We start from the raw sequence: 72,089 nt of genomic DNA on the forward strand, positions 1-72,089 counted from the left end.
ACGCAGCACCTCAATCTCTGTGCCGAACTTGGATAGCAGGCCTAGATCAGTATACCTGTGGAGGGGAGAAATTGGTAGAGTACTTATCTATCTATCTTTGTCTATCTATCACCTAACTATAGCCAAACGTCTTAATTCCGTAAGGGGTGGCCACAAACAAAATGCCTCCATGTCACCCTGTCCCTTTTCCCTGCCCTCCCCCCAACTTACATCCCTCTCTCTCATATACCTCTCTACTCCATCCCTCATCTCATCCCCAGTCTCCCCCTCCCTCTTCCCCCCCTCCAACTCTCTCACACACACTCTTTCTAGTTAGTCTCTCACTCTCCATCCCCCTAACTTACACCCCCCTCTCTCATATACCTCTCTACTTCATCCCTTCATTGCACCCACAATCTTCCCCTCCCTCTCTCCTCCCCCCTCAACCTCATTCGCATACTCTCCTAGTTAGTCTCTCCCTCACTAAGTTTGGTTTAAAAAGGATCAACAGCATTTAAGAGGACCTTATCTTATATACGGTATATATATTTACACAGTAGAATGCATGTATACTCTCTCTCTCTCTTGTTCCTTCCAATTCAACTTTGGTCTCATAAACTCACATTTTCTCTCTTCCCTTCCCATCTTCTCTGTCTCGCTCATTCCTGCCAATTCCTTTTGTCTCTTCCCTTCCCATCCTCTTAATTCCTCTCTCCTTCCCACCTCTCTCTCTCACATGTGTTGCAGCAGCAGTAATATTTCCGACTCTTCCCATACCCAACTGTTGAAAGAAGGTAGTCGTAATAGCTCTTGTGTTTCCGCCTCCACCACACCATCACTGCCGAGAGATAAAGAAAATTAGAGACAACAACAAAAATAAAGTAAATCATCATCACCATCATCACCATTATCTTCATCTTCTCATCATCATTATCTTCATTGTCATCGTCATCATCATCATCGTTATCTTCATCATTTTCATAATTATCATCGTCTTTGTCATCATCATCATCATCGTTATCTTCATCATCATCATCTCATCATTATTTCTTCACAATACATTGATGACCAATGCAAATACCACACATTCCACTATCTATCTATTGCCAGACACCTTAATACTGTAAGGGGTGGCCACAAATAAATCGACTCCACGTCACCTTATCCCGCCAAATGATATCCTCATCTCTCATATATACCCACTCCAGCCCTCATCTCATCCTTGGTCTCTCTCTCTCCTCTCCCTTCCACAGACAGACAGATAGATAGATAGTTGAAGTCTTCATAAACAATACAAATATGGTACGAAAAAGTGCTTGTCAAGAAACCATACTGACTTTTTCTGCCACTGAGCTACAAAAGTATGAAACTCTGGGCCAAGTTAAGGCAGAAGGAATATAGTAAGGTCTGTGGTTTATGAGGCTAGCGAACTGACATGAGATCCAAGCTGGCTGGATGAATGTTGTGAGAAGAGCATGATCAGGGATTTGACACCCCTTTTAATGTGACAGTATCCATATTAACTCTATCGGATATGTTTACGTGAAGCTACAGAATATGGTGAATGTTTTTGGTGTATCAGATAGAGCCAGGATTCCAGGGGCTTGAATGATGAGTGAATGGAAGCATGGTCCATTGGACTGGGTAAACTTGGGCTGTCTGAATGTTGCTACTCCTCACCCTGCCCTAGGATGGGAAAGGAGTTCCGGATGATGATGATGCAACAGTGAAGTGATTAATGAAGGCTATACCTAACCCCTGTAATAAGTCTCCTATGCCAAACAAGATCATCTGGGGATGGCAAGAAAAAATACAAGAACAGGTCATCTCACTGAGGGAGTTGAAAACCATACAGTGTGTGACCTTGGGTTCTGTGGGCGACATGGGCCCAGAGGTATGGGCAGACTCTCCACTGCCTGCACATCCACCAGCTGTCACGCATAAAGACAGTAAGATAAACCATCATCATCATTATTACTATCATCATCATCATCATTGTTGTCATTGTTTCCCAAGTAACTGGCAGTAGAATATTAAGCTATAATGAAACAATTATGGAAGGAGTGGTAGAAAGCCTGCAAAGCTTTTGATAAATCAAGCTTGGAACTGACCTGGATACATTCCTGGCAATGAAGGTGTGATGCCCACAGATGTGCTGTTTGGTTCCCTTCTTCTTCCAGTTACTACTCTGCTACATCATATCAGACTTGGAGCTATTGAATATATTAAGATTTTTCTTTTCCTGCAACTGGTCAAATGATAATAAAACTTCCTGGAAATGCATAGTGGCTTATCTGTTGTGCAAAATGGTTTTGTTATCTTATACCTAATGCAATAAAATGAGGGAAAATATTCTCACAGAAAACTGCACATTGATAAAAAAGAATATGTGATACTTAACATTTCAGGGAGCAAAGGAATTGAAAATAGGAAAAAAATGACACCAAAATTATCAAAATCAGAAATGAATTATAGTAGATGCAAAGAGAAGCTATAAATTGTATGTTTTGAGAAAATAAGCATCAAGGTCGAGAGTTGATTGTATAGGTTTGTAATTGATATAAAGTGCTGTATGATGGATGAATGAAGTTTTGTGCATGCTGTGTTGCAAAGACTGGGTCTTTTCCGGTTTGTGAACCTCACTGCTGGGGCTTTTTGGATAGTGTATCACTGACAGGGTTTTGTCTGTGCCAGTGATGGTCCCCTTCCCGTCTCTCAACAACTATCTCTAGCCAAGAACATACCAGGTACAGTCCTGTAGCTTTTTGGACAGTGGAGGCATGATGCTTGCCTTGAAAACACCACTGCTAGCAGTGACCGACACAGGGTAACCCGCATGCAAGAGTGTTTTGGTTCACTGACAGTAAAAGGTGGATTTTCAGTGTTGTCAGGCGAAATCATAGCAAATTCCGCCATCTCCAGGTCTGCACTCTCCCTGCTTATACAGAAAGATGTCAAACACCACCAAAGAGAAATAGACGAAATTATTATTAGAAAATCATGCTGGCGCGTCGATCAGCTGATTTTTGTTGACATTTGGCAGGACATGCCTTGGAGAATTCGTAACATCCCTTCCTCGGCGACTTATTTGGCCTGCTACACCTTAATATCCCCTAATATGGTGTTAATAGGAACTATGACTGTATTAAAAATATCAATAACGACACAGAAAACAGGACAGTGTAATATATCAAATAAATTGCTCAAGAAAAGGTACTAAAAATCCTTCCATTTCAACGATATAACGGCTTAATTTTCAACCCCGACCTAGGAGGCTTCGTAAGACCTCTTCCTCAGCGATTCATTATGCACATTAAACCTTAATATTCTATAATATTTAACTGATGCAACTGCGCCGATATTTTAAACCGTAATCTCTCATATAGAAGATTTCGTAACCTTTCCTTCTCGGCGAACTACAGTATTTTGCACGCTTGACCTGAATATTCCCTTGTGTGTTTTTTGATGCAAGCTATGGCGGTATTAGCAATGTTTAAATATCGTACAAGCCGACAGAAAGGCCTAATTTGCAAATAAATCACTAAGGAAAAAAGTGGTGCGAGGGCCACCATTCCAGCGATATTAAGGATTAATTTTCAATTGACTGATAATTCCGTAACACCTCTTCAGCGATTTATTTTGCACCATGCACCATAATATTCTCTTCTGTTACTTTGACTTGCACTTGCGCCGACATTAATACTTCCGCCGAAATCTCTCATATAGGCTAAGCCTTTGAGATTCCGTAGTGTCTCTTCCTCGGCGATTGTTTTGCGAAAATCCTCCAGTGTGTTATAAATGGAATTTACGCCGATATTAAAAGTCACAGATCACATGAATAATAACATTAATGTGTAATATGCAAAATAAATTGCCGATGAGGAGGTACTACGAAATCTCGCATATTACGGATGATATTAATAATTTCTATTTGCTAAATTAGTACAGTATAACTTGAAAAGCAAATCGTTAAGAAGAGGCATTAGGGAGCATCCTTACCATTTGTTTCTAATTCTGCACCGTTACTATATTCTTGTGTGTAATTCATGCAATCTTTGTCGAGGTTAACAAGAGATAAGAAGCCAACCAGGGCATATTAATGAGTGGTTTGGAAAATAAATCGTTAAGGAAGAGGTGCTTGGGATCTTCCTTGCCCAATGAGAATGCGGACCAAAGATGTCATTTTCAGGAGGATGCGGTTCTAAGAAACATGCATACGGGTAACGAGTCTCCCTAACACCTCTTCCTTAACGATTTATTTTCCAAACCACTCGTTAATATGTCCCCAACTTAGCATGGGACAACATCAACTTGGAGGAGACGGACATTTCGTAATGACGGCACTCCACGCTGCATGATCTCTGGCAGCCTCCCTATTCATTCCCTTACCCATGAGGTCACACTCTATGACCTTGTCCCAGGTCTTTTTCGGTCTGCCTCTGACACCCCTACCCCCGACTTTTACACTTCCCATATTCCGCACCCACCTGTCATCCTCCATCCTCTCCACATGCCCAAACCATCTCAGTCTACCTCTCCACACCCAGTTGGCATCCTCCATCCTCTCCACATGCCCAAACCATCTCAGTCTACCCCTCCTGGGTCATCCTCCATCCTCTTTACATGCCCAAACCATCTCAGTCTGCCTCTTCTCATGACACACACCAATACACTCCAGTCCCATCCTTCCTCCCAAACCAACTCAATCTACCTCTCCTCATCACAACACCAATACACTCTACCCTCCTCATCACAACACCTATACATTCCTGTCCCATCCTTCCTCCCAAAGCATCTCAAGCTACCCCTCCTCATCACAACACCAATAACTTCCAGTCCCATCCTTCATCCCAAACTATCACAATCTACCCCTTCTCACCAAAACACCAATACATTCCAGTCCCATCCTTCCTCCCAAATTATCTCAATCTACCCCTCCTCATCACAACACCAATACACTCCAGTCCCATCCTTCCTCCCCGACCATCTCAATCTACCCCACCTCATCACAACACCAATACACTCCAGTCTCATCCTTCCTCTCAACTCTTCATTCATACCACTCACTCTCTACACCCAGTTATCCTCCATCCTCTCCACATGCCCAAATAATTTCAGTCAACTTCTCCTCATCACAACACCAATACACCCCAGTCGGTTCGTGATGCTTATCATGTGACTTTTCACACCGGAAGCGATGTCAGCGAGTTACGCTGCGGATGTTGCGATCAATTGCATCACTGGAGCCATGTAATACAGTACCCAGTGGTCCTGTGAGGGGGTGGAGGAAGAAGAATAGCTATTATTGCTTAGTTAAGCCATTTCCGATAAAATTAAAATGAAATGGGTACATGAGACAAATGTGAAAAAAACAAGAACTTTTAGGTGACGAGGAAAAGTTCGTACGATATTTTAGACTATGTGCCACTCAGTTTAAAGAATCCTGACTGAACAAGACATCCAAAACAAGATACAAACTACAGGCAATCCGTAAGTGCCAAGGACACGCTGGCCAGTACCTTTACACAGATTAAAATACAAACATACACTTGTAGGAAAACTTTATATCATAAGGAACAAGCGACTGTGTATGTCCATATGGGAAGGGTACCGGAGAGGGTGTGTAAGTTGCTGGGAAGGGTGTGTAAGGTGCTGGAATGGATGTGTAAGATACTGGGAAGGGTGTGTAAGGTGTTGGGAAGTGTGTAAGGTGCTAGGAAGGGTGTGTAAGATGCTGGGAAGTGTGTGTAAGGTGCTGGGAAGGGTGTGTAAAGTGCTGGGAAAGGTGTGTAAGGTGCTGGGATGGGTGTGTAAGATACTGAGAAGGGTAAGGTGCTAGGAAGGGTGTGTATGGTGCTGGGAAGAAGTGTAAGATCGACAGCGAACTATTAGACAACTCATCAAGACACAGGCATAAGTAAATAATTTGTGTATTCGTTAAAAATCTCGCTACCAAACTACACATGCTATTTGTTACTGCATCGCGGTATATCTGTCACAGTACATTATATTCGTCTAAGAGAAGCAAAAGAAAATTGTACCGTGATTTCCTCTCCAAGTCTCTAGAAAGGTAACATTTAGTACTGCTGAGGTTTAAACTGATTTTAGGGAGAGAATTTGAAACTAGGAAAGGAGTGCCAGGTGTAGGAATTTTTTTTCGTAATTATTGACCTTGGCTTCAGGTTATCGTCAGCAAACCCAAAATATCTCGTAGGAGGGTAGTATCCATGCAAATAATGTAGCATATAAATCTTTTACACAGCTAACTCGATCATAAGTGCAGCGATACTAGCATATAAACATGCGAATTGATCAGAACTATAATACTATTTTGAACCTCGCGGGCATCACATCAGAAACAAAGCCCAGGTTCCAGGTCAATAAGGCTGGCTAAAGGTCATTTCCTCACCTATTTTGGCGGGAAGAGAGACTCGTTTGGGACATTCTCCAGCCTCTATGGAGCAGAGGACCCAGATCGGCTTCTATTCTTCTCTTTCTTGGACGCTGTGTCCGACATAGTTCCCGTGTCTGAGCGGGGGTGACTCGTATTGTAAAATGTGTTTCGATGAACGGGATCGCCCACAGTGGTAAACATGGCAGTACTGGAACTCTATTTTTCTCTAAGATCACGAAGAGGATGGATGGGCAGAGTGTGAAGAGAGCGAGAATTATGTCTGTAGAACATGGAAGAGTGGCTGTGCGTGATAGGGAAGACTGAAGAGAAATTATGAACGAATAAATGTCGACGCGGCTCCGAGGTGATATTCTCCCGCATGGTATGATCAGCTGATCAGGTCAGGTGCGGGCAAGGGGATAGGCCCACTATGATGTGGCAGGAGTAAACCAGCTTTTCTGTCGGAACCTACTGCGGATGTCGCTATTGCATTGCACAGTTGACCCTCGTGCGGTGTGGCGCGGTGAGCATCTGTCACTTCTCCCCTTTGGGCTATGATACGAGTAAACATGTGTGTGTGGATGAGTAAATTGGGAGTGTGTCGTCCTGTCTCGGCTACCCCCTTTTCTTTGGGGGAAGCAGCCTTGGTATATAGATAGATAAATAGATTTTCCTCTAACGGGACGTGGCTCACAGAAGTCACACACCATCAACAGGGACAGCCTCTATGTGTATGAAACTAGAATTGAATGATAGTTATTAATAAACAGCTTCCACTAGTCAATGCACAAACAAATTATTATCATTTTGAAACACAGCCTACCATACTGCATATTTCACTGTACCAATATTGGTAAACTAAACTTCGTGTGTTATTACAAGAAAGCGAGTGATATTTACTCTAAGTTAAGTTTGGAAATGAGCGGCCCGGCCCGACCCGACCATCACACTAAGCAGAAGCTAAAAACTTTAGAGTTGAAATTCTTTCTGTATGTGATACACTCTTTCAAAAAATTTTGTTCTCAATTAAAAGCTCACCCATAACCGCTTGGGAACCTCTTCGAATCTCGCGTTTTCCAAGGGAGTGTTCGACTCTAATCGGTGAATGCCTCTACTAAAAAATCAAATAAAAATGAACTCCGTCGTAACACTGTGTTCTATGGCACCAACTCTAGCAATGAAATATCGGAGATTCCGCCTATAATTTTTGATTAAACGTTTTGCTATGTTTTGAAGATGAAATTACCAAGGGAAAACACCGCATTTCTGGTTTTAATCATCTCCTCAATAACCAAATCTATGTCGTTTCAGTTTCTTTGACACAGCAGGTTTGACAGCGGAGATTGTAGAATTTAGCACTGCGCGTGTGATGAATGCTACGGTGCCTTGCTTTACACCAGCACTCGCGTACTGTTGGAACCCATGATGCTCAAACAAATCCTGTACTATATAAAGAACTTCGATTTTTTTCGCTTTTTATAATATGTGTTCCACAATACTCACTGAGCGAATCTAAATTTAATCAATAGCTGAAAGTCATCCTGGGAGAAATCATCCTGGGGAAACGCCCTATTTCTAACTTTCATCCTGCGACTGATAGCTGGCAATTTGCCGTAGTTCGTTAAAACTACTCGGCCATTGTGAATATTGCGCATGGTTCGTACGATATGATGCTTCTATTATAGGCGAGCAAAGCTGAAAACACGTGTGAGTCCCTTTCGTAGTAAGTCGATGAGCCACTGAATGTTTAACCCTCATTGATGTTACTATGGAAACAACATAACCAAAGCTCGACTCAAATTCTAGGAATAACTAACCTGACAATCCTGTCTCCGTTTATCATAGGGAAATTGTGATAACATGGCGCTCGCTCGCTCGTCACACGCTCATAAAGCGCACTTTACTGGTTTTGTTTTACTTTCTCTTCTACTTCGGACATACACGCAGTTTTCTGATTTGCTTGTACTGCACATACAAATTCTACAATTCTTCTTCCAATCTCAACAAATTTCGTATACACTGTCCACATAACTGAGCTTCATATGGCAAGTTCAAATGGAGTAGGGTCGTTTCATCACCATTCCGTTTCGTCACCAACCCGATTCGTAACCAAAAACCCTTTTCGTCACCAACCCATTTCGCCACCAACCGGTTTCGTCACCATCCCGTTTCGACACCTTATCCTGTTCCGTCACCAACCCATTTCGTCACTAGTGCCTTTCATTAAAAGGCAATTCAGTTCAAATTGCTGACAAATTATGCATTGATCCCCTCCGTCGCCTCTATCGCCTTGTATATTAAGGCATCCTGACTTTATCAAAGCAGACATCAAAATCAGCAATGAAGGCAGCGAGTCACATAATCATGATCCCAAACGAGTAACTTAATCTGTTGAGTTTTGCTAGACTGGGATATACTGATGTTCTTTTAACTTAGTGAGACGACTATGTTATCAAGTCCCTATTCATCTGTTCATAAAGTCTGTCAAAACATGTTTAACAGGCCTATGCATTAATGAATGGAAATCGTCGAGAAGATTATGAAAGCGTTTCTGACCATCAAAAAGCTACCCGGACCTGACTATAGATTACGTCATCAAGGATTATAAAATTGTCATGTGGAACTCCTGCAAGATGTGTTCCCTTCTGCTCTCAAGCACCGCTGTGCTTTCCACTGAGTTAAGGCCGTCTGGCGTAAAGTACAAGTGACTAGCCGAGTAACTGCTAACATGGAACACTGCCCATCACAACCATGTACAGCAATTTCAATTAGGTCTTCCCTACTTAACTAACGGCACATCAGACCTCCCTTTGTAAAGCTACAAATCAAGTAAACAGTCAGACCATACCAAAAAAAAAAAATAATAATAAATAAATAAATAAAATGTATGAACCCATTCTCTCTCTCTCTCTCTCTCTCTCTCTCTCTCTCTCTCTCTCTGTAAATATATATATATATATATATATATATATATATATATATATATATATATATAATAAAAATCTATCTATCTATCTATCTATATATATATTTTAAATAACAGAACGGAGGAAGGAAAAACAAATGAATAAAAAAATAATCCATACACCAGATTACTGGTGTCCTCTGTTCATAAAATATCTGTAACAGTAAGACTTGAACAGCTGTGGGTTGAAATTTGGAAGGAAACAACTCTGGGGAAGCGAGTTCCAGAGAGATGCAGTTCGGGGAATGAAAGAATTCTGATAGGCAGAAGTTCTGCAATATGGTTGAGTGACATTCCAGTCATGAGCGCTACCAGATGCCCGTGTAGCACGAGGGAAGACATGGAGAGGTGGCACCATGGACGCAACTTCGTCTGAGCATTTGCCAAAAAAATATCTGTAAAATAATGCAAGGGAGGCAACATGCCTTCTTACTTGCAGGGGAGGTAGTTTATTTGTAATGACAGGGTTGTTAATAATTCTACCAGCTTTGTTCTGAATTTTGTCTAGTTGTTTTAATGCAACCTCTCCACATCTATTCCAGAAGGGTGAGCAATATTCAAGCTGACAGCGCACATGACTCTTATAAATTACAGTTAACTGCTCATCAGCGAAGAAGTTACGGACTCTGTAGAATAACCCAAGTTTCTTTGAGGCGGTTTTAGCAAGTGATCTAACATGAAAGGTCCAGATGAGGGCATTGTTAAGTGAGACGCCAAGAATTTCAATACTTTTGGAGATGGGAATATTAGTAGCACTGAAGGTAATGTACGAATCTGGCAATATCTGTCTATTAGTACACTGTATATATTTAGTTTTACTAGCATTAAAAGAGACAAGGTTGTTTTGTCCCCATTCACTGATCGCAGATAGGTCTTGATTTATGGAGATGGCTGTACTGAGTTGAGAGATAGAGATATTAGACTTTGTAAATGGGTGTCTGAGTGTGAATGAACTATGTAGTGTTGAGTCATCTGCGTATAAGTGGATGGGATTGTGGGTGACAGATAAGAGATCATTAATATGAACCAGGAATAGAGTTGGCGCCAGAACTGACCCTTGCGGCACGCCGGCGTTAAGTGAGTGGAAATTGGAATATACATCATCTACTTTTACTCTTATTTTCCTGTCACTAAGATATGAAGAAATCAAAAGAACAAAAGATGTTAGTCCATAGCAAATGATATATATATATATATATATATATATATATATATATATATATATATATATATATATATATATATATATATATATATCATTCATCATCTAATCCAGTGTTGCCCCATGAGGAGCACAGGAGCCCGGGGCTATGCAAGTTGGTCCTGACATTTAAGATGAGTGACCAGCCTCACTCATCCCCATGGTTGTTCAATATATATATGGATGGGGTGATGAGAGAAGTAAACACGAGTAATGGAAAGAGAGACAGCGTTGATACTGAATGGTGATGGATGGAATATCTCAAATACTGTATTTTGTATGCTGATGATGCAGTGCTACTTGCAAATACCGCACAAGAGCTTGGTAGACTTGTGCAGAGTTTTGTAGATGTCTGTGAGCGTCGTGCTTTTTGAAGGTAAATATAGAAAAGAGTAATGTGATGGTTACTGAGACAGAAGGTGACTCTCAGTGTGATGTTACAGTGAATGGAGAGAGACTGGAATTGGTGGGAGAGTTCAAATACCCGGGTACAGTGACAGAAAAGAGAGAAAAATGTGCAAAAGACGACGAAAGTAGAGTGACACAAAGAAGGAAAATAGCTAGTGCTATGAAGGCCCTTAAAAAAAAAAAAAAAAAAAAAAAAAAAAAAACGAGTGTTGCAGCTGCGCAAGGCTTACATGGAGAAGTATTAGTGCCAACTTTGGCATACGGATGTGAGACCATAGTGTATCATGAAAATACAAAGTCACGAGTAAGAGAAGAGGGACTGGGACTGCTGAGGAATGTATGTGATGTACAGAGAGTGGATAGGATACGGAATGATGTGATTCGTGAAAGATGCGGAGTGAGGAAGTCTGTTGACACCAGAATCGAACAGAGTGTACCGAGATGGTCTGAACATGTGGAGAGAATGGATAACAACAGAGTGGTGAGAAAGGTATATCTGAGCGAACTTGAAGAAGGGAGGAGGCGAGGTATGCTAAGAAGGTGGAAGGATATGGTGGATGAATGTGTCAGGAGGAGAGGTATGGAAGTTGGTGAGGCTAAGAGACTGACAAGAGACCGAGCTGGTTGGATGAATTTTGTGCGGAAATGCGCATAACCAGGGATTTGGCACCCCTTTTTAACGTGACAACGTTCGAACTGACTCTATCAGATAAGTATATGTAAAGCTACAGAACGCTTTTTTTTTTTTTTTTGGCTTATCAGATGAAGCCAGTATTCCGTGGGCTTGAATGATGACTGAATGGATCCGTGGCTCATTGAACTGGGCAAACTTAGGCTGTCTGGACGTTGCTACTCACCCTGCCCTAGGGTGGAAAAGGAGGTCCATATGATTATATATCTATCTATCTATCTATCTATCAATCTATCTACCAATCAATCAATCAATCTATCTATATGTATATATTTATATAGATCATCATCAGCCATTGAGGTCCACTGCAGGACCGGCCTATCGCTACCGAAGCAGGGACGATACAGCTTAGACTCTGGTAGAGACTAGGGTGAGAAATGCTTGTGAGTGTGATTGTAGTGTTGTCGTGGCTTTGGACGTGTGTGTAGTCTGTGAACCTAGTGTAATCGGCAAGCCTTAAGCCGACTGGGTGCAAGCATACTAGTATGCGACACTGGTTCAACTACAGCATCCCTTGTGCCCGCCAAAGCGGTCAGTGGCTCAGCGAACGCTTCCCGAAGTTTTTACAACTCTGGCGGGAGGCGAACCCTCGTCTATCAGCGTGCGAGATGCACACTCTACCATTATACATACATACATACATACATACATATATATATATATATATATATATATATATATATATATATATATATATATATATATATATATATATATATATATATGCACAGTACACATACTTCTTTCATTTTAACTTGCTCAGCTTCTCTTCATCTTTAATGCGTTCTAACACCAGACTAGCGCTAGAATATGATGCTAGTCGCAAAAAATTGTCACGGAAAGAATACAGAACAATAGCATTATTTTTTAACGCCACTGAATTTCATAAAATGAGCCGCAAAAGAATGAAATCTTTGCCAAGTTAGGGTGAAATAGCTATTATAACTCTGTTTCCCATAACTATGGAATGCAGGCATTTTTGTTCCTAACTGTTAAGCCTCGCTTAAAATGCTGAGATCATAGGCATTTTTGCTCCTAACCGTTAAGCCTTGCCTAAAATGCACAGTTAATAGGCAATTTTGTTCCTTACTGTTAAGCCTCGCCTAAAATGCACATATATTAACTTGCAGTCGCATATACAGAGGGGGCCCATGTATAGCGCTTCCCGAGAAACTAACCCAGAAGTATCGTATTTATTACAAGGACGGCTCATTCTGCTGGTATGGGCGCGGGTGTGGCAGCGGGAGTAGGAAATGAATAAAGGATCCTGCCTTACCCCACAACCCCCTACCACCCCTCCCCTGGCACTACAACCTCTCACCTCAACTACCTCGTCCGACAGCTGACCACCTGACCACCTCTCACAAAGACCGCTGGAGGACCTGACGTCGCCTCGGTCCCTTGAGGTGAAAGGAAGCCTAATTGTGGCTTCTATGGCGTTCCTCCATGGGTGATTTTGTCATTTTTGTTGACTTCAAGTGCCCCTATTCTGACCCACAAGGCGCAACTGAATGACAGGAATTTTTCGATTAGTGAGGACAATGTAGAGCAGGGACGAGAAGAGAAGTGATATACTCGCGAACTTGACTGGCACAAAGGGCAATATTAGGGGACAAGGAGCACATTATCATAAGCTCAATGGCCAACAACAGGTGAGTGAAGTGAGGATACTCTCTGTGGGATCTGGTGTGTGTGTGTGTGTGTGTGTGTGTAAGAGGGAGAAAGGGATGAAGTGAGCTCGTGTCGCCAGGTGATAATAATTGCGATTATCTAAACTTCCAATGTCAATATATATCAGCCGCTCCCACCTTCCCTCCTTCTCTCTCATTTTTTCTGTCATACGCTGCTGTCTCTTACCTGTTTCTTTCCTGTCTAATGCACTATGTTTTGTTTCTTTCTTTTAACATATCCTCTAACCACACACACACACACACACACACACACACACACACACACACACACACACACACAAAACACAGTCCACTCTTACAACAAAACTTTCCTTTTCTCCAGCACTGTTTTAGCTTTCTTTTTTGTATTAGCAATTTCCTTTTTACCTCACTCATTTTGGGTTTCTCTACGCGTCTAACAGTTTCTTTTTTGTGTATTATTTTATTATCTATTTTTTTGTCTATCTGTCTTTTTTCTAAACAATTTCTCTCTTTTCCCAATTCCATTTTTTAATATCTTTTCTCTTCTCTCACGAACTATTCTATTTTTTTCTGTTTATCGAATTCTTTCTCCTCGCATACAGACACTTAAATCATCCCGACATGTTTCATTTCCTCCATTGCACCATTTTCAGTCTGTCTCTCTCCCTCGTGAACTATATTTTTGCCCTCTCTTTCTTCTTAGCAGTTCCTCCCCCCAACCCCTCACCCGCCTTCCCACCACACACTGTTATCTCCCATCCTTTCATCCTGCATTACCAAAGAGTGCCTCCAACCACAGGCATGTCGTGTGACCACCCATGGCCCCCAAGCCCCGACAATGCCCTATTATCACCCTTCCAAACATCACACCCACACCCTCACAAACTCTGAATCCACCGTGAACCCCCAGCACCAGGAGACGGAATTTAGGTTACTTTTGTGCCCTTAAAAAAAAAAAAGAAAAAAGAAAGAAAAAAAAAAGTCCATTAGTGGCGGGTGTCCGAGCCTTTTATTATCGTCAGCTTATAGGTGTTCTCTCTCTCTCTCTCTCTCTCACTAGCACTTCTTCCTTTGCGTTTATTTTGCACGTGACACTATAGCATCCTCCTCTTCGTTCTCTGTATCACACACACACACACACACACACACACACACACACACACACACACACACACACACACACAACTGGGGACGGTAACTAGACTCCTTGCAACGAACCTGGGCCGAAGTTGGAGTTCTACCCGCGCCTACATTTTTTTTTTTTTTTCGTAACTAGGTGGCAGAAAAAAAGACAGTGCTATGGCTCAACGCCCTTTCCAAAGCACCATATGTTAATTTCTTGTTACAGTTCCGCACTCAATATGAGGAGATGGCAGTTTTAGTCCAAGTTAAGGTGAACGTAGCATAATTTTGAACATCAGATTTACCACTTCAGCCCCTAGACGTCCATTTTTTTTTCTTTTTTCCTTTTCTATTTTCAGATAATTTTATTCACCAAACGTGAGACTTCGAAACTGAGTGGTAGACCTGCAGAGGACCGACACAGGTTAATAATGATGATAATGAACCTCTTTTGTGCGAGAGGCATTTCCTAATCTGATATAAATACAAACATACATATATATATATATATATATATATATATATATATATAGTGTCTGCTGGTCACTATCTTCATCACAAACTTTAATTTCTTTTTACATGCTCTGTATTTTCATCCCTGCCCGGGCTTTAATTCCGCTTCATAACTGCCACTGGGAAAGAAATACCCATGGCATTGTCGCTGCAGTCCGTTGCCTTTCGTATGCTTGGCCAGAGGCGTAGCCAAGGTGGGGCCAAACCCAATTTTTTGGGCGGAGGGAAGGAATGCTACAGCGTTATCCACACTTCAAATAATCCAAAATTTCAAATGAGAGGCGCCAATGGGGGGCCAAGGATTTGACTGGGGGGCCGGGGCCTTCCCTGGCTTCACCGTAGCTACTGTACACCATTGGGTACGAGGGGGTGCGTCGTACCGCCACAATTTTATATGGGTTACGGCATACCTCCACTCTTTCCATAAGGGGTACGGACTATCCCTGGAATTTTAATAGAGGGTACGTCCTATCTTCACTATTTTCTGAGGGGGTAAGGCCTACCCCACAATTTTAATAGACAAAAAAATTTTTTATTATATTTCTCTGTGATGCCAGATGTATCTTGCTCGATCTCTTCCCAGAGAAGTCTCTCTCTCTCTCTCTCTCTCTCTCTCTCTCTCTCTCTCTCTCTCTCGTGTGAGAGAGAGAGAGAGAGAGAGAGAGAGAGAAACCCAAGAGTGATCAAAGTGTTGCCATGTTAAATGTCTAGAAATAAGAAGCTCCTATCTTTGGCACAGGATTTCCAAGCACCTCTTCCATAACTATTTATACTAGTATACTGCACACATTGCACCTAATTCACTGAGAGACGGAACGTTTTTTTTTTTTTTGCCATTTCCTAACGATTTTATTCAGCTTCGGACAAAATTTTCGAAGAGGAGGTGTTCGATGTGGCATTAGTAGGCCTTTTAATGACAGAATTCTCTCCTGAGTTCAATGAATAATAGTCTGGTAACAGGAAGACTAAACCACTAATGACGTCGATCGGATTCAAGAGGTAAATATTTCCTTATTTGTTATTTGTATTCCTTCAGTATCCACACAGTTTGCACCCTGAACATACTTTAGTGGTTTCACCTTCACACGGTTCAGATTTCTGTTCTTTTGCAGCTTATTTCGCGTACTTCAGTGGCAGGATATGACGATACTGTGGCGCTACATCCACTCCATAACACGTCTTCATGACTTGCATCGCATTCTAGCATTACTGTATTCTTGTTACAACTCAGTATTCAATATGGAGAGATGTTAATTTCTGGCCAAGTTAGAGTAAAATGGGTATAGGATATTATAAATGTGTACAATGCAAAACAGAAAGAGGATATATGAAAGTTTTTGAATCAAAGGTGGTATGGGCCTAGGTGGTGAGGTTCTAGTACTTCCCTTCCCCGCCACCGCTCTGCCCTGGTGCTGTCGTCGCCCCCAGTAATGAACGTCTCACTTAATTGCTGATAATTTGGGTGTGGGTGTTGCCTCATTTGTAATTAGTGCTTGGTTCGCATCGCAGCCTGGCGGGGGGTGGGCAAGTGGGGAGGCCAGTGGTCAAGATAGACGAGAGGTGGGAAAGAAAGGAGCGAAGGTCGGTAAGGTAAAGATGGGAGAGGGTGAGGCGAGGAAAAGGGGGTGAGAATTACAAGTGAAACTAATCATACGTGCATCTTGGACTACCAGGTCAAATAAGTATAAAATATTAATGCTGACTGATAATTATATAATCATGTTTGAGATATTGTAGGCTGATGGATTAGGTCATTATAGTCCGATTGTCTTCATCTGACGGAACTGGGCCACTCAGCTTGCATGCTATGGCATGGCTGGATGAAATTTTATTTGCCTCAGTTTTAAAGAAGCAATGAGTCTCCTCAGAAATAAGTTAAACAGACCCATCAGTCTGACTTCACATGGTCATTATGTGAGCTGATAGCGATTCAGGATCCTTTTCGAGTTAGAGTAAACGCACTGCAGTTGATGTGACCCTAATTAAATTTAACTACTTATTCATCTATCAACTGTCTAGTACTACATCCTGTAACAGATGGCTGCTACAAAATGATCTCCAGGCAGTGATCTCCCTCTCAGTTACGACTACTCTCTCGACGCAACACTTCCTCATATCTCTGAATCTCGGGACCTGGATCTGACATCGACTATTCTCTCCCACACATACCCTTGTTCTCTTCTTTCCACTTTATCTGTCTTACACGAACCCTCCTTCTCTTTTTCCCTCTCTCCACTCCCTCCTTTCCTCCCTACCTCTCTCTTCACTCCTGCTCCTATGCCTGGGAATGTACGGGAGCACCACAGTTACCTGCTCTGTAATTTCCCCCCTAACGCACTGCAATTAGAACGGGAGGCAATTTTGAGGGTAGGTGCGAGGCGTGGCTGTGGGAAGAGGAGGCGGAGATGCGTGTATGGGTTCCTCTCTGTGCCTCCCCTCCCTGCCTGCCTCATCCAAAAATCCTCTCTTATTATCATGCTTGCCTCTGCCTCCCCCTAACCTCACCCCATCAATTCTGCTTTACCATCTTGTCTGCCACTGCCTCATCTTTCCTCCTTACATATACTCTGCCTTATCATCCTCCCTGTCTCTGCCTCCCTCACTCCTCCCCACACTTACTGTTCTTTACTATCCTGCCTGTCTCCGTCCCCTCCCCCCTCTCTTCATCATACACACATACTGCACAGCCTGTATACGCTCCTCTCTGTCCCACTCCGTCCTGTCTGCCTTTCCCAAAAACCCTGCCATATCATCTTGTCTGCTTTTGTCTGGCGGAAATCAAAATGGACTGGGAAAAAAAAAAAGTCAGATGAAAGCCAATGTATAAACTGACACTGAGATGGGTTTGAAGATCAGTGCTTGCCTTCTGAGATGAAGTGAGTTACAAGTGGGTTATGAGCTAATGATGGATGAATGACAAGGTAACAGAAACTTCCTGACACCTTTAGGGTAAAAATGCGTTTTTTAAACTCTCCCCGTGTCCCGTGCGATAATTCATAATATAGCTCTAAGCTGGTTTTACATACAGGTTAGTGTTAAGGTACTGAAATTCTTGTCGGCATTCTGCATAACGTGCAACTTTCACTCAGTCCTACAGTAAGTTTACTGTAAAATCTCATATGTTGATTTTCATTGTATATCGAAAATGACTAAGATAAGCTGCAGTGGTTGTACATTACAGTTCTGACTGACTTTCCACGGCAAAGGGCAGAGTAATGTCAATCGATTACATGATGGACATTACGGCAAACTATCAATATTTGCTATGTCTTACTTTTCTCCTAGAGAATGATTCGCAACCGTCGAAACTGTAGTCCAGGTCCCTATTTCCGTCACGGTACGACGAGACCTAGACAAACAAATTCTCAAAGAGATGAGTGTCCCAAATGGGGAGGGGGGAAGACAGAGTGAAGGTGAGGGTGCGGTCTTTACCACAACATGACCTGTGAAGAAACTTGTGGTTGTCTTGGCCTTGTCCCCAGCTTCCAGTAATTAACAAGTCAGTCCCACCACGTGGGCTCAACCTAACAGTCACACCGAAAAAATCACAGGTAACAAGAATCAGGGAGCCACAAGACTGTTTAGTGGAATGACGTTTGCATATTCGCAATATCGATCCTGTACCCTAGATAATTTTTACCTTAAACTGGCCTAGAATTTCTTCCTTTTGCAGCTTATTATACGTAGCCTAGTGAATCAGGAGCCACAAAAAAGTTAAGTAAAGACATCTGCATACTCACTGTAATCGATCCCGTACACTGTTGATGCTTCATTCTCACTTGACGGAACTGGACCGATCCCACAGCTTAAAAACGATGTCGTGGTAAAATGAAATCCAATGAGCTGCAGATATGAGGCACGAAAGTCTCGATGGTTACTACTGAAGTTCACCTTCTATTCTAACAACACTTAGGCATCTAGTGAACTGAAAGGGGCTAGGGATCTTCCTCATGTTAGAAAAAACGTGCTATAAATATGGGGCCATGATAACAAAATGATCTCACATACAATCTAAATAACCTACACTGTACACCTATACTTTGCAAATACCTCCTTTCTCACCTACATGACCTTCCTACTTTCTCACTTACATGACATTCCTACGCTAACGCCTGTCATCCTGTTCTTCCCACAAAACTCAAGAAACGAGGCAGTAAAAAGAAATACAGTATACTCCTCTTCCTCTATAACCTAGCCAAGATTTTGTCCTTTAGCAGCTATTTCACGCAGATCAATTGCAGGAAATGGCAATGCTGTGGCTCTACGGCCGTTCCACTGCACTCCTTCGTAACTAACATTACATTTTAGTATTAATCGATTGTTACATTTCAAATTTAAAGACAGAGAGACAACAGTTTTTGGCCAAGTTTGTGTAAAAAGAGTATGATTAAGAATGGAACCATGAAGGCCGTAGTATGGGGTGTTGCTTAGGTTTATGGGAGTAAAGCACTATGTCTCTGATAAACCTTTGGGTGTGACCAGCAGACTAAGCCGCTCTAAGAGATGATCCTGCATTTAAAAATAGGGAAAAGGGGGAGGAAGTAAGTTAAGGAAAGATGATGAGGAATGGAAGGCGGGGAAAGGGTGGGGGGGGACAATGGAATGCCATTGGAGGAGGGGAGGTGCTGGAGGGGAGGAAAGGCAGGGAAGGAAAATAGGGGAAGAAGAGGGGGGAATAAAGATAGGGGGAAACATGGGAAGCATTGGTGGAAAACCTCTGGAAGATGATAAGGAGCGGGGAATACTGGGGGAAAGGTGGTTACGAGAGTAGAGAAAGCCAGTAAAGGAAGGGTGTGGGTGAAGGGGAGTTAAAAAATAAGGTGAGTCAAAATGGAACGAGAGGGAGTGGAGAGACAGGTGAAGAGAAGGGAACTAAAGCGGGAAAAAAACAAGAGAAGGCACGAGACGAGAGATGGGGAGTCGGGACGGGAGAGAAGGAGAGAACGCTGGAAGTCTGAAGGAGAAAGGGATACTATGGAAAGGCAAAACGGGGATAGGATGTAGTGGACAAGAGTGAGGCAGCTGAAGACAGGGTTTGAAGGACAGAAGAATAGGGAAAGACAGGAGAAAGAGGGGAGAGAAGGAAAGGGAAAGACCAGGTAAAGCCATAGAGACGGATAAGGATGAAGAGAGGGGGGGAGAAGGGTAAGGAAGAGAGGCAGTTGAAGAGAGAAGGGTGATGGGGAAGGTGTAAGAAGAGGAAGAGAGAGAGAGAGAGAGAGAGAGAGAGAGAGAGAGAGAGAGAGAGAGAGAGAGAGAGAGAGAGAGAGAGAGAGAGAGAGAGAGAGAAATGGGGCGGGGGAAGAAGAAGAAATGAGGAGGGAGTAAGAGAGAGGGAAGAAGTAATCAGGAGGGAGTAGGAGGGAGGGAAGATAAAATGGGGAGATGGTAAGAGGGAGGGGAATGAATAGGAAGAAATGGAGAGGAAGTAAGCGGGATGGGGATGAAGGGGGAGGGAAGACGAAATGGGGAGCGAGTAAGAGGGAGGGTGATGAGAGAGGGAACAAGAAATGGGGAGCCAAGTCTTTTGTGAGTGAGGCAGTGAGCGGCACCTGGTCAGTCTCACCTTTTGTCCACCTTGAAGACCCAGACGCTCAGGTGATTAGCACAAAACACAGCCAGGTGTACAGGTAATTAGTGGAGAGCTGCTTGGTCACGGAGAGAGAGAGAGAGAGAGAGAGAGAGAGAGAGAGAGAGAGAGAGAGTGGGGGAGGGGGAGGAATGAGAGTAGTGGAAGGGTGGAGTGAGGGTGAGTGGTTGCTGTTGTTGTGGTGGCCTTAGGCTCGACTGAACGTGAAACTGGTGTACTGCAGACTGAAGCTGCCGCTACTGCATTATCTAATATGCCACAGGTATCTCCCGAGGTGTTACCGTAGCTGTAAGACTTTGATTCTGTGACGGGTTATTCACCGACCATCTTGGGATACAAGGGCACTGCATCATCCAGGCTACCAGTTACCTCCTTTACATATAACCATGGGTACTCATTTTCCCTACCAACCCACAAAGGATGGATGGACATCTGAGTAGAGTGGCTCAAGCTGCCAGGAATTCTATCGATATTGGACCGGAGCTTCGCAGCTAGCAATGCAACTACTCTGCCGCTGTGCCGGTGAGAGAGAAGGGAAAGTCGCACAAAAAATCTTTCCTCCTCCCCTCCTCCTCATCCGGCTTCTCCTCTAAGCTCTCCCCCACCCACCACCGGAGACAAGGGCAGTACTGTGGTTTGATAGATTCCCAGAACAATGGCTGTGTCTTTCTCTCTCACCTCATATTGTCCCAGGTCACTTCAGCCTTTGTCCTCAACAGGCTTTGTGGCGCTGGCGGTGTGTGTGTGTGTGTGTGTGTGTGTGTGTGTGTGTGTGTGTGTGTGTGTGTGTGTGTGTGTGTGTGTGTGTGTGTGTGTGTGTGTGTGTGTGTGTGTGTGTGTGTGTGTGCGTGCGTGAGTGCGTGCGTGCGTGCGTGCGTGCGTGCGTGCGTGTGTGTGTGTGTGTGTGTGTGTGTGTGTGAGAGAGAGAGAGAGAGAGAGAGAGAGAGAGAGAGAGAGAGAGAATCATGCACTACAGAAGGATAGACAACTGAACTGACAAACAGATTAGTTGATAGACGGACACTGATGCAAGCTACCTAGTTCTGAAAATAACTAGGCAAACAGACAGATAAGTTGCTAAATAATCAGAGTCAGGAAAATAGACGAGTAAACTGACAGCCAGATAAATAGGTCGACAGAGAGAAACTGATGGAAACTGCCTACCCCTGACAAGGACTAGGTAGCCTGTCCATAATTACCCAGTCTGGGTCGTGTCCTCTGGTGTTAATTTTGAAGACTTGCCGCCACAAAGAACTCGCTCGCTCTCACCACTTGTAAGATGGACCTCTCAGAGGCTGCCACTGCTGGAAAACGTGAGAGTAAAGGTTACAAGTTTGTTGAGTGAGGGTTGTGAGACAGGAGGGAAAGGGGTGTGAGAAAGGGGAGTGAGGGCTGTGAGAAGGGTGAATGAAGGCTATGAGATGGGGATATGAGAGTCAGGAGATGGGAAAGTGAAGGTTGTGAGACGGGGAGTGAGGGCTGTGAGACCGGAGACTGAGAACTGTGCGATGAAGGAATGAGGGCTGGGAGATGGGGGAGAGAAAACTGTGGTACTGGGGTGTGAGGGCTATAAGATGGGGAACTGAGAACTGTGAGACGGGGGAGTGAAGACTGAGACTGGGGAAGTGAAAACAGTGACATGGGAAAGCGAGGGCTGTGAAATTGGGGAATGAGGGCAGTTAGGAACAAGAGTGAGAACTGTAAGAGGGAGAAGTGAGGACTGTGAGATTCGACAGTGAGGGCGGTGAGATGGGGAAGTGAGAGTTAGAAGACAGGGTAGTGAGGGCCGTGAGACTGGGGATTATGGGCTGAGATGTAGGAATGAAGGCTGTAGGATGGGGGAGTACGGATGTGAGACAGGGGAGTGAGGGTTGTGACGTACAGAAGTGAGGGCTGTGAGATGAGGATATGAAGGCTGTGAGACGGGAAAGTGAAGGTATGAGATGGGTGAGTGAAGGCAGTGAGACTGGGGAGTGATGGCTTTACACTTGACGAAAGAGGGTTGTGAGAGGAGGTAAAATCGGCTGTGAGATAGAGAAGTGAGGGCTGTGAGATGGAGGACTGAGGTCTGTGAGGTGTGGGAATGAGGACTGTGAGACAGGACAGGGAGGGCTGCGAGAAAAGGTGGTGAGGGCTATGAGTCGAGATAATGATAACTATGAGGATCGCGATGTGGGAATGCAGGGCTGAGAGAGCTGTGAACACAGAGTGAGAGCTGGGGGACTGGAGAATTTGAGAATTTAAGGCCTACAGTTAAAAATGCAAACGTGACATAGCAGGAAATGGCTTGGGCAGGAATAGATTAAGTTCATTAAATATCAGAAAGTGAAGAAAGTTGGGTTAGGATGGAACTTACGGGTTGCACATGACTGTGATGACTAAAGAAAAATAAAGACTAGCAGGAATGTGAAGTGGGATGGGGATTTGGAAATTTCGTAACACTGTACCTTTTCCATTGTTATTTATTCCGCACATTAAAGCTCAACATCCATTTATTTGCTACTGATGCAGATCACGTCGATATGAAAGCTGTATAAATAAAATACACGAAAACAGTACGGTGTTAGATTTAAAAAAAGAAATGTCGCTAAGCAACAGGTGCTACAAAGCTTGCAATGCCACGTAGAATACAGCCATGAGTCAGGTTAGGGTTCGGTAAAGGTCCTTTTGTCGGGTCCATACTACAGTAGTTGGGATATACGGAAAGGTTACTAGACACTACATTATCATCATCATCATCATCATCCAGTCTCCCAGTATAAAAAAAAAAAAAAGAGGGATAAACCAAAAACAGAAAAATAAGAACACTCACAAAAGAAGAAATTAGCATCAGACTGCCTAATGAAACTGAACCTTAACTTCCTTCACAACTTATGCAGTAAATAACTCATATACTAAAGTAAATCTAAAAGATGGATGGAGAGAGAGAGAGAGAGAGAGAGAGAGAGAGAGAGAGAGAGGTGAGTCCAGTATGGGGGGAGGGGGATCACAGTTATCACAGCCTGGTCGAATCGACCACTCGTCTTCAGCTGTCACCTTCTTAAAGACGAACGATTTATAACCATGTAATTCCGACATGGTGGTTCCCGGCTAATTTGGGGGTCTGGCGCGCTGCTGCTGCTCGGGCCTGGGATGAATCAGGGATGAGGAGGGACAAGAGGGATGCAGGGGAGTGAGGGAAGGATGTGGGATGGGAACAGCAGGAGATGTATAAGGGATTGGGTATAAGGGTATTCGTGATAGTACGGGACAAGTGTGGGAAGAGAATAGGGAAAGGATAAGGAAATATGAGTTTTCGTGATATACTGCAAGTGACAAGTGTGGGACGAGGAATGGGAATGAGTAGGGACGAGGGGGGTGCAGAGGAGTGGGGGAAATATGTGGGATGAGAACGGCAGGGATATGTATAAGGTATAAGGGTATTCATGAAAGTATGAGAATAATAAGGGATGTACAGGGTAGCATGTATTCGTGAAACTAGGAGACGAGTGTGAGAAGGTCAAGGATGAGTAGAGGACGGGAATAGTAAGGGAGGTATAGAGTATAAGGATATTCGTGAAAGTAGGGGAAGAATGTGGGAAGAGGATAGGGGATGAACGGAGGACGAGGGGATGCACAGGAGTAAGGGACAGATGTGGGACGAGAGTAGGATATAAACAGGAGTCAGGGATTTAGGATATGCACTGGAGTTGGAAATGTATGTGCGACGAAGATAACGGGTTAGCAGAGGCAGGTAGGTGGCGAGAAGATGAGGGCAGGGGATGAATGTAGGGCAAAAGGAAGGACCATTGAGTTACAAGCAGATGAGAGAAGGGTCGAAGGTGCATGACAGCAGCAATACCTCGTATAATAAAACAAATAAAATGGCCAGAGAGAGAGAGAGAGAAGGGGGTGGGGGACAGTAAGTGTACAATCCCAGCGGCCGCCAATCAAACTATTACCGCCCATTATACACACGGACGTCCCACGATGAGCACTAAACCCGTAAAACAAAAGCAAAGTTAAGGAGGGAGAGTGGCGGAGGGGACAGACGTTATTACACGATGCCTCGACACCGCGCTGTAAGAATCATGTAATAATGAAGCGGAATCCTGACACCATTATATTTACAGACAATCCTGGCATTATTTACACGCGGTGCCGGGATGGGGAAGGAGTTAAGGGTCATATACACAGCGTCGTAACCAAATTTAATAAACAAATCTTCCTGGCAGTTAATAAAAACGTGAAATCTTGTTTTTTCGTATTTTGCATGCTATTATTCACTCTGTGTTGGGTATGATGTGTATGACAGCTCCATCAATGAAAACAAGCATAAATACAAACAGTACTGTCCACATCCTATGCTTTGATGAGTTTGTATATATGTATCTTATTCTGGACTGAGTGTTCGTCCGGCTTTTGTTTTGGCAATGGGTCAATATAAATTTTTTTTTTTTTTTTTTTTTTTTAAAGCCCCGGATATGCATATGATTACAGACTGGATTGAAAATTTATTCACAGGATGCCCGTGTGTGAAAGAGGCGGCGTGTAGGATGGTAGGAGGATGGCATTTCACTGGCTCCTCATGGAATATATAAGACAAACAACGTATGGAATTTATACCGTAAGACAGACAATTTTGGCATTGACATCACGCTCTTGGAGGCAACAAGTGAGAGAGAGAGAGAGAGAGAGAATCCTGTAAGGTGTGTCGCTTACTACAGGATCTCCAGACATTCCCATCCCTATTCAAACGACACATTCTATCGCAACACACCACTAACCTCATATGCAATAAAACCCACTCTTCATTGCCCGACTTGGTGCTGGCAAGGGACACCTTCACGTGGTGGAACCTAGGTTATATAACTGGGTGATTCTACTGCCTGGTCATACAATCGCCCCTCACTTCTCTTCCTATCCACCGAGAGGAGGATTATGGACTGCAGAAGGGTAACTTCAGCCTGCAGTAAACTGGGTTCGCATTTACTTGAGCCTGGGGCTACAAATACATCATCAACAACAACAACGACGACAACAACGACGACGACGACAAGAACAACAACAACAACAACAACAACAACAACAACTACTACTACTACTACTACTGCTGCTGCTGCAACTACTACTACTACTACTGCTGCTACTACTACTACAACTACTATTACTGCCTGGCTTTATATCTTGAGAATTTTATGCTGACTGGTCGCGACAAAGTAAAATTCATTCGACTTTATCCTGGCGTAACTGAAGTCTTTCTTATGATCCAGCTCCTCATTCCAGTCTACATTATATTCCAAGTTCATTTCGACCTTATCATGTGACCCTAAATTATATACATCCCAATATATTCTTTTGACGTGTTAATCTCGTGCATCCCTCGCCCACATCCAGTTCTTTTGCTCTTGTTCAGCTTAATTCTTTATGGTTTCTCCTCTACCCCCCATTCTCCTTATTATTCTCCACCTTACTGTCCCGGCCTCCCTCCCATTCTTCCAGCCTTCCTCTCACTCACCCAGTCTGCCTCCCCCCTCCCTCTCTCTCTAGTTCTCTCCAAGCCTGTCTTTCACTCTTCCAGTATCCATCCTACTCTCCCAGTCTCTCGCTCTGTCTCTCTCTCTCTCTCTCAGCGGCCTTCCACTCTTCCAGCATTCCTCCCAGTCCCACAACATCCCTTCCACTCTTACAGCATCCCACTGGCTCCCCAAGTCTCCCTCCCACTCTCCCAGCATTCCAATCAGTCACCCAGTTTCCCTTTCACTACTTCAGCCTCCCTCTCACTCTGCCAACCTGCCTCCCACCATCCTCCTCCCCCACTCTTTTAGCATTTTCACCGATTTCCTAGCTTCCTCGCCCGCTCTCCCAGCCTGCCTCCCACTTTCCTAGCCTTACTTTCCCATTCCCTCCCTTCCTCGCACACACACACACACACACACACATTCCCCCCTCCCCCTCTCTCTCAGATATCCTCCCATCACTCACACCAGAAAAGCTATAATTTCAGTGATGGTTGTCCTTAGGTCTTGCCTCACCTCCTCTCCTCACCTTTCTCTGCCTAACCTCCCCTGCCTCACCTCCCCTTCTTCATCTCTTTCTGTCTAATCTCCCCTTCTGCACCTCCTCTGCCTCACCTTCCCCTGCCTCACCTCCCCTTTCCTCACCTTCCCCTGCCTCAACTTTCTCAGCCTCACCTCCCCCTTCCTCATCTCTCTCTGCCTCACCTCCTCTTCCTCACCTCCCGTGCCTCACCTTTACCTAAAGTCATTAATAATAAATTTCGAGTTTGAGTATGAAGTTCCGATAAGAAAATAGCTATAAAAATTGAATTAAACAAATAATAATAACAATAATTGCAATAATGATGATGATCATGATATTAATACTAATACCGGTACTAGTATTATTCTACTACTATACTACTACTACTACTACTACTACCACCACCACTACCACTAACAAACGACGGGTAACACACAAAAAAACAGAGCACACATTCCAGATAATGACTCTCACACCGGCAAGAAGCAACAGACAATATATTACTGACAACAGACTTTTTCCCACAGAAAATGATAAACAAACATGATATCAGAATGAGGCCAAAAGAATAACCGCAGACAACAGGACGCCAACAACAGACCATAGGAAAGAGAACACAAACAACCAACGGCACTAACAGATCATGAGCACCTTATCAGAAAAAAACAGATGAGCCACAAACAACAGACAAACAGACAACAACAGTTCTTTTATCTTAAGTTGGCCTGGATTTTCGTTCCCTTGTAGTTTATTTCACGGAACTCAATGGCTGAATAAGATAATGTTATAGTTCTGTATTCTTTTTATAGCACTTCTTGAACAGAATCGTTTCTAAGTGTTATCTACAGTTACAGCTCAGCATTCAGGGTGAAGAGACGGCAATTTCAGGTCAAGTTAGAGTGAAAATAACATAGTGACAGACCATACGAAACAGAACACGAGAAGAAGCCAATGCAGCTCGTATGGGCCAAAAGAACTACTAATGCTAGACTTTTCGTGATAAACCATGAACAGCAACGTAACACACAAGCTAGGAATGAAAGACCACAGACATCATATCAGACAAAAGCTGCTAACAACAGACAATAGCTCACAGGATATATATATATCAGACATCCTACAAAAGATAAGCTGAAGATAAGAGAAAAAATCAATCTGCAGAGGGAGTATGAGACAACGGCCCGGGCTTTTGTTTCCCTTTAGGGGGTCGTAAAGTCAGTCACCGACTTTTACTTCTTCTGACCTATTATTTTTGTTTATTTTACCCTCCATGCTTTTTTTACGCCTGTTTTCATGCTACACAAAAGAAGCCACAGCTTTTATATTTGTGGGATGTAGGGTTGCGAAGAACGCGGAAACTGTTCGCTATAGCAGCGAAGAGCACGGACATTCTTCACCTTAGAAGCGGAGAACATGGATACTGTTTATCTTAGAAGCGAAGAATACGAACTTTGTTAATTTTGGAAATGGAGAACACGGATGCAGATTATCGTGGAAACAGAGAAGAATGATACTGTTCATCTTACAAGTGGATATTATTCACCTTGGAAGAGAAGAACACAAACTTTTTTATGATTATATATTTCTTCCAAAACATCACGAGAAAACGACCCGTCGATCTTGGTTACTGGTAGGCTAGATTTGCCACTGACTACCTAACCCCTTGATCTAATGTTTTTTTTTTTTTATTATTATTATTATTATTATTATCTCCCCCTCCCTGTAAAACAAATAACTCAGAGTCAAATGGCCACCCCGTACGGGATTGTGGCGTCTGGCAATAGATAGATAGATAGATCTCCAGACAATTACATTAACCTTAGAACGAACTCTTCGAACTGGGAAGTTAAATATAGTCTTCCTTCACTTCCTCTCTACTGAGGGACTCTCTCAAACTGAAAAAATATCGTCTGGAGGTTGTATGAAAAAAAAAAAAAAATCATTATCATCCGAGTAACGGAGTATCTTGAACGGGTAAGTCTGACTTCTTGTACTGTATAATCTGTTCACTAACTAGGCTTGGTGCAAAAGAGGGACGCATTCATGTGATGCCATCGACATATCCAGGCGGCTCAACTGCCTGGTTATACAAACATTCCTCAACTACTGTACTTTTCCTGTCCCTCGAAATGAAAGGACTTAGAGACGTTTGTATAATTGGGCAGCGCCAACGCTCGGTCAAGTCTGTGCTACAACATGATGTCTCTCTCCGTCGGCACAAAAAAGAGGAGAAAAAAGCATGAAAGAAGAACTAAACAAAATTAGTATCCAGTGAAAAGGCTGCAACAGAGTAAAAAAAAAAATAATAATAATAATAACCTTAAAAGATTGCCTTCTCAAAACAAGCTCCGCGTAATCACCAGATGCAAATATATACGTTCAGGTAGAGTTGTCCCATTCATGGAGGATTGCTCAGTGTTGGTAATCACTATAACTGAGGGCCTCTCCGCCCACTCAGAGGCTATTAATGTTCCTCACAATTATTTTAAGGTCTTGACACAATAAAACCACAGAGTCATAACCGTAAATAATGTTTTATTGTGCCGCCCTGGCTGGGTAATTAGAGGGAGTGATGAAGAGGAAGGAGGAAGTGCTTGGGGAGATAAGAGGGAGTGGTGGGGGAGTGGCAGGGGAAGTAGGGATGTGTGGTGCGGGGGGCAGGAGGGAGTGGTGCGACAGTGGAGGAGTTGAGGAGTGGTGGGGGAGGTAGTAATGAGTAACTGGGTAATTAGAGGGAGTGGTGGAAAGGAGGGAGGGTGGTTGGGGAGGTAGCAGGAAATGGTGGGGGAGGTAGGAGGAAGTGGTCGGGGAAGTAGGACGGAGTGGTGAGGGAAGTAAGAGGGAGTGGTGGAGGTAAGAGGGAGTGGTGGGGAAGGTACGAGGGAGTGGTGGGTGGGATAAGAGGAAGTGGTGGGGAAGGTAAGAGGGAGTGATGGGAGAGGTTGGAGGGACTGGTAGGGTAGGTAGGAGCGAGTGGTGGGAAAGGTAGGAGGGAGTGGTGGGGGAGGTCAGAGGAAGTGGTGGGAGAGTGGTGGAGGAGGTAAGAGGGAATGATGGGGGAGGTAGGAGGGAATGGTAGGGAAGGTAAGAGGGGCTGAAAAGGGAGGTAGGTGCGAGTGGTGGGAAATGTAGGAGGGAGTAGTGGGGGGGGGGGGGTCAGAGGGAGTGGTGGGGCACTGGTGGGGAAGGCAGGAGGGAGTGATCAGGATGTAGGAAGGAATGATGGGGGAGTGGTGGGGAAGGTAATCAGAACTTAGCCACTTGGGAGGAACCAGTTACTCAGGAAAAAGGCACACTCATGAGCCGGTCATTCAGAGACCACCTACACTTAGGAACCAGTCACCCAGGAACCAGGCACACTCATCTACCAGGAGCACTCAGGGACCAGGGGTGGGTTACGCGAACACATTTATCGAGTCCCTTTCGTAAATATATGTTTTTGCGGGAAGAACTGGAAACATGGAAAGTTTCCACACTTTTCTTTGTCCTTCCATCCAAAACAGACAACTGCTTTGAGAGTCTTCCTCCCGTAACTAGGAATCGTCTTTGACAAAAGAACGCAAGAAAGGGGAAGATTCAAATGTCGTTGATCACCCTGCAAAAAACTAGCATGAGATATGACAGGGAACCCATCGTAACTACATTTGAGAATCACACTCCCAGCATACTCAGAAACCAGTCATTCGGAGAGCAGGTACACTCAGGAATCAAGCACACTAAAACATAAAAAGTTACTCAGAACCAAGTATACTCAACAACCAGTCACTCAGGAAGTAACTGTGATTATGAAGCAGTCATTCACAGATCAGGTACACTCAGAAACCTGATATATTAAAAGTAAAGAAAAAAAAAAAACAGCCACTACCAAGAACACTCAGCAACTACGAATTCTCAAGAACTGGTAATTTTGAGTCCACATATACTCAGGAAAAAGGTACGGTGAAAATCTTAGGGTACTATTCCCCCCCTCCCCCCGAAAAAAGTACCGTCCTTAGCGTCCTACAACCAATTTTCCGGGGCGATGACAGACACCACGGCCAGGATAAGCCCAAAACAAACCCAGGACAGCGCAGAGAAACCCGTCAGAACAATATCCGAGTCTTTTATCCCCTGTTATCACTCTCGACATCTTCAAAAACTTCCTCGGATCTGCGTATCATCTCTCATTCGTCAGGCGCGCGGGACCCAACCACCCCCTTACGAGACGCCACCTTTGTGTTCTAATTACATAATTGGTAGTTAGTGTCATGGGGGGACGTAATGACAGGCCAGCACAACCCTCAGGATCAAAGGGGGTGTGACGCGCTGACCACAACACGGCCCGGAGTTATGACCACTTAAATCTCTGACAAGGTACTCGATTGGATCTAGCTTTCTGTCCATACACCACGTACTTAACTAAATTTGACGGTCCCAATGATCATAGTGTGCGACTTTTACCTGACAATGTCCACAGTCGGAACTACCTGATTGACTTCGATGTGTCTTTTGCCTTCACGGTCTGGTTACTGCACGACTTGAAGTTATGGGCACTAAAATTTCTAATAATAAAGTTAGCTATAGTTCTCATACCTTAACCTGGTCCAAAGTTTCTTCTTTTTGTAGCTAGTTTCATGTAACTCAGTGACAGAAAAAGACAAAGCTACGGCTCCATATAATTTCCACAGCACCTCTTACTAACAATCTAGTGTTAGTCTAATTCTACTGTTCAGCATTTAATGTGGAGAGATATTAATTCTGGGCCAAGTTAGTGCAAAAATGAAATAGATGTCGTTTTCACTCCAGACACCGTATGTTACACATAACCTTTTCAAACCAAGGAGTTTTTTTAATCATTATTTTAATACTGCCATTTCCACATTTTTTTTTTTTTACTTAGGAAGGAATCAACTAAAGTATTATCTCTTCCCTCCTGATAGGAAAATATCCCCAATTATAATCATTCAGAGAGAGAGAGAGAGAGAGAGAGAGAGTGTGTGTGTGTGTGTGTGTGTGTGTGTGTGTGTGTGTGTGTGTGTGTGTGTGTGTGTGTGTGTGTGTGTGTGTGTGTGTGTGTGTGTGTGTACACTAAAATATGCCACCAGATACAGGAGGCTAGATTATTGCAGCATATGCCCCCTTTGATCAAAGCAACCCAGTAGTTATCATCAGCCTGAAATTTTCACTGCGGAACACAGAAGGCTCCCATCTTTCTCCTACGTCTCTTACCACCTCCTTGTCCCTCTCCTGCCTCACTGTCTTTCCCTCCGCCACCTTTCTCTTCCTACATCACCCTTCCTCCTCCTCCTCTATTCCTCTCCTCACTTTCCTCACTTCTTCGTTTTCCCTCTCCTGCCTCATTGTCTTTCTCTTTTTCACTCCTTCTCTCACCCCACCTCCTCCTCCTCCTCCTCCTCGTTCTCGTTCTCCTCGTCCTTGTTCTCGTTCTTCTCGTCCTTGTCCTCGTCCTTTTCCTCGTTCTCCTCGTCCTCCTCTTCTCTTCACTTCTATTCCTCTCCCCATATACCTCACTTGCAGCTATTTCCCTCTTCTACCACACTATCTTTCCCTCCCTCACCTTTCACGCCTTCTCTCACATCTTCCTCTGTTCTCCTCGTCGTCGTCCTCCTCCCCCTCTTCCTCTTCTCTTCTCTTCACTTCTATTCCTGCTTTTCTATCCTTCACCTTAACTGGTAGAATAATTTTGTTAGGTACAACCTTCCCTATACCAAACAGCCACGAAAGGACCAACAGGTCTGTTGCTGTTTTCTTTCCTTCGTATTCCTTTGTACAGTACTTTGTACTCTCCCCACATATTTCACTTGCAGCTATTTCCCTCTTCTATTGCACTGTGCACTGTCTCTCTCTCCCTCATCTTCACGCCTTCTCTCATTTCTCCTCCTCACTTCATTTGTATTCCTCTCTTAATATCTCTTACTTCCTCCTTTTCCCTCTCCAGTGTCTTTCCCTCCATCACCTCACTCTCCTGTCTGCCCTCCTCCTCCTCCTCCTCCCCCCCCAAGTTAAAATGGCGGTTCAGACATCCCAGTCTTTGTGGGGGTCAGATCCAATCATGTCCAGGCCGTGTAATTATATCCGGCACCGACCGTACCCCACAATTAAATAATTAGCAAATTACACTCTTCTTAATGAGTCGAAGAACAGACAGCGTGGAGAGGTGCCAAACATAGATTTTAAGCATGTCTTTTTTGTCACTTATCAGTGAATTCCTCGTGGGATTTGGTGTGTCGCGTCTCTAGTTTAGTATCGGTAGTTTCAGGATCTTGAAAAATATTGACTACCTGATTGCAATGGACAGAGAAAAAGCAAATTAAATAATGAGGACGAAGAGGAGAGGTGGTGTGTGCGCGGGACGGGTCAGCCTTCAGTACGGCGTGACTTATGAGTGAGAAGCCACCCAGCCACCCTTCACACCGCCCTACCATACTACACCACTACAAGTTATGGGAAGCACGACTGAAGCTGCGACACTGTTCTGCATAACTTACTCGAGGAGTATCATGAACTGGGACTGGGTAATACCGAGGAGCGGTTTACATTTCATCAATACATTATCACCACCTTATTTTACATACTGAATCAGCAAGAACTATGGGACTCGGCTCATGCACTCTAAACGTGGGCGAAGTTACGACACCGCTTGGCATGACAACAGCGGAATATCATGAGCTGAGGCAGGGTAGCCTAATACCGAAGCGCAAGTAAGAATTCATCTAGACACTGCCACAATCTTATTTTTCATACTATACCACCACGAACTATGGCACACACCTCATGCACTCTACACAGGGGCGAAGCTACGACACCGCTCGGAATGACTTAATCAAGGAACATCATGAACTGAGACCGGGCAATACCGAGAAGCAAGTTAGTATTCATTCATACACCATAACAGCCCTATTGCACACACTACATCGCCACGAATCTACACACGGGTGAAGCTAAGACCCTGCTCGGAATGACTTAATCGAGGAAAATCGTGAACTGAGACTGGGTAATGCTGAGGAGTAATTTATGTTTCTCCCATACATTATAGCAACATTATTTTCCATACTATACTACCATAGACTTTGGTACTCAGCTCAGGCACCACAAGCGGCTGAAGTTACGACACCGCTCGGCATGACTTAATCAAAGAATATCATAAACTGAGTCTGGGTAATGGTTATCAAGGGCTAAGGCATTACGTCAGAATTCATTCATCCATCATTTCATTATTATCCAAACAACACTAACACCAACACGAATAATGTCACTCACCTCAAGCGTTCTAGCCGGATGTTGTTACACCAATTTACATTGCAAGAGAAATTAATCGAGGTGTTATCTTATATGAGACTAAGCAATGCTGATCAAGGGTTAGGGAAACAAGTTAGAATACATTCACCCATCATTTTAGTCCTGTTTCCCAGTAACGCAAGTGGTGGGGGCGACACAGAAACAGAAAATGGAAAACGCGGATGTAAGAGAAATACGATTGTAGCAGCCGTGGCTCAGTGGGTTAGAGAGCCCCGCTCTGGCTGAAGGGCCGGAGGTTCGAGTCTACCCAAGCGTCATTGGTAGACATCAAGAAGGGCATCCGGTCATAAGTGCTACACGCTCCAAACCTAAGTCATTTAACCCAGGGGCAACGCCTTAGCCCTTATCGAAAAAAGGGGACAAGGCGTAAAAAAAAAAAGAAAAGAAAAAAAAAAGTAGGGGGAGAATACGGATAAAATAAAAATGGTGATACTACCTCATGGAATACAAAACTGATGAAAGAGGTGATACTGTGCTCTTTTCACTCTGTCATCATTATCATCATCATCCAGGTCTCCTTTACCACCCCACAGACCATTCACACCTCAAGGTGGAGTGAGGTAGGACCCACAGAGCCAGAAAAAAATCTTGAAAGAGTTTCGTGCAATTTGCCATATCTATATCTTGAACTCTAAATTATAAATATATTTTAACATTAGAATATGATGCTAGTCAAGAAGAATTGCTATCGAAATGACGCAGAGCCGTGATAATGTCCTTGTCTCCACTGAACTATGTTAAATAAGCCTCAAAAGGGTGACAAATTTGGATCAGGTTAAGGCGAAATGAGTTTAGTACCAAAGTGGAGTTCTGAGGGTCTGCTAGAGTTCCCAAGGGAGTGCGTCTCGACACCTCACCCCATCAACCAACCCTAAGTCTAGATCCCATTAACCTTACCTGTTATTATTTCGGAAGAGGCGGGGTCGTGCCAGGGGGTGGAGGAGTGTGAGTCGAGGTGGGGAAGAGGTGTGGGATGGGGAGGTTGTGGTGGGAGAGATAACAAAAATACAGTAGTAGTAGTAGTAGTAGTTGTTGTTGTTGTTGTAGCAGTAACAGTTACGAGAAAGGGCGAAGTCCGCGCGAGTCTCTCGTCATGTAGTGGCATTTCCTCACACACACTTTCGCTCTCTCTCTCTCTCTCTCTCTCACACACACACACACACACACACACACACACTCCCCCCAACACATAATAAGGGTTTCTGCTTTTCGTTTCATCGTTCTGCTAAAATTTAGTCACCATCAAAGTTATTAGTTTTTATTATCCTTCCATTCTGTGCTTGTATTCTTTTTCTCCTCTGTTTCCATTTCTCCTCTCAATTAACAAGTAGCTTTTCCTCCTGCCTCTCCCTTCATCTCTTGTTCTTACTCCTCCATTTCTTCCTCCTCCTTCTCCTCCTCTTCTTCTTCTTCTCCTCCCCTTCTTCTTCTTCTCCTCCTCCTCGTCCTCTTCTCTTCCCTCCTCTTTCTCCTCCTGCTCCACCTCCTCCTCCTCGTGTTTTGACAAGGGTGAGTCGATGATTACGGGTATTTTAATTCACCAACGAGGTAAACGCAATAATGACTGATTGGCGACTAATTAGTAAACGCTCTTATGACTGGCTGATGGGTGAGGTAGGAGGGAGAGAGGAGGTAGAACATGAGGAGCAAAGTGGAGGAGGAGGGAGGGAAAGAGTAACGAAATGGGGGGAGGGGGAATAGGAAGGAGGGGAAGGAGGGAGGGAAAAGTAAAGAAATAGGGTGAAAAAGAGGAAGGAAAGACATGAGAAAAGGAGGAGAAAGGAAGGGAAGGAGGGAGGGGAAAGGTAGTTGAAGGAGAAAGGAAAGGAAAAGGGAAGAGGAGTGAGAAAAGGAGTAGGAATGAATGAGAGGAGGGAGAGAAAAAGGGTGTTGAAAGGAGAGAGAAAAGGGGAAGGAAGAGAAGGAGGCATGGTGGAAGAAGAGAGAAACGGAGGAGGAAGGAAGGGAAAACAGTGAAGGGAATGAGTGAGAAGATGAGTAAGAGGGGGAAGGAATGAGAAATGGAGGCGAAAGGAAGGAAAACAGGGAGGGAAAAGGTGTGGGATGGAGGCAGACAAGGAGGAAAGGGAAGATGAAGGAGTTAGAAAAGGAAGAGGGAAAGAAGGAAGAATATAGGGAATGAGGAGAAGGAAGGAGGAAGGGAGGGGAAGGAGGAAGAAGAAAAGGAGGGAGATAGTCTGGGAAGGAAGAGAAAAAAGGAAGTACAAACAGCGAAGGCGTTAGGGAATGTGTGGGATGATGGAAGGAAAGGAGGAAGGAGATGGGGGAGTAGAAAGGGAGAGAAAGGGAAGGAGATAGGAAAGTGGAGAGAAAGAAAGGGAATGGGACGAAGGAATATGATAAAGGCAATAAAAGGAAAATGGAAGGAAGGAAGGAGGGAAGAGGGAGGGAATGGCATGGTGGCAGATGGAAAGAGATAAGGTAAGAAAGAAGGTAGAAAAGAAGGGGACAGAGGAAAAAAGGAGAAGAGGAAAAGGAAGGGGGCAGGGAGGGAAGAAGGGAGAAAAAGAGGAAAAAGGAGGGAAGGAAGGAGGGAGAAAAAGAGGAAAAAGGAGGGAGGGAAGGAGGGAGAAAAAGAGGAAAAAAGAGGGAGGGAAGGAGGGAGAAAAAGAGGAAAAAGGAGGGAGGGAAGGAGGGAGAAAAAGAGGAAAAAGGAGGGCGGGAAAGAGGTAAAAAAAAAGGGGAGGGTACCATGCGGAAAGGAGGGAGGGAAGTACGTGGGAGTTGAAGGCTATAGGACCATCAGACTAGAGTAGACCATTCCTATGTATACGGCCAGGCTAGGTCCTTCATGGTGGCGGTACTGTCTGGGCTACTTAGACTGTGGTCTGGGTAGTCTCAATAGGTCAAGTAGTTGCATTCTGCTCAGCTTAGGTGGCTTCCTTGCACCACTATCTAACAGTAAATTCTACTTCTTTCATAGTGTCTTGCATGCTATTTATTTCTTTTATCCACTCCACTGAATGGTTAAGGCACATACCCTTAAATTCCATCAACGGAAGTGGACCGGTTATCTACCATTAAATGTACTGAGATACACTAGCCTAGCCTCGGGCACCTGCACCTCGAAGGGGACAAGGTAGGATTAGCCTTTGCACAAATAATTTCTGCAAATCCCAGGAAGAGGAACTGTGCTTGATGATGATGATGATGATGATGATGATGATGGTGGTGGTGGCAACGATGAAGGTGATGATGATGTGAACTTCTTCGTTTGATTTATTAGTGTTTAACTCCTTCTGTCCAATGACGTAGTTTCGTATATTGTTCCTGGTATAGCTGGTTTGTTTTCATCTGATGGAACTGAGCCAATCCCAGAATTTTAAAAACTTAGTCATGAAGTAAATATGAGTCTCCTTGGTTACACGTCAGACCAACTCTCCACTTGGACTACATTTAGCCATCATCTGAGCTGAAAGGGGGAAAGGGATTTTAACTTGTTTAAAAGGACATGTCTTTAACCCCTTTGATACCGGAAATTTGTTGTCTGTACATGCGTAAGTCTAAAAAAAAAAAAAAAAAAAAAAAAAAAAAATTACGCCGGCAGTACCTGAATCCTGACGTCCGTACATACCGTACTGAGGTTATAATTGAGGCAATTGGGATTAATGAACGCGGGATGGCTACTTTGGTGTGGTTAGATGTGACATCAAATTCTGTTGTGGGTATGAGCACTGTGGCATCATGATTCGTCACAGTCACGTGATAATAAGTAATGAAACGTCGCAGGCCTTGACCACTGGTGCGCTCCTTCCCTATGACGAAATATCTCATGGACCAATCATACGGGTATATGTGTTTTTTCCCATGGTGTAGACCATACTCCCAGCGATCCCTGTATGAATTCATTCTGGCTCTTGAACGCAGAGGGAGAGGTTGTGCGACTTAGTTACAGGGGATTTATGCTCAATATATCGGAGACAGACTCGTCAGGGAAAAAAAAATGGTGTATATTATGTGTCGAATGATGACGATGATACTGATTATGACCCAGGAAAATATAGTGACGAGTTCCCCAGCAACAGAGGCGGGAGTTCAGATGCGCATACAGCCTGGCATTACCTGGTTGCACTGGCCTTTGGGTGCATCGATTGTCTGCTCGAAGTGAAAACATACGCCTGTACGGGTATGAACGACAGTAAAATGTACATCAGTGTTCACTTAATTTTTTAAAGAATATATATAAATGTGTGTGTGTGTGTGTGTGTGTGTGTGTGTGTGTGTGTGTGTGTGTGTGTGTGTGTGTGTGTGAAACCTATGAAGAAGTACGTTTGCATAGGGTAGGCTACTGCAGGTACTGGTGTTGTGAAAGATGTGACTCACAAGGATTTCCAACTGAGGGAGGCTGGGGTTTGTTCACCACAGTGACACTCAAGGGCGATGAAGCCAGTCACCCTCGTCTTAAATGTTGGGACTGAGTAGCCTAGCCCCGAGGCCCTATGCTCCTGAGTAGCGGGGGGGGGGGGGGGGTGGAACTGGATACTAGATTTGTTCGTTAGTTTGTTTGCTTCTTTTTTTACTTTTATATTTATGTTGACACCAAACGGTAAGTGCAGCTTCTGAGAGACTCCTCGGGTAGAGAGGGTTGACGGGTACAGACCATATTTACAGAGCATATACCCACACATTATCATCCAAAACCACAGCAGCAGCAGCTGACCCACACCCGAGCCACTCCCTCTCCCGGACGCAATTTATACTTCGGGAGGAGGGCATCCATCTACACCGACAAGTCGTCAGGACAGCGAAGAAACAAAAGAAAAACATCGCATACATATTTACCGGGTGAGCATTTAATCTGTCCGTGGTAAGATTGGTGTGCCTCCTTCCCCCCCTCCCGCGTCTGCGCAGTATGGGGTGCCTGGCGCTCTATTACACTCGCATTACAGGGATTCCAACAGTAATTACAATAACTTAAGTCACTAGACAAAAAGGGTTGAGGGAGGATCTTTTGTTTGCGTGACCGTGGCGCTACCTGGCTACTGAGGAGGTACAGTCGTGTTTTCGTTGGCTTAGGAGGTGGTGGTCGAGTGGCTAGAGAAGATTCATGTTTCCTGTAAGGACTCGAGTTCTATCCAGCATTCATGACAATGGCCTAAGTCGCAAGTGAAAAAGCTAAGAGGTTCTTCTGTTTGCGTGACCGTGGTGCTACCTGGCTACTGAGGAGGTGCACTCGTGTTTTCATTAATGTAAGATTCCAATGGAGTACAAAGAATGCAAACGGCAACAGACCTATTGGTCTAATCAAACTGTTTGTTACAAATAAGACTATGGCTACGATATCTAATTCTATGGGCTGAAGATAAGGATAACAAAGCAAGAAGGCCTCCCCCACTAAACCCTCCAGCCGAAACCTGCAGGAGAAAGTAAGAAGGACCACCACGCGGCATAGAAAAGCAGCCAAGGAAATTTCATAGGAAACATTGAAATGAAAGGAAAAGAAAACTATATCCTACGCTAACTTCATCAGTAAGAGAAATTAGCATTATCTGAAAAACTACTGCTGTACTCTCCACGATTTGCAAGAGAAGAAAAGTCAGTCAGATTAATTATTCAGCCATGAACGCGTTTGACTGTGAATTCGAGGCCAGATGCTCATCCAGTCTACTCTTCAACGTTACTACTGTACAACAGTCTACCACAGTTCTACACAGTTTGTCCCAAATGTTGACAACTCTGTTGAAGAATGAGCGTTTTGCTTCATTAGACTGGAAACGTTTGATGATTTTGTAACCGTCACCTCTAGTGGCATAAAACAATGCTTGGGTCCGCGCAGTGAAATGGTCAATGGATAATATTTATGGACTGTCAACTGACGGAAAAAATTTGGCTTGGGTTAGAGCTTTAAAAAAAATAACGGGAGAATCATTGCTACACTTCGAAAAACGACTCTTAAATATAAATATTTTGAACGGTAGTAAGTGCTGTGATGAAATTTAAATACATCTCGAAATTTCAAGTCATCATCAGCTTAATCTTGTCAAAAACGCTAACAATAATCATATTCTCACCTTAATTTAACCTTGATTTTCGTTTTTTTATAACTTATTTCATGCATTTAAAAAGACAATGCCGTGGGTTTTCGTCCTTACCATGGCATTTTTTCGTGACTAGCCTCATATTCTTGTGTTTATCTTTTGTCACAACTCCACAGTAGCGATGGAAAGATGGTAATTTTAGGCCAAGTTAGAGTAAAAAACAGTAATGTTGAAATAAACCTGAGAACTTCTTGAGCACTGTACAAGCAAAAATAACCAAATGATGTGGACTAAGAAAGAAGATGGATGAGGCAGGCTAAAATAGAGGAAGCCTTTGCTGATGAGGGTGTGAATCAAAGGAACGTTGAAGGAACTGGGCAGCCCTTAGAGCAAAGAAAGGAGGTAGTCATTATGAGGTTTATCATCGACACTTGGTCTTATGGGTTCCCTTTCCCATTTGTGGATGCTGCATATAAAGAACGTGAGAGGGTGAAAGTAAGTTAAGAGCTGAGTATAACGGTGTGTGTGTGTGTGTGTGTGTGTGTGTGTGTGTGTGTGTGTGTGTGTGTGTGTGTGTGTGTGTGTGTGTGTGTGTGTGTGTGTGTGTGTGTGTGTGTGTGTGTGTGTGTGTGTGTGTGTGTGTGTGTGTGTGTGTGTGTGTGTGTGTGTGTGTGAGAGAGAGAGAGAGAGAGAGAGAGAGAGAGAGAGAACAGACATTTTGAAGCGAACCAATAGCTCACGTAAGCACCATTAGCGCAGGGAGGCCAGGACTGGTGGTGTCCTGCTGGGCGCTCTCTTGGCACCCCTACCGAGTCTCACGCTGGGAACACAATAAGGTGCATCCTGGCCCCCACCGCCTCTAGCCTCGCCCACAACTATGTAAAATCTGGGGTTATTCATCATCGCCTGTGTGGGTGATTAGCAGTGGGGGGAGAGAGAGAGAGAGAGAGAGAGAGAGAGAGAGAGAGAGAGAGAATCTTACACACACACACACACACACACACACACACAACACTAGTGCGAGTATACAGAACAGGACAAACTTTGAGTGTGACATCCGTAGACCTTCACACATCACACCAAATTTTGGCGAAGGATTGATCGGCTGCTGCGAGGTTAGGTTACATTAGTTTAGGCAGTGTTTGGTTGGATTTGATCATTTTTGATTGAGCTGGGCTCAGTTCCATTAGGTATAGCTGGATTAGTTTTGACTGGGTTGGAATACGTCGAATTTCTTATGTTTAGGTTGGGTTATATATATTTAGGTTAGGCTGGATTAGGTAATTTTACGCTTGGCTGTGTTTGGTTAGGTTAGGTATGGTTAGGTGATGTGAGACTGGGTGAGATTAGGTCGGTTTAGATATGACTGGGTTGCATTAGATTAGGTTAGGTTGAAGCAATTTACGTTAGGTATGGGGAATTTAGCTGAGATTGTCAGGTTAAATATAATTAGACTCTTAGGTGAGGTCAGGTTGATAGAAGTGGCTGGGTAATGCAGAATGGATTAAGTCATTCTAGGTTTGGCGGGGTTCAGTAAGGCTAAGTATGGACAGGTTAGGTGAAACTGGGTTAAATTAGGTCGGTTTAGATTTGAATAGGGTGGGATGGGTTGTGTGAAACTGAATTAGGTTAGTTATTGGTGTGTGTGTGTGTGTGTGTGTGTGTGTGTGTGTGTGTGTGTGTGTGTGTGTGTGTGTGTGTGTGTGTGTACGACTCAAATTTTGCAATCAGACACCTTAACTCTGCAATCACCCCACTCCTTCTCCTGCGCCTCCTCCTCCCCCTCCGGTCAATCCAGCCCTATAAAATGAAGGAGTTATTGAGAGAGAGACGTGTAAATCCCCAAGTACCTCTCGTCTACGCTGCTACCACCACTTACAGGAACAGGATCTAGATTGCAAAATAATGAGGTTTAATTCCCATGGTGGGTGAGAGGTGAAGGTGAGGGGAATAAAACGGAGTACAAAGGAGTACATAAAAGCACAAAGGAAAGCAAGCACCAACAAACATCTTGATCATTTCGACGCTGTTTGCTGTGGGGAAGAATGTTACTAATCTATTCTGTGAGTCAAAGACAAGGATAGCAAAGCAGGAAAGCTTCCCCTAACCCACAGTACGAGAAATGATGGGTGTACTAGAGAGAGAGAGAGAGAGAGAGAGAGAGAGAGAGAGAGAGAGAGAGAGAGAGAATACTGCTTCTTCTAACATAAATACTACTACTATAATAATAATAATATAATAATAATAATAATAATAATAATAATAATAGCAAGAAACAACATGATATTAGAATTTAAAAAAATATAAATAAAACGGGGTAGCAACAGTGGCCATGTTTGAGGCCTGTCGAGGACACCCCCCTCCCCCAGCAAGGTAAGTTATCAAGGCAATTAAGACCCCTTCTTTGGTCGCCACTTAGTTAGGGATTGTAATTAGTGGCAACAATTTCGTTCACTCAACTACCGGGGAGGAATTTGGGGATGGGAAATGGGATTACAGATAGTAGGGGGGGTACCTGTGGGGGTGGCTAGGGTGATAGAGGGTCGCTGGGGTGAGACAGGGTGAATTGAGGGAGTCTATGGTAAGCTAAGGTGGAGCCAGGGTGAACAAAGTTGAGTTCGGGTACTATACAGAAGATAGGCTGAACTGAAGGTGCTTAGAGTTTGTAGGAAAGCACCTGGGATGGGGTGAAAATGGCCAGGGTGAGATAGGGTGGAGGTGAGGTGGCTAGAGTGAGATAAAGCAGAGGAGAAGGGGTGGTTAGAGTGAAAGAGGTGGAGTACGGGTGGCTAGGATGAGATAAGGTGAAGACAGGGGGGCACTTTACCTTTCATCCTTAACAATGAACCTACTTAGTATGGTTGTACCTGACTAGTATAGCTCCACTGATCACTGGGCTACACAGACTTCTTCGACATGCCAAGACAGTGTTCCCACTAAGAAGGCTCAGCGTAAGACAGGTTTAATAAGTCTAGTATATGATGGAATAAAGTACACCCACACCACAAAGCGCACTCATACCACAAGCCACACCCACACCACAAGCCACACTCACACAAGTCGCATCCACACCACAAGCCACACCCACACCCGAAGTCGCACCCACACCACAACCCACACCCCCGCAAAAAGCCACACCCACACCAAAGGCCATATCCACACCAAAATCTACACCCACACCACAAGCTACACCCACACCACGAACCACACCCACACCAAGCATCCTTCCCTCACGGTTGCATCCTCAAACTCTCCCATCCAGCGAAGAAAAGGAAAGATTAGACTAACACATACCGACTATGCCGGGGTCATGGAATCAGGCATTCATTTTTTTGTAAGTACCAGTCTTTCCTCAGATACTGCAGGCAACCGTCGAATGTATTAGGCTATAAGGTACCCATTTGTACTGTTGGGTGAACAGGGACAGGAGACAAACTGACCTGTCCTGCATCCAGAGACTAATAAACACGCACATATCTCGACACAAGAGCTCAACAGATGGAGTGCTAGACAAACAAAGTGATGGCCCCAGTGAGTGAGCAGCTGCAGACAAGAGTTATTGCTTAAAATGAGAGGATGGTTCATTGAGTGGTCGAGTGAGTGAGTAAGTGTGGAAAGATACTGGCGACTGAGTGAATGATGTACCAATAATGAAAATCGTAGGTTTGACAGGACAGCATATGGGGTTGTGTTGATGAGTAAGTAATTCTGGGTGCTTAAATGAAAGATGGAGCGACTGAGTGAGGAAATGACCAGGGTATATTTGCGACTCTCAGTGAGTGGTCTGGCTATAATGAAGATCGCAGGTTTGGCATGTCTGTATGTGGGATTGTGATGATTTATTAGATTCGGAAATGCTTAATATGAAAGACTGATTGGCTAAGTGAGTGAGTAGGTGAATGAGCAGAAATACTGGAAACTATAAGGAAATGATATGTCAGGGATTAATATCGCAGGGTTAGCATGTCAATAAATATAGCTGTGGTTCTGAGTTGTAAATGCAAGGAAAGTTAATACTTATAACGTTGATTTACTGAACAAGTGAGGGAATTAGCGACTTTGAGTGAGAGATTAAGCATGAATGAAGGCCGTAGGGGAAAATCAGTAAATGAGGGTTTGGCGATGGGTGAGTGAAGTTGGGAATATGAGAATGGATATGTGAAGATGGCTGTTCAATTTGTCTGTGTGAGGTGGAACGTGTGAGGATAGGTGAAGGGAGTTGGTGAGGGATCTTGAGCATGGATGACTGTGGATCGTATTCTAGGGGAAGCTTGGGCCTTAGAAAACCATTAATTATCTGCAATAGTAACTCTCATGTATTCAACAGACTTAGTTTATCCTTCTATTTTTCATCCCTCCCTTTCAATTTTCCATTCGTCTCCTCATGTATTGTCACCCACTTTATCTTGCCGCTAATTAATCCAGCCATCACCTCCCCCCTCTCCTCCTCCCCCTACTCTCCCAGCAGACATAATCTCTCCTCCTTCGCCCCCTCCTGTTCCGGTAGCTAGGGGCACGCTGAGACGCCGCTGTGACGCTGTGTGACGCTGTAAGGTCTCGCTGTGGTACCGCTGGGAGAAGGCCAGGGGCTAGGCGGGGCGGTGAGGCGTGCTAAGACAACGTAACCCAGTGCTTCCCCCCTCCAAGCTCCAATCTACCTCGCCACGGGCGGTATGCTTCGCGTTGAACGCTCCTCATCCTCGTCTTCCTCTGCCTGGGGTTTTACTCGATACTGCCGCACTACCTGTATGACTCCGTGCTTCCCACCTCCCCCCTCTTTTTTTTTTTCCTGTCTATCTCTTGTTCCTCCTCTCACTGTTGTTGTTGTTGTTGCTGTTGTTGTTGTTCTTCTTTAAATATTCCGTATGCCTGCTTAATGGTTTCTTCAAGGAGGATCACCTGCTTAACCCTGCCACCACGATGACTTATTTTCAGTGCATTCTGCTCACTCTTTTAATCAGTACATTGTTCATTCTTACATTCAGTACAACGTGTTCATTCTCATGTTCACTGCGGTCTGTTTATTCACAGTAATATAGCATTTCATTACCTACTTATTCACTTTATATTCCTATAGTCTTTTCACTCTACTTTGGTCTAAAACTGCCATTTCCCCATCTCCAATACTCAAATATAACAACAGGTTAACACTCGAATACAATGCTGTTCACGAAGAATTGCCACGATAAAGATGGAAAGTCGCAGTTTTGTCTCTTTCCACCACCGAGCTAGGATACGTGACATACGAGTACGAAACAGAATAAGAAAGAAAATCTGGGCCAAAGTAAAAGTGAAAAACCTACAGTGGAGACAATACTGTCACGTTCCTTTCTGTTATGCTGACAGCCATTAACTGGTTAATTTCCCACCCACCTTTCCGTGTGTTGGACGCTCACTGTGCATTTTACTATAAAGAAGTACCAGAAACAGACACTTTCATGATCATTTCTTTTATGGCGGCTGTTATTAACTATGTATCCCAATTTTCCATCCCATCTTTCGTTGTGCATATCGTTCACTGTACACACATTTCAATTAAGAAAGTACAAGAAAGCACACATGTTCCATTATATTGTGATGACTGTCATTAACGAAGTATATTAATTTCCTAGCCCATCTTTCCTTTTGGTCTCGTGTCCAGGCCTCATGCCAGTTTCTCATCCCACCTTTCCTTGTATGTACTGCTCATTGTATATACATTTGACTAGAAAATTACAAGAAACACACACTTGCATGTTCTATTTCCATTATGCTGGCTGTCATTAACTAAGTATATCAATTTCCCATCCAACTTTTCCTTATGGTCTCATGTCCAGGCCCTTGCCCACACCCCCCTGCTCCCTAGACACTGTGAAATAACACCATTAAGGATGGTAATTGTGATGCGACGTCCCGGAGAGAGTCCCCGGGAAGCCTCTGCGATAAGTCAAAACATTCCCCGGGAGGTGGTGGTGCTTTGGACTGCGAACTTGAAACTGGAATTTTGCCTATTACCTGGGTACAGCTTGGTTGGGAGATGTGCTGATTTTCTATATATGCAGTTCAATACCCCTGTGCTAGAATTTTTTTCGCATTACCCCCTAATTAGCAATGTTTGTGATTGTGGACCTGAAGCCAGAAATTTGCTGATGACTGGCAAGGCGTGGTTGGGAAATGTGCTGATTTTTCTAGAACTTCAGGGCCGGAATCAGCTCTTCTTGGAAAAGGGTGGAAGCATGTTTCCTGTCGCAATTACCAAAGCTTTGAATTCATGCTGACTCTTTACTCAATTCCTCATAATTTATTGTCAAACCCCTCTAGTCACTGAAATATATCTACGATGTCATTGATGTAAGATATTTACTACATATTTATGGTAGGAAAACACTGTTCTTATAAGAAAACACTGGTCTCCCAAAAATTTGAGAGGGGGCGTATGCGTCCCCGACATCCCACCCCATTAAATCCGTTCCTAATACGGGAAAGTGACCCACACTGCTGTGTAAGGCTGTGTCTAAGTCAGAATTCTATGGCATGGAAAAGTGATTCAGACAGCTATGTATGGCTGTGTCTAAGTCAGAATTTTGTGGTATGGAAAAGTGGCCCAGAGAGTTACGTAGATCAGAATTCTATGGTATGGAAAAGGGACCCAGTCAGCATGTACGAGTATGTGTCTGGGTCAGAATTCTATGGTATGCAGCGCCAGATTCGGCACATCAGAAAACTTGTGGCAGAGGGTGGCATGACTCCCTAGCATTAGCACAGATATGAATTCATGCTAACTCATTACCAAAGTACTAAATTCCTCTTCTCACTAAACTGAAGTTGCGATGACATATCTGTAAGATACTTCATGCATATGTTTTATTTAAAAAAAAAAATCTTTTATTACAAGGAAAGATTGGTCTCCGAGAATAAGTCTTCAAAGTGCCTGTCTTTGTTGATCAATAGTCGTGTCATAATTTTTTCATATTCTTCGGGTGGCGGCGCCACCTTGGACAGCGATCCTGAAGCGGAAATTTTGCTGATGTCTTTGGTAGGGCGTGGCTGGAAGATGCGCTAATTTTCAATGGCTTACTGCTGAGTATTGGTGTTCGGATCTTTTTTCTTCGCATACTGAGAAGAGTATTACCCCTCCCCCCCCCTCTCTCTCTCACACACACACACGCACACGAGAATGTCTGGATGTAGTTCGAGTGTGCCAGTCAACGGGGAAAGCATTTTCCTGCTACCCTGTTTTATATTAACGAGCCCGGCGATGCGTTGGTTAGTAGTCTGTAATTGCTTGCTTGTTGGGACCAGACTGGAATCCAGTGGCCCTCTTTTTCAGGATCATACCAACTATTTTTCTCTCTACTGTCAGGGACAAGACTTCGCCTGCTATTCCCCTGTATCTATATCACACTCCGAGCATGTCCATGGTGTACCCTGTATAGGCCTTGGATATGTCCGTCACTTTCCTCCCTAACGCATCATATCACGACAGAATCGTCTATGGGCAGATTAGGGATATTAACTAGCAGAGGACATTAGGAAACAAAAGAGGTGGACTATATGGCAGACTCCTATCCATGACTCTACTCACTGCTCTTTCTCCCACCCTTACTATATCTTCTCATCCTTACTCTCCCCTTCCTTTCCTTCGGTGCATGATAGTTCTCATTATTTACTGCGAATTTCGGCTGGAAGGAGTGATGGGTGGGGAAGCCTTCCTGCATTTCTATCCGTCTTTAACTCACAGAAGTTACATTAGTTATAACCTACCCTACAACATACAGTCTCGAAAGGATCAATAAGTCTGTTGTTGTATATTTTCCATTTTACCTCTATTACATTTTTTTTGTTACAAGGAGACAATTATTGTTCAGCTTAGGAATGGCTTTCCATCATCTTAGAAATATAAATTGCTTCTAGTAACCCCAGGACGTAAGAGAGACTACCTAATCGATAACTGCTACTGCCAGATAATTTAATTCAACTGAGTGACCTGTCGTTCTGTAAAGGTTACTCTGAGTTTTGCGGTACTGTGGTGCTTTGTGGTTTCTGTTGTGTTTTGGTGGTTTCTATGTTGTGTATTGTGATTCTTGTGGTTTCTATGGATTGATATTTTTCGTGGTGTTTTGTAATGCTTTGTTACTTCTGTGGAGTCCGTTGTGTCTTGTGATTCCTGCAGTGATTTCTGGTCTTATGGTGTTTTAATTTCTTTATAGTGTTTGAAGGTTTTGTGGGGTTTCTGAGATTTGCTGTTTTCTGGTTTCTGTGGCGTTTCCATTTTTTTGTCTTTCTGTTTCTTGTGGTGTCTTCTGATTTTTTGTTCTAGTTTCCGCAGTTTCAGCATTTTTTTTTTCTTTTTTTTTTTTTCTTTCCGTGGTTTATGAGTTTTTTTTTGAGCAGTGGGAGGCGGTTCGGGTAGGGGATGGCTGGGGAGAGAGGGAAGGGAGGAGAGGCTGGAGAGAAAAGAGGGGAGGGAGATGGGGAGGGGGGCTAACAAGAGTGCAGGGTCGTGAGTGCCCCCACGAGGCTCCTGGCGGGGGGGCGGATTGGAGAGCCTGAGGGGCGCATCAGGGAGGACAGAGGGCACAAGGAGAGGCAAAGGGGGGCAGAAGAGGGGGCACAGGAGTTCTGAGGGGGTAGGAGTCGGCGGGGCAATACCATCCCCACTCTAAGACAATACACTTTTTGGTAGGATTGTGTTGTCCTGAGCTAAGAAGTCTCTGGTAAATCTGTTGTTGTTGTTGTTGTTGTTTTTGTTGCTGTTGTCCCAGGCTCACCTGGACATGAACTCGGTGGAAGAACTACAACATCCACATACAGCTATAAAACACGTTACAGCTGCCGAGACCAATGGTCCGACAGGGATAATGGCCAGATCATTATGGAGGTTCCCCAAGCGGCTCCCCCGACATATCAGACTCGACTGACGCGACCCCTTTGATCTGATCGCCTGGTACCAGATTCACAAACGCACTTACGATCATTTCCCTGTCGTAACTGTGATATGGTTTCCCAGGAAAGACAAGGAAAGAGGAGTGTAGGGTCCTTCCATAGCACTTGTTCCTCCAACAAAAATCAGTTCTTAGTTCGAGAGAAAGGAGGGCGGGGAAAGGTTAATACAGAAAATCTCCATGTCTCTAATTCTTCCTGCAATAACAAATTCCAGCTACGACAAAGTATCAATCATAAATCTGCTCCAGAATCCCACCCCTGGGGTTTCGTAATATCGTAAAGCCGCGGAATAAGGAACACAAGTCTAATCGTTATGAGGCCGTGTTCTTGTGAGCTTTGGAAGTTTGTTTTTGTTGTTGTTCCTACTAGCCCCAGACTCATCTAGACGTGAACCTAATGGACTGTAGGCTGATGTTGCCTTTCTGAAGTTCACCATTCTACTTTCGGGAGATACTCGTATGCAAGGAGCTGAGGGACGCTGTATAACTAGCCAGTGGAGTTGCCTGGCTATATCAGTGCCATGACGTGAAGGCGTCCCTATCGAGCACCAAAGAAAGCTTATAACCCCTTAGGCGCGTAGGAATTCACTCAGCTAATTAACTAACATGAATGAAAGAACACAAATTCAACATTAGGAGTGGAATGTTGTCGACATCACAATGACGAACAAAATAAGCGAGAATCTTTACTTGTTTAATAAGGCCGATTATTGCTCACCTGAATAAAATAATATAACAGTAATCAGAACAGTATATCCTGGCCATTGTATATCCTAGCTGGAACCTGCCCTTTCGAGAGAGAAATTTAATCTCAGTGATGTATTCTCGTTGGTTTCTATGCGTGTTAGTTCTGAAGTAAGTAAAAGCTATACCGGGATTTGCTACTGTCACTTGCAGGGTTAAATCAGAAAACATTATAAACGATTAGATATGTACAGTACTCCTTACAATAAAGCATTTCATAATACTTTCGCCAGTACACCAAAAACATACATGCTCAGCGAGATATACCATTCCTCTCTCTCTCTCTCTCTCTCTGTACGTACGAGCTCACGCTGATCGGGTGTTCGATAACCTCACTTACAAGGATCGGCAGCAATAAAATCATGTTTACAGTGGGCAGGAGAGGCCCCGCTGAGCAGACCAGGGACGGAAACAGCAGACCCGCCACCACCACCAACCAGCAGACAGACGCTGCCCTCTTAACATTATCTGAAGGAGGGGAGGAAGCAGGAAAAGAAGGACGTTTTGGAAAGAAGGAAAAAATGGGAAGGAAAGGAGGATAGAAACATGGAAGGAAATGATCTGGTGAGGAGAAAATGTGGAGTGGGGGAGAGAGTGTTACGCCGTGGGGGGGATGGCAATTATCTCAGCTAACAGCGTGACAGTCGTTCTAAACACAATTTGCTACTCGGCCAAGATTGCTTGTTCATTAAGACGGTAGAAGAGAGAGAGAGAGAGAGAGAGAGAGAGAGAGAGAGAGAGAGAGAGAGAGAGAGAGAGAGAGAGAGAGCAAAAAAATAATCCAATTACTCTCTCTCTCTCTCTGAATGATTTGATAATTTTCTACACTAATTCTCTCTCTCTCTCTCTCTCTCTCTCTCCTCTACCAGACGCCAAGACCAAGGTGATGGATACGCGGCACCCCAGGACAGACCGTTCGTAATTAATCACAGGAGGTGCCTGTGATGAATGGCGGATCCCAGCCACAAAGAGTGATCCTAACTCACCCTAATCACTCTTTTGTCTCCATCACCAGCCAACATTTCTGCCCGGTGAGCTCACGACCAAGCCCATCCAGGTTAATGTGCACTTTTCAGTCTGACGTCATTCCTTCATTTCTGCACTAGTTCAATTCAGACTTGGTGCAACTGTTCCTTGGACAAATATTCCCAGACACCTCTGTCATTAATTGCATTTTAAGCCTTGTAAAGACTTACTGGGACACACACACACACACACACACACACACACACACACACACACACACACACACACACACACACACACACGCACGCACGCACGCACGCACGCACGCACGCACGCACGCACACACACACACACACACACACACACACACACACACACACACACACACACACACACACACACACACAAATTCTGTGAAATGTTGCATCACAAATCCGCTGTTTACTTGCTTTTTGGAGGATAGGTGAGGGCAATAATCTCTCTCTGAGCTTTTTTTTTTTTTTTTCCCCAGAACATCTTATATTCCCGTTGGACGATAGTCATTCTTTATTATTATTCTGTCTGACACCAGATACAGAGAAGGAACACTTCTAACGCACCCTACTCTCCCTTTTCTCTCCATCACCATCAGCATTTCTGCCCCGTGAGCTAACGATCACGCTCACCCAAAATCATCTAAAGAACTCCAGGAACAATGGGTTAAATTCTCGTTAACAGAGGTCTTTCCTATAATCTCAATAAAATCCACTGAAGGTAACAGGAATAACACAGCCTAGTTCCGTCACTACGAAAGTCTTTGTCTGGACAAAATCCCAGTGGTGGCACGAATGTACCTAAAATTGTGATGATACTGAGTTGTTGTTATTGTTGTTGTTGATGTTGTTGTCCCAGGCTCATCTGGACGTCATTCAAGTGAACTGCACGTTAAAGTTGCCCTTCTCCTTCAGTCCACTATCTTCCTTGCAGGCAGTAAGGAGGAAGCTGAAGGATGTTTGTATAATCGGGTAGAGTCGCCCTGTCTTATCGTATTTCGGAGATCTTGCCTGAGCTGCCTGGCCACTGTCCTACTCTGCCACACATGCCCACCTCACACCGTACTCTACTTAACTGTTAAGACCCTGCCTCATTTACTCATCCTTTGCCTGCCTCACCTACCACCCTCACCTCTTTGTCTGCCTTACCTACATCCCCCTCATCCCTTGTGCCCACCTCACCTACCACCCTCACCTCTCCGTCTGCCTTACCTAACACCCTCATCCCTTGCCTGCCTCACCGACCATTCTCACCCCTTGCCTGCTTCACCTACCACACTCACTTCATGAATGTTTTACCTACCACCCTCACTTCTTGCCTGTCTTACCTACTACCCTCATCCCTAACCTGCCTCACCTACCACCCTCACCTCCAGCCTAACTCATCCCTTACCTACCTCACCTACCATCCTCACCTCCTGCCTGCCTCACCTACCACTCTCACCTTTTGCCTGACTCAACGAGCACCCTCACTTTTTGTCTGCCTTACCTACTACCGTTATTTACTTAATATCATATAGGACATGGTGTGAAGACAAGTAATGCCACACAGGACGAGGCGTAAAAACATGTAATATCAAGCAGGACAAGGCGATGGAACACGTAATATCATGCAGGACAAGGCGTTGGGACACGTAATGTCACGCAGGACAAGGCTCTGGAGAGACAAATGAATCAACTGGCACCCTGTTAACCCTCCTACAGGTGTAATGGCGAGGCAGGGCACCCAGGACACACCCAAAACCACACAAACATCAAGCCTCCATTAGACTCATATTCCCTTCCTCTTACTCACCTCACTGGCACAGTCGGAGGGGCCAAAATGAGGAGGGAAAAATGGGCCGTAAATAGCTGTAACTAAGGGTGTCAATGGCGTTCCCCCCACCCGGCCCCGTGTTGAGCACCCGTATGAGGCCAATGCGTATACCTGCCCCCGTGTTACGCCAGGTGAGAGAGGCACTGCGAGCTAATTAATGGGAATGACACACCTGTTATGCTCTGCCCCGATCACAAACACACACACACACACACACACACACACACACAAAGGAGAGAAGGCAGTTCGTTTCAAGGTTCTGATCAAACAGCAGCAGCAGCAGCAGCAGCAACAACAACAACAACAAAACAACAGCAAGAGCAAAGGCCCCAACAATCACAAGAACAACAATAGGACATCACATTACCACAAAAAGAAAAACAAAACAAAAACAAAAGCATGGCCAATCACAGGAGCAACAACAATAGCCCCCGTTTATCACTACAACAAGAGCATCATTTATCACACCACTGGCTTGAGCAGAAGGACGAGAGAGGGTTGGGCTGGCGGAGGGTTAAGGACTGTCAATAGGGTATGATATATAATGATAAGCATATTAATCACAAATTCAGTGTACTTAGCAATGATGAATTCGTGTACCCAACCTGTATGCCACCATTCATCCATCCATCATCCAATCCTATCTTGCCCTATCAGGAACGCAGAAGCCCGGAACTAGGCTACTTAGTCCCGCCAATTAAGGCAAGGGTAACCAAGCTCACTCATCCTTAAATGGCATTATATGAGCAATAAACTATAATCCTCGGACATAAGCCCTTATAGGCTCAGTCCGGTTGAAGTGCCTTAGCCTATTGAACCACCACGTGCCATTCTTTTATATGGTTGTCACTCGTCATAGTAAATGACTTGCCGGTTTACAGGAAACAATTTGGTTTGTCACTCGGTGTAGAGTCACAATGATTATACAATTATAAAAAAGACGCTAAGTCACTTCTGATTTAAACCTTCAAACTATAGGTGTCCGAGGCTTGGCTACGGTAGATCAATTCATTTAATGATAGATAAGCACTTTCCTTGCTCGAAATTACATGACTGAAAGTCTCCACTCGCCCTCTTGGTGATCGAACCTAAGGAATGCCGTCTCTCCGACTGCGGTGTTGTTGCCACTGTTCTATCTATCTGTCTATTGCCAGACGCCTTAATCCCGTAAGGGATGGCCACAAACAAATCGTCTCCATGTCGCTCTGTCCCACACCATATATATATAAATAAAAATATATATAAATATATATATATATATATATATATATATATATAGGCAAACAACTATGTTCTTTTCTTCATAATTAATTAATGGCCTGACTGAAACAGCCTCGGGGTTGGAGGGGCGCACGCCTCTTACGCCCCCACTCCCTCAGACTTGTGCCTGTTTCCTGATCCTATCCAGTTCACGTAAGATGGTTGGAACAGGATGATGATAATGATGATGATGATGATGATGATGAGTACAAATCTACCTTTCCCTTTATAAATACAATAACGATTTATTTCAAGATGTGCAGGGCAAATATGGCCTCTTATCGCTCACGCATCAGTTGTTGAGAAACGTGGCGAGGGGGATGAGAAATAGACTGAGTGTAAAGGATTCAGATGGGATGAATACTAAAACGAACAGTGGTGGAGAGAGATGTATGTGGAATAATCTTATGGGTGGTCGTGTGTGGTTCCCTAGTCTGTTTACTACTTAAGCTACCATTTACATTCACTCACCTAACCCCCGCCACACACACACACACACACACACACACACACACACACACACACACACACACGCAAACTCTCTCTCTCTCTCTCTCTCTCTCTCCTTTCATTGAAGTAGTTTCAGTCTGCATATGGAAAAAGCTTATAGGCTTTTGTAAGTGGTTTTCTGTTATGCCACACTTACAGCAAACACACACACACACACACACACACACACACACACACACACACACACACACACACACACACACACACTTTTTAGAGTACCTCCATTTGTACATGAAGGGCAGAAGGTGAAGTGAGGCCATTATACTGAAAGAGGGCAATCAGTGTGACCCCCTTTCCTTCCCTACTAAGAATGGTTTATGTCCACTGATTACAATAAAAGCTAGTGTGTGGAGGGACGCCTTCACATGACTACCGATGAAACTTAGCGGCTCCAATGCCCGGTTATACACACACATCCCTCAGCTCCCTCCCCTTCCCCTGAATGGAGGATGTTGAATTGCAGATGGGCAGTTTCAACCTCCAGTCCACCGAGTTCACGTTTCAGATCAGCCTGTGGCCACAGCAACAATTCATGGAGTGAAAGCCATATGTGATCCGGTCATTTCTGATATAATTTTCTTTATATGTTTTTCCTCCTACAATCTTCAACAGCGCGTAGTCAAATATGTAAAACTACTTCATCATCAATGCTGACCTTCTAACACTTCTCCAAGAAGGGTTTAGGATCTGAAGTCTACCAACCTCCTTTCTGTGAATGTGAAGGGACTGAAAGACGTCTGTATTATTTTACTGCTGACCTTCCATAAAGCTGTCCCTCTCCAGCACCTGGCCTCAGAACAAGAGTAAAAACAAGAAAAAACAAAGAGTATGACTCGTAATCATCATCATAATTAAATTCTCATATTAAAAACTGGAAGGGTGAGATCCAGTGGAGCCAGGGATGAAAACCAAGAACAGAAAAAGGAAAAACATCAAGTAAGCGAACCACTGTCCCACTTCAATGGAATGCCCAAAGAATGATTATCGGATCCTAAACCACAGCACATATGGAAAAAAAAAAACTATATCCCAAAGGAAGAAAAGCAGAATAGCGCACACCACCAAAGACAATTAAGTTTTTTCTTCAACTCTGCCACCCACCCACCCACTCACACACACACACACACATATACAGAGCCGAATATCAATACTGTTACACCACAGTGGCACCACAGTAAAGCACAAGAACACAGACTCACAGCAAAACTGAGCCCTCGGGAAATGATAGTCTATATCACGTCCGAGCCACTTGACACAGCCGCGCCTCATCACATCCACACCACAATCGCACCACAACCAAAGCACAAACATCCACAGACTCACAGCAAAACACAGTCCTTGGGAGATGATACCAACCACATCGCAAAGTAGCTGCCTGTCAACACAGCCACATCACAGTCGCACTTTAACAAAAGACAGACACACACAGACTCACAGTAAAACAGAGCCCTCGGGAGATGATGGAAGGGCCATTAAGACAGCGGCCAACGCAGCATCCCTGGTAATGATAAACTGGAGGCTGTGATATCCAAGATGGAGGGCTCAATTACCTCTCCTCCCGCTCACAATATTGGCCGGCCACGCTGCTCTCCGATTATCAGTGAGCGCCACGGGACCCCTCGAGTCTATTACTGGGACTCAGAGGGAGGCCGGCACCCTGCGTCGCTGCCACCACCACCACCACCCCATCTCGCCTTCTACCCCTACCCCACCCACCATTACGACTACTACCACCACACCCCCACCTGTACCCCAATCACCACCACTACAACCCTCCGACCTCTACCTCACCCACCACTACCACTACTACCATCCCCATCCCTACTACTGAACCATCACCACCCCACTAGAACCCTACTATCTTACCCACCCCCACCCCTCTACTATCCCCGCCATACCCTACCCGACACACCACCACCACCCTCATCCTCTTGGCTTCCACTACCGTCCTCCCTCCTGCTGCTGTTGTTGCCGCTGTTGCACCGCCCGTCCGTCTTCCCACTGCTGCTGTTGAACCACCTGCCTGCCGCTGCTGTGCCACCCGTTTGCCTCCTCCTTGTCGTCGTTGCACCATCTGTCGACCTCAGTGCTGCTGCTGCTGCTGCTGCTGCTGTTACTGTGCCATCAGCATGCTTGCATCTCATCTGCTGATATGTACCATGTGTCTTTTTCCTGTTGTTGCACAATGTGTCTGCCTTTCTTATTCCTGCTTGCCTTCGTCTTGCCGTTGCATTTGCATTATCTGTATGACAGTCTCCCTCTTGCTGCAACTGAACCACCTGTTTGCTTTCAGCCTTATGCTGTTCTTGCAGCCACGACTTACCCTTCTAGCTGCGAGAGTGACCCAGTTCCGGAAGATGAAAGCAAACTGATTATAGTGTAGCCTCCTTGTATCCCAGCTTTATGCTGCTATGCTGTACAATGGATAAAAAAAGTATCGGTGCACATTCCGAGTGAAGGAATGTGATACCATAAACAATGGCTACTGTAAGATTCCCGATTATTCCACCCTACGTAGGTAAACATGCTTCATGAGGACTGCATGCTCGTGATATTTTCTGGTCAGTATTTTATTATGAAAGTATTACGTGATGAAATGTTACTCATCTTGGGGACATCCAGAGGCGTTCTGATTATTTCGAATAACATCAAAGCCCCCCTGTGTGATACTTTTTTTAAATCAATGGTACTGTACAATCAAAGAAACAACTATCTTCCCAGTTCCCAATGAAGAAAATTTACAACTGGCGAAAAACAAACATTCTATCTCTACTGGTGCGTGTTTCAAATGGTTCAGTTTTTCCGGTATGTATTCGTCGAACTTTAGGAAGATACTTGTGCCTCCGTCTGTACATGCTGGCAAGAATTCCACCAAGAACCGGAAGGCAGGATTTTAGTTATAAAGTGGTTGCTCCCGGAACCTAACCAAACCTAACCCGTCTCTCTTCCTTGTTGCAGCTGGTGGTGACCATGGTCACGCCTCTAATGTTGCTGAGCTGCAAGCTGTGGATATCATCATCATCATCATCACAACCCATCTGAATTGTCGGCATCATCTTCATCGTTAATATCATTACTCTCACAGCTGTCATCATCAGCAGCAACACCAACAACAGCAGCATCTTTTTGTTTACAACACAAAAGCATGAGAAATTAAATCATCAGTACTACACCGAGTGATACATTTGCTCTTTGGAAATCTCTTAGTAGAAATGCTGCACTCACATTCACTTCTAAGATAATGCAGGGATTTTAGAACCTACGTCGGCTTGGAGGAGTCGAAACCAGTTGATGAACGACCACAATACGGCTCGTTCAACAGTAATTTTCCCCTTTTCTCTCGTCTTCAAAACCAGTTTCATAAAACCTAAGAATCTCATTTTAGGGAACCATTACAACTCCCGCCTGTGTTTTCATGGTCAGGTCTCCAATATGGCCTTCTTCTTTTCCTTATTTCTCGACATCTTATTCTCATTACGTCTAAGAGAGGTTAGAGAAGTCAGAGGTTCCCACGCCAACATACACCCCAGACACCAACACCCTCTCCCTCCTCACACACACCCCTACCAACACCCCCTCCACCCCCAAACGCCTTTCCTCACCCCCACCAACCACCATCCCACCTCTCCTCGCCTTCATCACTTTAGTCGCCCATTACAACCACGAAATTTGTCTCCGAGTTGCGGGTTACCCAGATAATCGTTTCGTAACTCTCTCTCTCATCCTTCTTCTCTTCCACCTCTCCCTTTACACTACCCCCCCCCACACACAAAGTTTTGAAAGTTTATATCCAACGTTTTTACTGAGACAGGAAAAATGAGCATAGAGAGAGTTGTTAGAGTAAATTAATAGTGTACCGGTATCAACCATAATATCACATTTCTCTTCGGTGATCTGCTAAACATTTTTGTGTACGATTGTCATAACAGTAAATATCACAGACTATTTTCAGTATTACAGCATCTTCCATAATAACGGGTACTTTAAGAGCAGATTTATTTAAGCTTCAAGTACAGCAGAGTCAGAGGGCAGGAAGACATTCAATGGAACAATTTTGCGATAAGACAGAGAAAAAACATGTGGGAAGAACACTAGCATATGTATACAATTGAGGGATTCTGAGGAATACATTTGACAAGATGAACAGTGATGATGGATTATGGAATTTGTGGATGGAAAAATACTGTGTGCTGTTTACAGCTTCATAATATGGAAGCAAGGCACGTACAAGATATGAAGACTGGAGTGAGTGGTTTGTTGTTAATGTTGGGGAGAGACAAGTGTGTGTGTGTGTGTGTGTGTGTGTGTGTGTGTGTGTGTGTGTGTGTGTGTGTGTGTGTGTGTGTGTGTGTGTGTGTGTGTGTGTGTGTGTGTGTGTGTGTGTGTGTGTGTGTGTGTGTGTGTGTGTGTGTGTGTGTGTGTGTGTGTGTGTGTGTGTGTGTGTGTGTGTGTGTGTGTGTGTGTGTGTGTGTGTGTGTGTGTGTGTGTGTGTGTGTGTGTGTGTGTGTGTGTGTGTGTGTGTGTGTGTGTGTGTGTGTGTGTGTGTGTGTGTGTGTGTGTGTGTGTGTGTGTGTGTGTGTGTGTGTGTGTGTGTGTGTGTGTGTGTGTGTGTGTGTGTGTGTGTGTGTGTGTGTGTGTGTGTGTGTGTGTGTGTGTGTGTGTGTGTGTGTGTGTGTGTGTGTGTGTGTGTGTGTGTGTGTGTGTGTGTGTGTGTGTGTGTGTGTGTGTGTGTGTGTGTGTGTGTGTGTGTGTGTGTGTGTGTGTGTGTGTGTGTGTGTGTGTGTGTGTGTGTGTGTGTGTGTGTGTGTGTGTGTGTGTGTGTGTGTGTGTGTGTGTGTGTGTGTGTGTGTGTGTGTGTGTGTGTGTGTGTGTGTGTGTGTGTGTGTGTGTGTGACATCATCACGGGGTTATGAGAGAAGTCAAAGTATGACTGATGGAAAAGGAAGGGAGGCGGTTGATGAATAGTGAGAGATGGAATATTTCAAGTTTAATGTATGCAGATGATGATGTGGTGTGTGCTAACTGCAAACGGGACCTCTGTAGCGTGGCTAGACCATTGCGAATGTTGGTGCGTGGCGATGTCTAACAGTAAATGCAGATTAAAAAAAAAAAGGGTGATTGTCGTTTGGCGAGAACATGCTTCGTTATGTGCTGTGCTGGTGAACTGTTGAATAATCTTAAGTACTTTGTGACCCTCAAAAAGAGAGGGAAGGGATCTTTGCAGGGCGGTTAGACCTTTGCGAAATTTGGTGAGCGGCGATGTCTGATGGTAAATGTAGATAAAGAAAGTGATGGTTGTTAAGAGGGAACTAAAGGTGCGTTGGAACCCATATTAACATAAGCGTGTGGTATGGCACGAGTGTAAAAAATGAAGGAAAGAGCAGAGGGAACGAGGCTGTTAAAGAATAAAGTGGGTTGCGTAGGTTGGACAGGAAAGAGAAATAAGGACATTCGTGAAAGATGCGTAGTAGTATTAGTAGCTGTAATCCCAGGTTCATCTCCACTGTGAACCCGTCGAAATTTACAATAGTGGAATACTGGCTTGTGATGATGAAGAAGATGATAATGCTGCTGATGACGATAATAGCAATCTGGTTTAAACAACATACCCACTATTAATACTCGTTTTACTCAAGTACCGCACCTGATTTTTATCATAATTTTTCAAAGCACTGATTGTTTTCTTTCTTCCCCAGCTATTATTCCCTTGACACACTAACAAGTTTGAAAATTAATGTTAAAAAGCCGATTGTATCTTTTAATAAGCGCTGTGTTGTCGGTGATAAGGCGAAGCAGATTATTAGTGTGTGTGTGTGTGTGTAAGATCTGTGTAGACGAGAAAGGAGAGTAGGTAAACTCAGATATGCCCACGCACCTAGTCTTTTATACAAAGGTATACATACGCTTGTTCAGATTGTTGCACGCATATACACACAAACATGCATGAACAGGCGCCCTAAACAGATCATATATAACTACACACATTAATACTCGGGCAAATAAAGGCATATTCATTTAGACACACGCTCTAACAGATACACTCACTCATTCTCTCTTTCTCTCTCCTGTGGATGGACTGGTGTGGTGTCGGGGTCTTGTCCTTACAGACAACTGAATCCCAAGACCTCTTGACTGTGAGGAGCAAAGGTGTGTGTGTGTGTGTGTGTGTGTGTGTGTGTGTGAGAGAGAGAGAGAGAGAGAGAGAGAGAGAGAGAGAGAGAGAGAGAGACGATGAAGAAGAACGGGATTGGCCGGGGGTGATAAGGGAGTGAGAGTGCGGAGAACAGAAAGTCAGTGAGGAGGGGGAAGTCAGGGAGGGGATGATGATGATGATGATGATGATGATGATGATACGGAAAGAAAACATAAGACAATCTCAGGGAGAGAAGAAGGGTGGACTGAAAGAGGTGGGAAGGAGAGACGAATGAAAGAGGAGGAAAGAAGAAAAGAATGAGGCAGGAGGGAATTAAGAAGGGCGGGATAAAGGAAGAGAGGAAGAAGGGAAGAATAAGGAAGAAGTAGGAAAGAAAAGAGAAAAAAACAAGGAGGAAAACGACGGAGGAGGAGAAGCGTGGCCATAAGGGGGCAAAGAGGGGGGACGAGGGAGAAGGGTGAAGGGGGGTCTGTGGGGGTCCCGTGGTGCCAGGCTGGATGCCGCTACTGAGCTCACCAGGGATACTCTCTCTCTCTCTCTCTCTCTCTCTACCTACCTACCTATCTATCTATCTATTTATCTATCTATTTATCTCTGACACCTTCGAATTTAATTTTTGTGCTTTCACTCCCGTTCAGACACTCTTAACATCTATCTGTGTCTCTCTGTCTGTCAGTCCGTTCGTCCGCACGTCCGTCCTTCTCTCTCTCTCTCTCTTTCTCTCTCTTTCTCACACACACACACACACACACACACACACACACACACACACACACACACACACACACACACACACACACACACACACACACACACAGCGGCGTCTCAAGGCTCCTCACTTCCCCTGCCTGCACTTCCAGTTCCCGCCGACGCCTTAAAAAAAAAAAAAAAAAAAAAAAAAAAAAAAAAAAAACATCACCCTCATATTTCTTCCCCCGTGCTGGAAACGGCGGCAGTGAGAATAGTTCCGACCTGGACAACGAGAAGAAGAAAGTTTGTCCCTGAGAGACAGTGATAAGTATATAATAGATCTGTTAACTGCGTCTGTAAGTGAATGTTCAAGTGGAAATAGTGAGGGCGTGAATGATATGGGAATGAAGATTTCGCTTTTTTGGGTCTGAATCTGGAATTTTCAAAGCCTAGATAACGAGAGACGGTGATCAGTAAGCAATGCGTATGCGACCAGCGCTTGAAAGTGAATTCTGAGGTGGAAATATGGAGGACTTAAATGTTGGGGGAATGGAGGTGTGTGTATATGTTTACGACTAACCCAATCTGATCTATTTAAGCTTTATGTGTGTGTGTGTGTGTGTGTGTGTGTGTGTGTGTGTGTGTGTGTGTGTGTGTGTGTGTGTTCTATTTCTAAATCCTAGTTTACAGCATCCAGATGAGGGGAACGAAGATGATAATGATGATGATGAAAATGATCATACTGATGGTAATGAACAGGATGCTGTGTAATTTCTTTTATTTCAGCGATCCCTAACCCTGCCTCTTTTGATACCCGTATAATATCTTAGAAGTTTATGGTAACTCGCAGATTTTTTCAGTCTCTCATCACCAGACATTGTTATTCCTAGATTTTCATAGAAATGCACTGATTCTTTCACAGCCTCTCATCACCAGACAGAAAGATATTCCCATATTTTTATATTGATGTTCTGATTCTTTCACAGCCTCTCATCATCAGGCATAATATATATTCTTAGATTTCTATAGTAAAGCTTTGATTCTTTCAGTTTCTCCTCAGCAGGCCAAGAGATACACCAGACAATCTATTTCACAGCCGTACAAACCATTTACTACAATAACACGCTGATAACAACCCATCTGACCCCAACCAATGATCTCTTAATATGTTAATCAGTAGCCAGCAACCAAGAGCCCAGTCTATACAAGGAGAAAAACCATTACAATTGCAGATTAGGCCTGTCACTCACGCCAGATGCCCAGCCCGAGCCCTTCGACACCTAGTTATTCCCGGCAGATTGGTCAGTAGGCAGGTAGGTAGGTTGGTCGGTATTCAGAGGGAAATGGAAGATATGTAGGTAGGTAGATAAGCAGGCAGGTGGGAGGGCTGGTGGGTGGGTAGGCAGGGGGGAATGGAAGGAATTGTGTAGACAGGTAAGTAAGTGAGAACTGTTGTAGGGAGGTATGTAGGTCAGTAGGTGGGTTGGTAAGTTGAAAGACTATACCGGCATCTATATCTATGGCTATAAATGATTCGACATCTATATCCATATCCATAGCCTTTTCTATATCTATCTCTACATCTGTATTTATATATCTCTACCATCCACCTACTCCCTATTCGATGCCCAGGCTGACCGTGTGACTTTTTTTTAGAATCTCTTTATCTCGGTCTCATAACACATGGAACCGAAACAGGAAACAGGAACTGGTAAAATGATGGTTGCGTACCGCAGCTCGGTGGAATGTTTGTTGGGTGCTTTCCCCGTCAGTTACGCAGCTATTCTTGGCTTGGATGCTGTACTTCATTCCATTTCAACCCACTTGTCAGAATATAATCCTTCATGAAATATCAGCTGATGTCCTTATTTGATTTCAGTCCCTTTTCCCGAATGCGTGCTTGTTGGACATTGCTGAAGAGGGACGCCTACCCGCGGTGGCGCCGATGCACCCGGACGGAGGACCTGACCGGATGCACAAACGTTCCTCAACTCCCACCCCACCCCACCCCAAAAGGAGGAGGACGGACTGCAGTATTAAAATCTGAATTCACGTCTTGATCAGCCTGGGGTAGCAAACACTACTGTCACTTATTCTTTAATATATTGGTTTCAATATCTCATTTAATTCACCTATTTTTTGCTTGGGTTCTATCCTGCATTCCATCCAAGTCCGGCCTCCAGCACACTCTCTTCAGTTTTATCCCTCAGCTATACTCTCGGTCTCCCTCTCCTCCCCATCCGTCAATAACGGTGAGATTAATTGATTACAGAGATTTACACACAGATAAGGGTGAGTTCTTTATAAGGAAGCCACATTGACGTTTCCCCTTTGATTTTCGTCCCTCTACTCACCCCTACGCTACTCTCATAGGTCCCTACGGTCCTGCCCGTACACATTCCTATTCACCTCCTTACACATCCCTACCTTATCCTACATCTTCTAAGCCTTCGTACAACTTTCTGTAGTTTTTACATTCCAATGCACACCCCTACTCGACTAAGTATACGGTACCCGTACGCCTCCACAAACACCACTTACTCTTCCTCGTGCTCCTAGGGTACCCTAGAATCCTTTTTGCCTCTCTAGCTCTTTCTACCCTCCCCTTTATCTACAATAATCACCCCTACGCTTTTTCTACACTCCTGCATCCCCCCATTCACTCCTATATGTCTCTCAACGCATCCCTACTTCTTGCACTTCCTGCTCCTTCGCTGTTCCTCCTTACACTTCTTACACTGTCCAAAACACTCCACTCTTATCTTAAACACCTATATATACTCTTTCTACACCCCTAAATCCCTCTGTAGACCTCTAGGCTTATCTACACATAGCAGCCTCTCTTTGCACTCTCAACTCCTTCACGTTTCCTTTCTATGTTTCTTACACTCTCCTAAGCATCTCACTTCTCTTACATCCCTACCCTCTTTATATACGCACGCATTCCCTTATACATCCATTCCACATGACATACACACCCCAACTTCTCCTTCTACTCTCCTCCCTTTCTCTTCTCCTCCTTACACTTCTTACGATCTCCTAAACACCCTACTTTTCCCTCACACACCCTTACCCTATCTACACCTCTTCACACCCACATCATCCCCTTGTAAACCCATCACCTCCTCCCACTACTCTCTCATTCACCTCCCCGTTAGTCCACCAATATATTACATTCTATAGGGATAACTTTAATGGAATTCATTACACACATCTTACAGGCCCCATACACCATCATTCTATCACTAAGGTCGGGGGAGGTCGTACAGCCTTGTCTGGAAAGCTCCAATTTGTTCTTCATTCTGAGACTTTCGGAAAAATTCTGTAGCTATTAAGATACTTCGGTTGTATAAATCTTCTGACAATGTTACGAACTTGAATATGACGGCAATTATTTCTTTTAACCTGGATGCTATTCAGAAACTGATAATCATTTCGGATTAATAACGTCGGAAAGTCAAAAGAAACTCCATCAATGTGATGGATCAAATCTGATTATTTTGAATATCGACAGATCACTTATTCAGCTTTAGATACACCTTTAGACTGAACAAGTTAAAATAACACTAGACTAAGTTTCTTTAGCTACCTTAATACGTTACTTAACTTTTGGAGATTCCATTAAAAAAATACTTCAATACGGGTGGACCTACATATCCAGCAACTTCAGTCCACGATCCCCAGAGATAAACAATCAAACAAACAAACAAAAACAGGATATATTACTTTATACGCCAACGAGAATGTGTCAATACAGGGCGACTCAAAAAACTAGCGATTTCAGTCCTGCTTGAGTACATGAAAATTACCAACCAAAATGATACCAACAAATGAAAAATATCTCTTAACCATCACAAGTCGGCTGCTGAGTCGCCTACAGACACACACACACACACACACACACACACACACACACACACGCCGTCAATCTGGTGAGGATTACAAATATGAGTCGGAGTTGCGGTCTGCCACATGATACAATCTGGGAAATTTCCTTACACAGTCGCTAAGACAAATTGGCGGAGGGGGGCTCATTCTGTGTCGCAGTATGTGGCAGACGGGGCGATGAATCATTGCTGGCGGAGGCTCTGGAGAAAAGGAAGAGGAGGAGTAGAGTAGGGTAGGCTGAGGAGAAAGGGTAGAGAAGGGGTAGGGCAGGATAGGATAGGGAGAAAGGGGTCAGGAAGGGATGGGTAGGGTAAGCTCAGAAGAAAGGGTGGAGGAGAAGGCTGGAGAGGAAAGGGTAGGGTAGGCTAAGTAGGTAGGGAGAAGGTGGGGTAGGGTTGGGTAGTGTGAAGAGAAAGTGTAGAGGAGCTATGATGTAGGGTTTGAGGCAAGAGTGAGGTTGACTCAGGAGAAAGGGTCGAGGGGTAGGCTTGGGTAAAGAGTGAAAAAGACTTTGTCCGAGAGTCTGACCGATCTGGAAATCGAATTCGGGCTCTCTCAATTGCTAGCTGGCCATGAGTAGGCATAGAAGAGAGGGGAAAAAGCAGGGGTAGTAGTAGGGGAGGGGTAGGGGTAAAAGGGTGAGGGAAGAGAACGGGGTGAATTGGAGTAAGGAAAAAGGTAGAGAAAGAGATGAGGGAAAAAAGTGATGGCAAGAACAGCAGTGATTAGGATACGTTCAAAAGAATGTGAAAGAAAGGGTTGGGATGAGGAGAGGGGAGACAAGAGAACTATATAGGCAAAACTAAGTGTGAGTGAAAGAGGGTTAAAATAGATCAGGAAACAAACTTGTTGTGTGTGTGTGTGTGTGTGTGTGTGTGTGTGTGTGTGTGTGTGTGTGTGTGTGTGTGTGTGTGTGTGTGTGTGTGTGTGTGTGTGTGTGTGTGCGTGCGTGCGTGCGTGCGTGCGTGCGTGCGTGTGTGTGTGTGTGTGTGTGTGTGTGTGTGTGTGTGTGTGTGTGTGTAATCAACTTCCAAAAGCAGATTCACAGGTCCGGGCCTGCAGCTTTTTACCTGTACCACTTCAAAAACTATCCAGGTCAGGTTGAGGGACCAGTTTACACCCAGTGGCTGCATCCCCACAGTCGTCCCCATAAAGTGTACAAGCAGACTCCCATGGCGACTCCCCCATAACCATAACTCTTACCTCGACAACATTACTACCTATGAAAAAATAATATCGATTACTTTAAGGTCTTTAAGTTGAATATATATCGATCTTGAGATTCACTAATTGTACACACACACACACACACACACACACACACACACAAAGACCAAATGCAATACAAGTAGACTCCCAGTCACTATTATCATCCGTGGGATTCCGTATAATTCTTAGTTCAATTTACGACTCTCAGATCCAATTAATTCCCTGATGACTCGTGGCTCAGCTCACACCGTTCCATAACCAGGCTAAAATAATATACAATAAACCGCAGTGTTTGTTGTGCCACTGTTGGCTCTGGATTTTACTGCCAATAAATTTGCACTTGGACCAACCGACTCTTATCTTCGGTTCTATTTACCCTTGACTGTGTATTGTGTGTGTGTGTGTGTGTGTGTGTGTGTGTGTGTGTGTGTGTGTGTGTGTGTGTGTGTGTGTGTGTGTGTGTGTGTGTGTGTGTGTGTGTGTGTGTGTGTGTGTGTGTGTGTGTGTACCTACCTATATAGCCAACTACCTACCCACTTATCTATTTATCTGTCTCTAATTATCTGTCTCAATACCTTTTCCTCCCTGCATTTTCGTAGGCTTACGGGGAGTCTCAAGCGCCTCCAGGTCCTCCTTAGTGTTTTATGTCTATATATCCCACCTTCTTACGAGGCCACAGGTGGAACTGATAAAGGATCCTAACCAACTTACGAGATCATATCCTGCTTTCTTCTCTTCCTGTCGCTTCTTCAATCTCCTTTTTTGTCTAATTTACCTATCCTTCCCCTGGTTCTGTCCTCCTCCTCATCATCATTATCATCGTAACCAACACCAACTTCATCATCACAACCAACACTAACACCATCATCATACCCGACACTGTCACAATCATCATCATAACCAACACTATCACCATCATCAATATCATCACCAACATCGTTACCAGCCAACATCATCAATACCATGACTATCATCATCATCATCATCATCATCATAACCAACACCCTCACCACCATCATCATCACAGGTTTTCTCTCAGAGTAGTCTTTTCTTCTCCATATCATTACGCTTCCTCCTCCTCCTCCTCCTGTTTGCTATCCTGCGGGCTCCCTCGGCGTGATACAAGCCCCCTAGAGGGCACCCTACCGTGCCCCTGGGGGAGGCCCTTACGATGTGCTCCACCCGCAGTGATTAGCACTAATGGTTATGAATTTACTGGGTTACGCCGGGTGAGAGAGAGAGAGAGAGAGAGAGAGAGAGAGAGAGAGAGAGAGAGAGAGAGAGAGAGAGAGAGAGAGAGAGAGAGAGAGAGAGAGAGAGAGAGAGAATGGTATAAGAAAACACAATACAGTAATAGGCTGACAGGTAAAGAGAACAAGCAAAGCAGAGAGCAAGGATGTAAGGCAGCTAGGTAAGTAGGTAATTTCGGTGTGTATGTAGGTAACTGGTGATTTATTACCTGGTGGATGGGTAGGTAGCTTGGTGGTAAGTACGCAGATATGTCGGTAAGCAGGAAGGCAGTTACGTAGGTAGAAAGTTAAGAGGCACCAAGAAAGCCAATAATCATACAAACAATAAGTAAGTAGATAGGTGAATAGGTGGGTATGTGAGTAGGAGGGTGGGTGGTTAATACTCCTAAGCTGGGAGAGGCTTTGTATGTTTTTCGGCCTTTAAATGATCCTCTTTGATATGAGGAGTCAGGAGAGACAATGACGGAGATGCTCTAAGTGTGAAGTAGACCGTATGGAATAAAAGACGAACATGAAACAATTGTCTTCCCGGAGCTGTCAAAAGAAAATTTACAACTGGCGAAACACACTGAGAACCCTATCCCTCCTAAGACCTATTCCATATGGTTCGATTTTTTCCCGTTATGTATTCATCAAACATTGAGAAAATATCAATTTCTCTGATTATACCAACTGTCATATCTTCAAAAGCGATGGATGTTACTTAAACCGTATTATGATCAGCCCTTGTTTGGAGAGCCTAAGTCGCAGAGCGTCATCATGTCCAATACATTCTCCTTTCAAAATACATACAGCGCTTGTCTTACGTCGAGGGCAAATATACTCGTTCTGAGAGATACTACATAATAACCAGAATCCTCAGCATCACTCACTTAAACACAACTTAACTGTCACAGTGACCATGAATGCAAGATTCCGAAAGCATTCACACACACACACACACACACACACACACACACACACACACACACACACACACACCACCACCACCACCACCAACACCACCACCACCACCATTAGATTAACAAGCAAATTCTATTTTTTTGTTTTTTTATGTCCCAACTTTATTATACTTCAGTCTGCAGGGAGACTTGGCGAAACGTGAATGGAAGCACAAATTTTAGCTGTCTAAATATTTCCTTGAGAGGGAAGCCTTCACAAGGTGGTACGAATATTACCTGGAGATGGAGCTGCCCGTTTATCCACACGTCTTGTCTCCTCCCTCTGCCCCCAACAAGAGGAGAGTACTGTGCGGAAGAATTGAAACTTCGACGTGCAGTCCATCGAGTTTACATTCCGATGATATCTTCAATCTCCCTCTGTGTACAAACGATCAGCATGCTGCAAACTGAATATTTTATTGAAAGTTAGCTGAAATCGATCCGATCAAATGTATTCAACCGTGGAATCACTGAGGCAAATTAATCTGAAATAAGACGATACTTAAGAATGCTACTGAACGAAGACCGCAACGCTATATTATCCCCCTCTCTCCCCACACGGTTATTTTCTTACAGGTGCGAAACATTCAGAACACTCGCAAACTACAATATGTCATACGTCCCCTCATGCACAATATCTTAAAAAAAATAAATAAATAAATAACATGCTCGCAAATTGAAAGCTTTATTGTGGAAACTAAAAATTCAGCATTTCCGTCGAACGAGCCGTGAATGATAAAGTCCTATATCAATTTCATTAAAAGTATTCAAGTGTGCAGTCACTGAGACAATTTTGATTGAAATTGCACACTATTTTGGAAAATTATCGCACGGAAACCAGAGTATGGCGGACAGACGGTCAGACGAAAGGGGTGAACGGATGGATAGAAAAATAAAAAGCAGCGTCACAAAGCTTTCGTGAAACAAAGGACAAAAATTAATGTGTACTGAATAACTCCAAACAACAGATCGCACCCACCAAAAGTTATGTGTCAATCCCCGAGACTTCATCATGTAAGCTTAAGATGAAATGTTGTGTGGAGAATCCGTAGTCTGTGTGTGTGTGTGTGTGTGTGTGTGTGTGTGTGTGTGTGTGTGTGTGTGTGTGCGCTCTAAATAAATCCCTTCTGAAATTAATATCGCATTTGTTTCATCACTTAGAAAGTAGGCTTCAAGTTGCTTCCTTTCAGTGAAGAAAATTTAAGCTTGCTTTCTTCATACCTGATAGGAGTACAAACGACTCGGTGTCAAACTCTGGAGCGGGACTCATGTATAGTGTCCTTCATTTCATCGTGGAAACTAATATAGCTCTAATGTCAACGATTTTTTTTTTTTTTACCATGTATTTGACATTGCATGTCACTGCTTTGGTATACTCACTTTTTTTGAGCCTTCAGCGACAACAATGCCCGGAGGACTGGGGTTTAAACAGAAAGGTATATAAATAACACCAATAATAATAATAATAATAATAGTAATCGTAATACTACTACTACTACTACTACTAATAAAAACGTTGGATCATATAGGCTATTATGAGCATGTAAACAATGCACAGAGGCGTTCTTGATCAAATATATTGAGAATAGAGTATTCTGAAGTTAAACAACAGAGATACTATCCATTTATCTATAACCAGAGGCCTTGATCCCGTACGGAGCTGCCACATGCAAATCGTCTCCATGCAACCCTGCCTTCCGCCATCAGGCTGCCCTCCCTCTAACTAACACCCCGGAAATAACTCAAGTAATAAACAAAAGAAGTACGTGTCTAGACAAATTTGTCTGGGGTAAAACAAGAGAAATCTGAAACGCATGTGTGTATACAACAGAAACACGTAACCAAGAAATACAGTAAGCAGGTTAACAAAGCCTGAGATACGAAATTAAATAAAGCAGCGAAATGACATGCAACACAAGAGATACAAGGTGAGATGAAGTGATGTGTGAATTAAAAGAAATACTTCCTTGGTGAATAGTCTTGTGAATCGAAGATATATACTGAAAAATATAGTCACCTGGATATAAACAATTAAAATATATGCCTGAACAGAGCAGTGAAAAGGCAAACAACACAAGAAGTACGTGCTTAGACTGAGCCAGGAAAAGGTAAGCAACGAGAAAAAGTAAACTACAAAGAGATACGAGTTCAGCAAGGCAGTGAAAAGGTGAACAACAGAGAGATATGAGCCCAGTAAGACCGGGAAAAGGTAAACAACAAAGAGATATGAGCCAAGAAAAAATCAGCGTCCTCAGGTTGGCGTGACGCGGCCATGATCACCGTCAGTTCGTCCACCGACTTGTCCGGCTCCGAGCAATTCCGTCCGCCACCCCGACAATCACTGAGGGGACACAAAAAACGCCAAGACAAAAAAAACGGTGCGCTATGCTCGTGGCCGCCAGAGTGTGGGAACCTCCACGCGACGAAGTCCCTCGGTTAGTCTTAATTTTTAGACACTTTAATTATTCATCCTAATCCTCTTACAGCATCCCTAATGTCCTTCTCTGGACTAAAAGCCCTATTTGGTGCCTCCCCCCCCCCTTTTTTTTTTAGGTTGGATGCTTAAATTGTGACTATCATACGTCAGTGAATGAATGTTGAAGGATAGAGTGATGTATGGTGAGGGTGTAGGTGTAGCGGGGTTGGATGGAGGAGCACACATAGCAGATTAGTTCCGCTGATGGTTCCCCCTCAAGGTGGTGGCTCGGCGTGGGAACCTGTCCATCCCGCCCACCCTGCCTACCTAACCCGCCCATTGCACCTCCAACACCGCCCACAATCCACCCCAACACCATTCCTGCTTAAAGTACTGAAGTTATAAAACCCCCGGCCAACATGTTACCTACAGAGCAACAACAGGAAAGGAATAAAAGAACCTTAAATCATGCGTGTCCAAGCCTGAAGATAATAATCCACGTGCACTTCTTCGACAGGGTCAGTAGAGCCTCCTACACGCCCAACTGCCAGTCACGAGGCTCCTACATCCCTCCCGCTTTCTGGGCTCAGCCAATCGCCATTGCTGTTTCAATTTCACCCCGCCCATACCGGCCCTGAGCCAGTAGCACCGCGCCCCACCGCGTCTCGGCAGCCAATAGTCGGCCTCTTGTGCCCCCGGCGAGGTGGTGGTATATAAAAGCCTGGGGTGCGACCTGACGAGAGCAGACTCACTACCTCAGCAGAATGGAGCGTACTTCAGTGTTAGCCGCTCGGCCCGATCCGTCCACTATTGGTACTAAATTCACTCCGGGTACTCTGGGTTCTGCCTTCACACCGTTATCGCGAGTGCCGCCAACATTCCCTCTGTTCCAGTCCATACCCTTTCTGCCCCAAGTGCCACCAGCCAGTGCAAAACAGCAGGCTCCCTTCGGTCTTGACGCGAGACTGATGGGGATGCTACAGAACTATGGATCAATGCCTCTCGGACAGTTGCCGTGGGCCCTTGGTGCTGGAGACCTGGCCCTAAACCGTCTGCTGCTAACTCCTGGAGGTCGGCTGAGCAGACCCAAGAAGCGGTACATCTGTAAGTACTGTCAGCGGGAGTTCACCAAGAGCTACAACCTGCTGATCCACGAGAGAACGCACACGGACGAGCGGCCCTTCCCCTGCGACATCTGCGGCAAGGCCTTCAGGAGACAGGACCACCTGCGCGACCACAAGTACATCCACAGTAAGGACAAGCCCTTCAAGTGTGAGGTGTGTGGCAAGGGCTTCTGTCAGGCACGAACCCTGGCCGTGCACAAGGCTCAGCACGCACACGACACTCCCATGGCCGTGCACAAGCCTCAGGACACCACCCAGACCTCGCCACTCCTTACGCCCTCACCCGCCCACTCCCAGCAGGACGACCAGGTCGTTGACGTGCTTCACTGTG

At 44.3% G+C, this 72,089-nt stretch overlaps 1 protein-coding gene across 1 annotated transcript in view; it reads left to right on the plus strand.

Moving 5' to 3' along the window:
• Positions 1 to 71,398: 71,398 nt before the first annotated feature.
• The window catches only part of LOC145402012 (uncharacterized), an 848-nt gene continuing 157 nt past the window's right edge, over positions 71,399 to 72,089 (plus strand). Inside the window, exon 1 of the mRNA XM_080274114.1 lies at positions 71,399 to 72,089. This exon is cut by the window's right edge and continues 157 nt beyond it. Within this exon, the coding sequence (XP_080130240.1) occupies positions 71,399 to 72,089 (691 nt within the window).

Source organism: Coenobita brevimanus, chromosome 6 (genome assembly GCF_032717465.1).
Source record: "Coenobita brevimanus isolate Jiangsu-jjx chromosome 6, ASM3271746v2, whole genome shotgun sequence".
In the NCBI taxonomy this organism is placed as follows: Eukaryota; Metazoa; Arthropoda; class Malacostraca; order Decapoda; family Coenobitidae; genus Coenobita; species Coenobita brevimanus.